The sequence below is a fragment of the Grammomys surdaster genome, unplaced genomic scaffold (genome assembly GCF_004785775.1).
Source record: "Grammomys surdaster isolate TR1022 unplaced genomic scaffold, NIH_TR_1.0 126271, whole genome shotgun sequence".
NCBI classification, from domain to species: Eukaryota; Metazoa; Chordata; class Mammalia; order Rodentia; family Muridae; genus Grammomys; species Grammomys surdaster.
This window is the reverse complement of record NW_021621071.1, coordinates 2,124,377-2,195,844: the sequence shown is the minus strand read 5'-3', so window position 1 is coordinate 2,195,844 and position 71,468 is coordinate 2,124,377. Positions and strand designations below refer to the sequence as shown.

The window sequence follows — 71,468 nt, the reverse complement described above, 5'->3', positions numbered from 1 at the left end:
TCGCTGCTTCTATTAGAACATAAAGCATTTACCATGAATTATACTACATAGGTTTAGTTCAGATAATTCCTTTCCTTCCCCGATAGTTTCCCCTTCAAGTAAGGACACAAAAATTAAACACAACTGTGATCTAGTTTGCTGTTGTGCTCACATTAGCTGTTGATTGGGATGTTTATTTGCATAGGCTTCTAACCTCAAAACTGAGGAGAAAGTTTAGATGTGGGAACGATGAATTTGGGGTAAGTACCACTACAGCAATGAAGATCACGGTTAAAAGTCCACATAGAAGAATTGAATTTTCTTCACAGACTCAAGCTAGGCATGGCAGAGTGTCAAAAATAAAATTTTTGTTGTTGCTGCAGGTGGTTTTTTGGTTTTTTTTTTGTAGTTCTACTTATTTTAGATATTTATGCCTCAAACACAAGAGGCATTCTGACAATATGTGTTGGCATGACCCTTGTGATAGGCAGCATTATAAAGCTTTTAAATCCAGTAAGGTTTGAAAGATTAGTTTTCTTAAGTTCAAGAGTCTTTTCTAAATTGATTAGCTTATTTTAAAAAGCCAAAAAAATCAATATTTTTCATTTTATGTAGCTTTTCTTTCTTTCATTAAAATCCCATAATTTTTACATGACAGTACATATAAAAAGTATTTTAGTTATTTTCTTAAATTAAATTGAGCTTTTGACCGTTGTGATTTATTGATAGATCACTGAGCTTCTGATCATTTCCTTTTATTGGTAGATCATTGAGCTTTTGATCATTGTTTTATTGACAGATCTTTGAGCATCTATCATTGTGTTTTATTGACAGATACCCAGACTGGGGAAGCACCTCAGCAGAAAGCAGCATGCCATCTACTTGTCCTTGGTTTTACTCTTCAGAGACTACTTTAACTATTATTTCTATTCAGAAGAAAAATTTTAAATGCTAAAATAAAAGACTGTTTTCCTGAGTAGATGGAACTCGGTGTCTGTTTATCTCTCTATTACAATTTTCTACATTCTTGTCTGAAATCTAAATTCGGTGTCTATTTTTCAGTTCAAAAAAGGATATATCATTGGGAACAAACAGTTTTAAAACGTATTCTAAATACCACCATCTCATCTTCAGACTCTGTTTAATCATAGAGAAAAGATAAAGTCAAGGTCCCAGGCCCTAGGGGAGCTGGAGATTTTCCAATACCTGAACAGCTTCTATTAGAAGCAAACAGTGTGAGTCCAGACAACTCAGAAGCAGATTGTAAGCGGACAGTTGCCTGTGTCCGGAAATTTTAAGGACAACTTCTCCATCTTCCTGGCAAAGTCAAATTAAGCTCATGTTCCCAGGCTCAGGAACTCACTCCCAACCTGATTGGTGAAAACTCCCTTACTCAACCCCTTATGCCAAGGTATGATTAAACAATGCTTCAGCCTCACCCTGCTCCCCCTCTCCTCTCTTTATGATCTCATCCTCCATTTATGCTGTACAATTTCTCTTCAGCTCCCGAGTCTGCTCTGTGGCCCTAATCGATCCATAGCAGCTTGGTTACAGTACATTTTTGTCATCTGCATTGACCTGGTGTTTTGAATTTACACTGGATTTAAGAGGTCCCTCATGACACTGGATAATGTATGTGCTATATATGATATATATGTAACATATATACTGTATATAATATATTTAGTATATTATATGTAAAATATATAAGTATATTTAATAAATAATATTTAGTATATAAGTTAGGAAGCAGTGGAATAAAGTCAAGCTCACGTTTTTGTTTCTAAGGTTGCTTGTTGATAAAGCATATGTATGCATATATATTATATATATGTATATATACACATTATATACATATATTATATGTATATATATAATTTGTCCTCTGACCTTACATGTGTGCCTGTGCCATGGCACAGGTACTAAAACACAGACAGGAAAACAGTAACACAATCATCACCATCATATCATCATCATACCATAACAAACCTGACCATATACCTCCCATATGATCAATAAGTATGTTCTTTTGTACTACCTGCAAGAGTTGAAAATAATTTCTGTACAAAAACCTTCAAACATGTGTTTACAGTAACCCTCTTTGTAACTGCCCAAACTTGAAAGCAACCAATATTGCCATCCCTTCAATGGATAAAGCAATGATTTTTTTTTTTTTTACGTAGAGAAAATGGGCTTTTACTGTGTTCAAAAGTAATGATCTATCAAACAATAAGACATGGAAGAAATTTAGATGTGACAGTGGTCAATGTGGACAGGTTACATGTTGCATGTTGTACAGTACACAAACGCACTGTACAACATCTTTGAAAAGGCAAACTAAAGAGAGAAGAGAGTGTGCCAAGGTGTTGGAGAGAAGGACATATAGATGGCACAGAGGAGTTTCTGAAAGTCCCCTGTGAAACACGAAAATTATTCGTTTCAATGGTGTGTAATATGTAATGATGAATCATTATACATATGTCCAAATTGACAGAATGTACTTCACCCAAAATGAGCCTTAGTGTGAGCTGTGAAATCTGGACAGTAACGTGCCACGGTACGCTCATCGATTATAACAAAAACTAGAGGGTTGTTTTTGTTTCGGCTCTTAGTTTTGTTTTTCTGTAGTACGCGGGATTATTAATGGACATGTGGCTAGGGAGGGCTTTTTCATTTTGTTTCTTTGAAATAGTCTTACTACGTAGCCTGAGATAGTCTGAACTTGTTGTGTAGCCCAGGCTGGTTTACAACTCATAAATTTCCTGCCTCAGACTCCTGAGTCCCGGCCTTAGAGGAAAATAGCACCATGCTTAGCTCCATCAAAGGATGCCGACAGTGGAGAAAGCTTCCTGTTTTCCGAGGAGAGAGAACACATGAGGCACATCTGTACTCAATCTACAGATTTCCTCCTGAAGAGCCCATCTTTTGTTTAAAAAACAAACAAACAAAAACAAACAAACACTAAATAAAATGAAAAGTTACCTTCAGGATTTAATGGCAAAAGTGCTTTAGACAAATTACTTGATCTCCCCCAGAAATGATTTTCTGTTTGAGGAGATAAAAATGATAAGTGTTTTATAATGCTCTTATCAAAGTGAAATCAAATTTTTCCAACTACTTAAAAGAGTGATAGAAAAAAATTTGGTGAAAAATTAGGTGAGATAAATTTGAAATAATGTTCACAACGGCATTGTAATTCACTGTTTAATAGATTATTTGTAGCCGTGGACAGGACTCATTTCTACTTTTCTCAGCTTTTATAACATCATGGACTTTATGGGAAGTATTATAGAACTATTTATCAACGTAATTGGGATCTCGACTGATGGAATAAGTTACCAGGACACGGGGACTTTCCTACATAATTGGTCAGAGGATGTGACCATTGTTGGGCTCAGGATAGACGCCGGAAAAACTTATTTTAGAGATAGAAGCTTAAAAATGAAAGCTTTATTTTCTGAGCACTCAGGGAGGTGGCCAGTTCGGGATCTGAAGCACATCCCCGTAAGGGAGATTGTACAACATTTTCCAAGGATGGGAGCACAAAGTGGGCGGGGAGGGGGGAATCTGTAGTGTTATCCAATTGTATTTTGACATTATGGGTGAAACAAGGGAGTACCCGTTGTTGACTGATATTCAGGGCACTTGGCTTCAAGGTCCTTAATTAGTCCTCCTAGACTTTAGGTCCCGAGCTCAGAGTGAGAAAGGGACAAAGGCCCGGGAACATGGACTTGTTTGACCCTCGCAGCAAGATGGAGAAGTTAGCCCTGAGATATCTGAAGTCAGATAACTTTACAACAGAAGCTGTTCAGCTATAAGAAAGTCTCCAGCTCCCCTAGGACCTGGGACCTTGAATTTAGTTTTCCACTATGATTAAATGGAGTCTGGAAATGAAATGGTAATACTTTGAATAGAACAATCATCACCAGCCCATATTACATTAGAGAATATGTCTGATAAATGGGGCCCATACAAGTGTCAAAATATCTCCCAAATATAAAATTGGTTTATTCCCGTTTGAAAGGAAAGGCTTTGTCTTGTCTACTGTTTCCTCTCAACCATTTAGTATGCTGCCTCGCAATAACCATTAAAAGAATAAAGGTACAACTGGAATCATCTTGTGTAGGCTCACCGCTTTTCGTGACATAAATCAAAGATAATTTTCGCAATACTTCTTTTCAGGTATTTTGGGATAAATCTTAAAGAAAATGCTCTGTCCCTAAGAGCAACCACAATAAAAACACTCACAATTCAATAGATAAGAAAAATAAATAAATAAATAAAAGTGAGCTGAATGTTAATAAGACGGGAAGTATTATGGTTTCCCCTCCCAAGGTATCTCAGATTTGTTAATTATTCAATACTTGAGGTCCAGACTAATGCTTGATCAGTGAACGATCCACACCCTTCAGTGTCAGAAATCAATTCTAGATAGTACTCAATTAGTCTTGTGAAAAACATGGACTCATTTTTGTCTGTCTTTGATCCATTCAGTAGACATTTATCATGCATTTTTCTTCCCTGCTTCTCACGCCTCCTTCTCTTCCCAAAGAAGAGCCCTCTGCCGACCCGTAGATTGGCAAGTCACAGGGTAGGCTGGCGCATGCTCACTGTCTTGTCCTAGGGCGAGCATGGAGGCGGCTCTGCCTGTGTCTGTGGTGTGGCATCCCCAGTCGAATTCCATAAGGCTCAGGGGTATACTGAAGCTGTGGCTGTGTGAGCTGTGGCTTCTGCTGATGGGCTCAGGTTTGAACGCCGAACTTCCGCTTGAAGAGGATGTAGACTTTATCAATGAATACGTGGATCTCCATAATCAGCTCCGAGGCACCGTCTTCCCCTCAGGGGTTAACCTACGCTTCATGGTGAGGCCGGAGAGCTGTTTCCCAGGCCACTTCTCCAAAGCACAGGAAACTCAGAGAGACTCTCATTTGAGTTGGAAAATACATATTTTTAAATATAACCATTGCCTCTCTGATACATGAGCAGTTTCATTGTTCTGTAAAGGACCAATTATGGAAGAAGTTGGGGTGCAAGTTTTAAGGCACACCAGTTTAGAAATTGTGTGATCTTTTTTTTCCTTCCATTTTTTATTGGTAATTTTATTTATTTACATTTCAATTGTTATCCCCCTTCCAGTTTCCCCTCCACAAACCCCCTATCCCCTCAGTCCTCCCTCTGCTTCTATGAAGGTGCTCCCACACCCACCCATCCACTCCTGCCTCAGAAATTGTGTTTGAGTGTAACTGTTTTTCAAACATTAAGAATCAATATAATCTTATAATCTTATCAGTGATCCTTGGATGTGAATTAGTAGAAAGAGACTCTTGGGATAATTCAAATATAATATTAGATCCTGTTTTATTTGATTGTTTTTCCATTGTAAATGTTTTCACACTAATTCTACCACAAAAAAAAAATTGACTAAGGTTTGTTTGTTTTTTTCCTTTTCTTTCCTTCCAGTTTTCCAGAGTTTTGTTTATTTTTATGCCTGCATTGAATTTTGTTCCCAAAGGCTAGTTAGGTAGCTAGTTGGGTATTACCAGGATCAGAAGGTATTAAGTCTGGGAGGTTTCATATAATCTATGGTTTCTAAAGCCAAGGGCAATGGGACTCTTAATTCCTGGTCAGAGGAATGAAGCCTGAGATATATCTGGCCTTGGGAGGAGGTGTAATTCCTGAACTGACCACAAGATTATTAATTGGAGATTTCATGATTTCCATTAAAAACTGATTGCAAAAATCTAGCAAGTAAGTCGCCCTTTCCTTCTTAGTCTGTTAAGTAACTCTAATTCACATTATAAATTACATAAGATTTCCATCCCTAGAGATACGCCCTTTCTGTCTTGAGGATTAGTTCCTTCATAAAACGTTCTGAAGTAACACTTTAAAGGTATGATGTTTAAAAAAAGAAAAGTGAAATACATACAGCAGTTACTGTTGTCAAAGACAGTGGCAAATTCAGCAAACAACAGCCACATGTTAGTGTTGTGTTTTTAATCTCTTCACTGGCTTGGATATTTTCAATCATTTAGTAAATTAATTATTACATTTACATTTTTATTTTATTACTGTGTATGTACGCACACATGCACACTCACATGCACAAGTGCAAGTCATGACAAGCATGTGAATATTAGAGGACAACTCTTAGAATCGGTTCTGTCCTGCCCTGCCCTGTGGACTCTGGGGATATATCTCAAGTGGACAGGTGCCTTCAGTAGCAGAGCCATCTCTTAAGACCTGCTGCTACTTTTTGAAATGCTGTTTCAATTGGCCATCTGTTTCTTGTTCACTCTCTCTGTCTTATGTGGTCAGTATCTCCTCACTGTTGGGGGCTCAGGAATCACCACACAAACCATACGAACAGTGATCTCATGCAAAAACTATTGAATGCACACCCTAATACTGGTCAGAGCAGGGATATAGCTGAGAGTTATATGACCTATGACAATGGATATCTTTTTCCATCTGCTTATAAAGGAAGGTAAACCACAATGAGCTCATACACAGGTGCAGGAAGTGCTGTCAAGTGGTCAGCCCTGACTCAAGATATTTTAGACGTAACAGTTAATACTGATCTTTGATTCGATGGGTCCTACATAAGCTTTGTGGAGTTTCTTAAGATTAGCAAACCTCATACAGGACATTCAGAACAGACAGAACAAAACAAGGTATGTAGTCAGCATGTCCTTGCTCTAAGCCAAGCTACTTCTCTGTGTCAATGACTGGCAGGCATGCTTCAACAACAATAAGAAATAGCTGGCAGGCATAGAACAAATTAGGCACAGCTGATTTGGGGGGGAAGGTGCTTCAGACCATAACTCTCACATAGTCCTATTTACCAAGGATATGTTTTTCCAGCTAGAATTTTGTATTTCCTTCTCCTTGTTATTGTTCCACCAAATCTGAATTATCCTTCCTCTTAAAAATGAGTAAACACAGTGGTTTCTGACACAACTGTTGTGAGCTTTTGTTTCTGATCTCTGAAACTTATATTTCAATAAAAAGAATAGAAAACATCAGACCTGTGAGCTCACATCGTATCAATTAAAATTTGAAAAGGATCCATTTTAGGTTTAGCTTAAGGGCTCTACCCTGCATTTACTTGTTTTCTTTCTAAATTAAAGATGGTGTGAGTTTTGTCTCAGTCTTTTCTTTTCTTTCTTTTTCTCTTCCTTTCCCCCTTTCCAGTGCTTTCCTTTCTACCCCTCACCAGGAAAGAGGAAAACAAGAGAGAGTAAGAAAGGAGATAAAAGGGTAGATTAGAACTGTAAGACAGTAGGAGAGTGGAGAGGCAGGTATGAGAGAGCAGAGAATCTACAGATGCCTTCTCTCATTGTGTAGGTTGTCTACCTGTTGATAGTAAAAGTCTTAAACTTGGGGCTCAAGAGATGGCTTACTGCTCTTGCAGAGGCCGGGGTTTGGTTCCCAGCCCTCACAAACTTCTGTGACTCAAGTTCCAAGGGTCTGTAACCCCCTCTTATGGCTTCTTTGAGCATCAGGCATGCTGGTGGTCCATATATGTGCATGCATGCAAAACACTTATACATGTGAAAAGTAAACATTTCTAAAAGGTCTTACAACTTTAATGACCTTTCCTCCTTTTCTTTCATGCATATGCTTTTGGTACTGTATTAGAAAATCCATAAATTAGCAAAATCCAACTTCTGAAGTTTGTCTTCTACGTTTTCTGGAAAAAAAAATTATAACTTTAGGTCTTACAATTAGGTCTTTGATTTGTGGTTAATTTTTTGATATGGCATGAGATAACAGTCTAATTTCATTCTTTTGTGTGTGGGTATGCAGTTTTCTCAAGGCATGTTTTAAAGTATTGTTTTTTGTCAGTTAAATGGTCTTGGCAGTGTGTGTAGAAACCACTTTCCTGTGTGTGTAGGAATTTATTTCTAAGCTCTTTCAGTCTTCCAAGCCTCTGAGTTTGTTTTCTTTCAGGACTTTATTGTTATTATAATTCTATTCGATGTCCCTTGAGCATCTGAGATGCTTTTTGTAGGGTCACACTACTTTACAGAATATTTTGTGTAGTAAGGCATCTTAATATTAAGTTTCCCAGTCCCTGACCATCGACATTAGCCTTTTAATTAACATCTTCTTTGATTTTCTTCAACAACATTCTGTGGTTTTAAAACCAGTTTGGATAAGATTATTATCTTTTAATGTTATCGTGGTCAAATTATTTGCCTAAATTTTCTGTTTAGTTTGTTCATTGTGAATGTATAGAAACATATGTAATTATGCATGCGAATTTTGAGGCCTCCTGTTTTACTCAAATCATTTCTAAGTTCTCCTGCACTTAAAATACTTCATTTAATAGTTTGCTCAGTCAAGGTATGAATAATAAGTCCTAGATTTCTGTATCCAAGATAATCTTCATGTTATATGCATGTGTGTACATGTGTGCAGGTGTGTATATTTTGTTCATGTGTATTAGAGAAAGACCAGAACAGGTCATCCAGTATCTTCCTCTGATGCTCTCAGCCTTATTCTTTTGAGCTAGCATCTCTTACTGAGTTCAGTTTATAATGCTATTCTGGCAGCCAGCGAGCACCAGAGATCCTTCTGACTTTTCCCCGTCTGCCCCAACACTGGTTTCCTCTAGTGATTTTGACAATTCTTCTATTCTTTAACCTAACAGATTCCTAAAATATAGTCCATGAATTCACAGCATTAGAACTGCCAGTGAACTTGTTAGAAATAAAAGTTTTCAGGCCCTTCCTGATCCTCCTAAATCCCAAATCCAAGTTTGGAGTTCTGTAGTCTAGTCTATATTTTAACAAAAAGTCATACAGATGATTCTGAAATGTACTGAAGTTTGAGGCCCATTGGTAGTCATTGTTTACTCATATTTGCCTCATAAACCTCTCCTTTCTCTATGCTGCCGTGTTGCCTGGACTGATCTTGTACAAGTCTTGTGCTAGCAACCCCAGCTGCTATAAGTTCATGACTACAAAGATCCTGTCATGTCCAGAAGACATTATTCACAGCAATCTTTCCTTCTCTCTGGCTCATTGAATCTTTATGTCCACTCTTTAGTGATGAGCCTTGGGGTTAGTAGGTATGATACTGATGTTGTATTTAGTACTTAACCATAGTGCTTTGTATGATGTGCTTTGGCTAGCTATGAGTCTTTGTGTTGACTGCCGATCATGCCTTATAGAAGTTTCTGAGTATACAGATAATCAACTTGATATTGTGTCCTTCTAGCAAACTAATAGTAATAGGGCTTCTGACATGGCTTCCCACTGGTTCTTGGGCAGTGTGTTTCTATCAACTTCTCAAAAGTTAGAATCATTGAGGAAGATGAACCTCAACTGAAAAAATGCCTCTATGAGATTGACCTATAGGCAAATGTCTGGAGCATTTTCTTGATTGGTGACTGATATGGGATATGCCACCTTTTATGCAGGTGGTCCCAAGTCATATAAGAAAGCAAACTGAGCAGGCCATAGGCAACAAGCCAGCAAGCAGCAGTCTTCCACTGCCTCTATCTCAGTTCTTCCTGCTGTTTACTGCCTTGACTTCCTCCCCTGACTTCCCTTCATGGTGGCCTTTAAGATGTAAGATGAAATAAGCCCTTTCTTTGCTTAGTTTGGTTTGGGACATGTTCTTTATCACAGCAATATAAAGCAATGTAGAATAGCCAAGTTTACAGTGCCAGACATGAGTTGGTTAGCCCCATAACATTCATGCCTTTATTACACCAGTGGGCCTATCTTGACCAGCTGGTCAGTATTGTAGTTTACAAGGTTCACAGCTGGCTAAAGGCATTGATAACTTCTCTTAACCAGCAGCCTACAATGCACTTTGAGACACTATAAAAGCTAGCCATCAAGGAAGAAGCTTCTAGGTCAGTACTAGCTTCATTTATGTGTGATGAATGAAAGTGTGTGATGTATTCAGCAATAGAATCAAGGTTGGGTGAGTAATGAAGTGAACTAGCAATAGCCTGATATTTTTTTGGGGAGGGAGGTCTCTGGGACCCCTGGATCAACAACTCAATCTGGTGTCCCATATCTGATACAGGACTCTTTGTTTAATAACCTATGGCTTCTGGTTAGGAGCATTATCTCCAAACTTATTCTTTTATAAGCTTCCTAATTTTTTCTCTATACATGTTTTTCATATATATACATATACATATATATGTATATGTATATATATATGTATAATATATAATATTATAAGCTATTATAATATTATAAGCTATTATAAGCTAAATAAGCACATACATAGATTAAATATTCCTAAAACTCTTTAAAAAGCAGAAATTGATCTAGATTTATTTTTTGAGATTTAGTTGGCTTCTGTGGTTCTTCGGCAAATTAAACTAATTTAATATGGCTTTAATAGAAAGTATCATGACCTCCAAGTCATTAGTTTGGGCATTTTGTCAAATTAATTAAAGAATTTAAAACCAGAAAGCTTAAAGATGGTTTTATTAGTGTTTGAATGGAAAAATAACAGTTACAGGCAAGCTGAAAATCTCTCAGCTGCCAGGAGGGAAGAGAGAGAAAAAGTATCATGCCTGTTAACTTATTCATGGGGGTGCAAGAAACAATGAGGAAGCCCAGGGTGTCAGGAGTGTAGAGCTATGGGGAAAAAAAATGCACCGGCCACACATGATTAGAAATAGATCCCCAACAATGGAAGTGGGTTAGTGGGCTAGTGGGCTTAGGGAAAACTCAGAGCTATTAGGCCATGCTGTATAAGGCCCACTATAGTTCCCAGCCTCTCATTTGTAGAAATGTATGCATTCTTAGGCAAAGCCCAGATAAGGAAGGATTTCATCTCCCTCTGAAAAGTAACGTCTTTCACATATATAGTCATAATGTTGTAGTTTGGTCCCTACTCTGCTATATCAGCACTAAGTTTAACACAGCATAGATTCCTCTTCTACTTAGGTTTACTCGTCCAAAGAGTTTATTGCATTTACTATATAATTTTAGCCATAAAGATAATAAATTCAAACTGAGAACAAAGGCAAGAGAAGATACAATAAATGTAATTTCCTGCTGTATATCATTCATGTGCATTAAGTGAAGTGTATACCTTTTAACTTTTTAAAGTATTTTTGTTTTGATACTTACTCAACATGCGTATACTATAATTGTGAGTGACTACTAGGAAAATAACTTGGAAGGATGTATGGATTTTTTTTAATGTTTAATATGCCTTCCTAAAAATAATTTCCGAAATCATTTTTGTAACATTTTATCTTAAAACTGTGGCAGGTTAAGTTTTAGGTATCCACCCAAGATTGTCAACTTGAGCCCTCTGTAAAGTAAGGAATACTCGTAAACAGATAGACTACATGGAAGGTATAAAGAACATGTACCATATGTGGTGTGGGAAACTAACTCTCAGCCCATAGACTCACTATGCTTTGCACAAAAAATAAGTAATAACTTTGTTCTAAAGTATAAAGGCTAGTTACTACAGATGAGAAAGATTTTAAGATAAGCACTTAATGAATATAGAAAGTTTTCTGAAAGCTTATGTGAGAAGAATTTCACCGTGTGCCATAAGTCAGAGTGTGATTGGCTATATTTATTGATGTCTTATAAATAAATTTCGATGTCAAAGGGCTGGACACAAACTAGAGTGCATGTCTGTAAATGTCTGTGTACGCATGTGCATGTGTGTGAGTGCATGATGCTTGTATGTGTGTCTGTGGTGCTTGCGTGTGTGCATGTGTCTGTATGTGTACATGTGTATATGTGTGTCTGTGTGTGCACACCTGTGTATTGTGTGAATGTGTGACGCTTATGTGTGAGCCCAGAGGTGCATGGCCATGCAGAGGCCAGAGGAAAGTGTCCACTCCGATTCACTCCTTTAGGACCAGGTTTCTCCCTGATCTAGTGTCCCGTTTGCTCAACTGGGGTGGCATCCAGTGGGTTTTCACAATACTCCTGTCTCTACCTCCTCAGTGCTGGGAGTACAGCAATGTGAAGACCAAATGTATACTGACTTCTACTTTTATATCTGAAAATAATATTGTATATATAATGAATGCTCAATAAATAGCTATTAGATGGATATTTTAATTTACTAGGCACAAAAGATAGAACACTAAAAATGCATATTCTGATCAAACTGTATGTAAGCTTATTATATAATCTGCAAAATGTTATATGAAATAAATGATTAGTTTAATCTTTCACTTGACTATTTCAATTACAGGCATATTAATAAACTTCTGTCATAAGAAGCAGTCATCTTATTTTTGATGACCTGAAAACATTTTTTTCCTATAAATACTGCTCAGGGGGAAAAAAACACCACATAAATAATACATAAGTTGGTCTAGTTCTCCCTAAGGGAGTAAATACCAAGAAAATAAATTAGAGCATTAAGACAACATCATTTTTAATTATTTTGTTTTCTCTGCTTTTGCATGTGTTTCTTTTCAGACTTGGGACGTAGCTTTATCGCGTACTGCTAGAGCATGGGGAAGAAAATGTATGTTTACTCGTAATACCCATCTAGATAAAGTCCATGAGTCCCATCCGGTATTTACGGAGATTGGCGAAAACATGTGGGTTGGTCCTGAAAAGGAATTTACAGCCACCAATGCTATCAGGAGTTGGCACGAAGAAAGGAAGAATTACAGTTATCTAAATGACACTTGTATTGAGCAAGAGGACTGCTCTCATTACATTCAGGTACCTGATTTGTATATTGTTCTTAAGTCAATAGGCTTCTCAATTGCTTCACCTACTTTCCTGTTTCAGATTTACAAGCTCAAGTAATAAACTGATTCCCTCAACACCATAAAAATTTTAATCCTGTCTGTGTCTTTAAAAGCCCACCACTTCATCCCTTATGTGAATCATACATGAAATAGCCATTGTCTGCATACTTCAAGACCAAGAGGGTTGTTCAGAAACTAGCACACAGTAGAGATGGAAGGAAGACTTAAAGAAAGCCCTGACTCCCTGCAGATCAGCAGGCAGACTATATGTCTAATAGGCCGGCTTCTAGTGTTGTTTCCAGGACTCCTGCCCGGCACTCCAGGGCTCACCTCACCCTCCAGGCAATTCCCAGCCTCCATTCATTTTCCATACTTGCCTTTATTATTCCACACAGAACCATAAAGAGCTCAAACTCCACCAAGAACAGGGACCTTGCCTTTCTACCCATCCAGTCTCAAAACAACACAAACCTACTAACTTTCTTCAATGTATATTCATGTCAAAAATCAAAGAGATCTGGAATGAAGTCAAATTTATTTAAAACATAACATGATTTTCTCAGTCACCTTGTATCATATTTCATGTAAAACATAATTTTGAAATTTCTTCATGGTTTTTAACTCTACTCTTCATTTTCTAGCAAATGGATTCTTCAAAGACTTCTTGATCGGTTCTTTTTTTTTTTCATCAGTTTCTCCTTCTTCCTTCGGATAGGAAGGCTAGACCCCTTACTGTACCTATATCTCCTTCCTGATAGGATGCTGTTTTCTGCTCTGTAATTCCAGCCAATAAGACATTCTTGTTTCTGGTATTGGGCATGCTATAATTTTTTTTTTCAGTAGTAGGAGTTGGTCCCAGGGCCTCACATGTTACTAGACAAATGGTCTACCCTCAGATTTTGTCATTGTTGCTTTGGAGGTATTTTTGTTTGTTGGTCGGTTTGGGGTTTTTTTTGAGATAGATTTTCTTTCTGTGTATATATCCCTGGCAGTTCTGGAACACTGTAGACCAGGCTGGCCTCAAACTCACAGAGATCTGCCTGCCTCTGTGGTGGGATTAAAGGTGTGTGCCACCAACACCTGGCCAAATTTTTGTCTCTATTCTTTAATATTGTACTATTATTTCTTTAAGAATGGAAGTTTTAAAACAACCAAAGTTGGTTAAGAATTGAGTCAAAAGAAGAATGTTTTCATTACTTGAAATTTTACTAATATTGAGATCACACAGAATTTCTGGAATGCCTCTTATTACACTAGTCTTTTGTTGTTGTTGTTGTTGTTGTTGTTGTTGTTGTTGTTTTGGCTATGGGGAACAGATCTCTTCTTGGTCTTTTCTTTCCTTCTTTCTCTCTTCCTTTCCTTCTTTCTTTCTTTTTTTCTTCCTATTTTATTTTTTTTAACTTATTCACTTTATATCCTGTGCATTGCCTGCCTTCCAGTCACCCTTCCCACAATCCTTCCCCCTCCCCTTCTCCTCTGAGCGTGTGTGCAGCTGGGTCTTCTTGGTCCTTCCTAATGCAGAGCTCATACTTTATTTCATTTTGTGATCCAGCTTCCTCTACAAAAGGAAAGAAAGCTGCTGATGCCATTGTTTACGTTTGTGTCTTGCTTGCTTCTGTCTGTGGCCCTGTTGTTTCTTTTTCTACCTTCTAGAAACTTCCACTTTTACACAGCTCTTCCTCATCTCTCTCTCTAATTTTCCTTCCTCATGCCAAAGACCTAAAATGTTCCAATTTAATCAGGTTTTGGCAAATCACCTTATCAGATATGACTTCACTGGCTTATAGCTCTGTCCTGGACCAGTGATCTTCAGCTGTCCCCCGTAATAGGAAACTGTGACAATATTTACATTTATATAGTCCTGGAGATGGTCCCTGAATTCACAACAGTACCCTACATGTGTCTAAAAAATTTTTGATAGTCCAAATTTAAAGCTTTTGTGTGAATGGAATATAGTATTTATAGCATACGTACTTCTAAATAAACTTTACATTTTTTTGGACTTGTTTCTTGCAGCTTGTGTGGGACAACTCCTACAAAGTTGGTTGTGCTGTTACTCCATGTACAAAGATTGGAGCTATCACATACGCAGCCCTTTTCATATGCAATTATGCACCAGGGTGAGTGGTCTTAAAGGAATAAAAATATAATGAGATATTAAGATAAAATGAGAAGACTTCAACTTTAAGTTTTCCTAACCTGTAATGTTTTTAAAGTCTTTACTAACCATAAAAGCTTTAAATATGTGATATTAATAAATGACTTCATAATGAACTATTTTAAATTTCATATGAAGTAAGTCATACCTTGAGCAAATTGGATTTACTCGCAAACTCTTTAATGGCTACCACCTATAGGAAGGAAGCTTAGCGTTAACCAGTTATAACTAAAGGAGCTGCTGTCTGTCGGGTTGCTGTTATTTTTCAATATGATATATTCTCATATCACTAATAAAAGTTTTAAAGCTCAAGCTACGTTGAAATTTGTGGAGTGAGAATTGTTTTAGGCATACATCGGCCCTGTACCGTGAAGTACACTGAGCTGACCACAAGGTGGTCGTTTGGACTAATGTGAGCCATACAAGGCTCCATTAACATCAGAGCCAGAAGAGCACTCTGAAAGTCTTGAGTCAGACTACCCAATGGAAGCTTGAGTTCTTCCTACTTACTCATCATGTGACTATTTATACTTGAGAACCTGCCACTTACAGCAAGCAACTACACCCCTCACCCCCCACCCCCTACCCCCCACGTCCCCACCACTACCAATAGCCTGCATCTCCAAAGCACTCTCTTTGGAAGTCCTAAGTGATAAAATACTATTAGTAACAGGGCTGATTTCCAAATAGGAAACATTCTAACCAACATCTTAAGTAGAAACAAAGACTTGACTACCTTAAATCAAAGAGTATTCTTTGGGACTAAACCAGGAAGGAGAAAGAGGAAAAAAGGAAGGAAAGAAAAACAGAAAGGAAGGAAGGATGGTAAGAGAGATAAACCTCATTGTTTACTGGTTGTTTTACCCAAGATAAAGAAAATAAATGAATTTTCTTAACTTAACCATCTTCTTAAAATAGTTAAAAGTGGAGACAACATTGTTGAATTAGTGACAATTAATAACATCATTAACATAAATTTAATTAACATTCTATAACATAAAACCTGACTCATTTTCTTACTTCCTGCTTTTCTTCTAGAGGAACCCTGACAAGGAGGCCTTACCAAGCAGGGCAGTTTTGTTCTCGGTGTGGCCCTGAAGATTCATGCACAGACCTCCTATGCAGTAAGATAAAATAAATCTGTAAGATGTGAGAACAGGAGAAAACACAGTGGTTGACACTCCTTTTATTGTGCTGTTAGTATTGACCCCAACTCTGACCTATGCCTGTGTGCTTCCAAACTGCAGTGTCTTCTCTGCTTTCCTTGTCTGACGCTCTCACTATGCTATCAAAGCAGTGTCTTCTCTGCTTTCCTTGGCCCTAGTGCTCTCCCAAAAAAAAAAAAAAGAAGAAGAAGAAGAAGAATCCCAAACTAAGGAAAGAGAACTTACAGTTACTCTCTGGAAGAACGTCACAGCTAACTTTTTAAATAGTTGCCAGTTTTACAATCACTTCTTTCAAGAAAAGAATGTTCCAAAGTATCCACAAAAAGGAAAAATAGAAAAGTAACACATTTAAGAAATCTTTTCTTATTGTTCTCAGTCCCTTGTGGTGTTAGAAGCCAGATTTGACATCTCAGGGTTAACCAAGCCAGGCAGTGAAAGGGAGTCGGCAATTGGGGTCATGCTGATATCAACCAACAGGGGTGGGGCGGAGGGCATGGCAGTACCAGGTGATTTACAGGGTCCATGCTACTGACAGAACAAAACTTAATTATCTAGGCCTGGCAAGAATGCCCAGCAAGAGTCTCTGAACTTTTTTAATTTTTAAGAGTACATAGACAGACAGACGTATATACATATATACATTTGGTGTGAGGGGCAGAGCCCCAAAAGTCTCACTTTATTTCTTCTCTCTGCCTTTTAATACCTTCTCAGACAAAAGATTTTTTTTAATAAAATTACCTCGTAGATAAAATTTTACACAAAAGAGGAGTTACAGAAGGATGTTGATATTAAGTTCAAAGCAGTGTGTCATTCTGTAAGCTCATTATAAATTCAAAGCAACTGTTTCCCGTGGCCTTGCTTTATCGGGGTGCATACCTGTGGCCTCATCCTTGGTTTTTTTTGTTTGTTTGGTTGGTTTTTTGTTTTCTTTTGTTTTGTTTTGTTTTTAAAGTTTGAAGTATTTTATGAATGTGGGTGCCCTTGCATTTGGTGCATAGATGTTCAGAATTGAGATTTCATCTTGGTTGATTTTTCCTTTGACAAGTATGAAACATCCATTCTTATCTTTCTTCGTAACTTCTGATTGAAAGTCAATTTTATTCTATATTAGAATAGCTACTCCAGCTTATTTCTTGGGGCCATTTGCTTGGAAAATTATTTTTCAGCCTTTTATTCTTAGGTAGTGTCTGTCTTTCTCACTAAGGTGTGTTTCCTGTATGTAACAAAATGCTGGGTTCTGTTTATGTATCCAGTCCATTAGCCTATGTCTTTTTATTGGAGAATTGAGTCCATTGATGTTAAGAGATATTAAGAAAAATTGATTGTTGCTTCATGTAATTTTTGTTATTAGAGGTGGAGTTATATTTGTGTTGCTATCTTCTTTTGGGTTTGTTGGAAGAAGATTACTTTCTTGCTTTTTCTAGGGTTTAATTTCCCCTCCTTGTGTTGATGGTTTCCCTCTGTTATCCTTTGTAGGGCTGGATTTATGGAAAGATATTGTGTATATTTGGTTTTGTCATGGAATATCTTGGTTTCTCCATCTATGGTAATTGAGAGTTTTACTGGGTATAGTAGCCTGGGCTGGCATGTGTGTTCTCTTAAGATTTGTATGACATCTGTCCAGGACTTTTATAGTCTCTGGTGAGAAGTCTGGTGTAATTCTGACAGGTCTGCCTTTATATAGTACTTGACATTTTTCCCTTACTGCTTTTAATATTCTTTTTTGTTTTGTGCATTTGGTGTTTTGATTATCATGTGACAGGGGAAATTTCTTCTCTGATCTAGTCTATTTGGAGTTCTGTAAGCTTCTTGTATGTTCATAGGCATCTCTTTCTTTAAGTTAGGGAAGTTTTCTTCTATAATTTTTTTGAAGATACTTATTGGTCCTTTAAGTTGGGAATCTTTGCTTTCTTCTATACCTATTATCCTTAGGTTTGGTCTTTTCATTGTGTCCTGGATTTCCTGGATGTATTAGGTTAGGAGTTTTTTGGATTTTTGTATTTTCTTTGACAATTTTGTCAATGTTTTCTATGGTATCTTCTGCACCTGAAATTCTCTCCTCTATCTCTTGTATTCTCTTAGTGATGCTTGCATCCATGACTTCTGATCTTGTTCCTAGGTTTTCTATCTCCTGGGTAGTCTCCCTTTGTGATTTTTTTATTGTTTCTACTTCCATTTTTATGTCCTGAGTGGTTTTGTTTAATTCCTTCACCTGTTTGGTTGTATTTTCTGGTAATTCTTTAAGGGATTTTTGTGTTTCCTCTTTACGGGCTTTTACCTATTTGCATGTGTTCTCCTATATTTCTTTGAGAGGGTTATTTATGTCCTTCTTACAGTCTTCCATCATCATCATTAGAAGTAATTTTAAATCTGAACCTTGCTTTTCTGGTTTCATGGTGTATTCAGGACTTGCTCTCTGGGAGAACTGGGTTCTGATGATGCCAGGTAACTGGTTTCTGTTGTATATGTTCTTGCACTTGCCTTTTGCCATCTGGTTATTTCTAGTGCTACCTTCACTCACTGTCTCTGACTGAAGCTTGTCTGTCCTGTTATCTTGGTTGGGTCAGAAATCCTCAGAGTCCAGCTGTCTCTGTGATCCTGTGATCCTGAGATACTGGCTGTGATAGCTCCTGGGAGTCAGGCTGCTTCTGGGATCCTGAAATCCTGATGTGCCCAAGCTCCTGAGATCCTGTGATCCTATTATTCTATGTTCCTGGGCATGTTAAAGCTCCTAGGAGTCTAGCCTCCTCTGGGTTTTGGGAGATTGAGTGCAGAGCTGATGCCCTAGGACTGCTCCAGGCATAGGCGCAGACTGGAAGCATCTGGCCTCATCCTTGTATTTGACTTAGAATGAATGTTTTTCTTTGATCACGAATCTGTCACAGGTCTGTTTCTCTTCTTAGTGCAATTTATGAAAGCTCATTGTGTTCCTTATTATACAGCCTTTACTTACTATTCTATCAGGAGGGGGCACATCCTATTCTTGATTCTAACTTTATTACATCTTTCTGGCAAAACAACTAAAACCATCTCCTTAAACTTTCTTCCTAAAATTATTTTAATCAAATTAGGAATGCTATGATGTAATTAATTCATCTAGCATTAATTCATGAAAGTTCATCTTCATATTGAGCTGCAGTAGTGTGGGCTAATGCCCAGGAACCATTACGCTATTTAATAGTGACAGGAAAGGCACATCAGCAGTGAGAAGGAATCCAGGGATAGAGTCTCTGGGGCTGTACCCTTTTCAGAGTGCACCCACCCACGCAAAACAGTGGACCATCTCCAGGAAACTCACTTGCTTGCCTTTCCTAAATGGCTTCTGTCACTGAGGAAATAATCCCTAAAGTGTTCAGAGGAAAAAAGATGTTGAAAGTATGTCTGATTAATTTTTCTTTTACTTCCTCCAAATATAGGAACTTATAATCCAAAGCTATAACTACAGCTGGAATATAATCACTTAGTAAACATCATGTGCAATAAACTCAGAGTATATTTTACTTTTGTGCAAAAACAAGAATATTAAAAAAAAAAAAACAACTAACTTAAAACCGCTAGTGGGCAGTTTCAGTGTAACAGTACTTTGTGTTGAATGTGCATTAACATTGCTGCACGTTAACATTCAGTTCTCCTGAATCAAGAGGCAAGATGTCTGCTAACATATGGTATGCTCAGAACACCCTTCAGGAAAAAGGTAGCTCAGGTATTTATGCTTAAGTCTTCTAATTTTTTCTATTTCCTTATATATGCTTTTCTTTGGATTTTTTAAAACTTTTTTTTGCATTCTCTTCAACTCATCTACAATGACTGATACTTCTCTGTATTAAGAGTTTCAGTAGCTCTTTCAGTAGTAACTACATGGATGGTTAACCTTTTATTCTGTTTAGAATCAGTAGTTGACTCCTTCAGTTAGACTATAGCGATAACCTTACTCTCCCCCGACATCCCACAGTTGGCTTGCATTATCCACAAATGCCTCAAAAATACCATCACTGATATCTCTATTTCTTCTTTTTCATTCCTAAAAAAAAAAATGACTTTAACTGATGGATGACACAGAATTCTAGACTATTCTATTCATTTTACCACCTCAAAAATACTATAATGGTCCTTCTGGCCTCCATGGTTTCTGATAAGAAACCCAGTTAGTTAATTTGTGTTTCTTTATAAGGTAGATTTTTGTCCTAGTTCCCAGCAGTTTGATTATGATGTTATGAATGTGGGTTGCTTTTAGTTTATTCTATGAACCATATAGTCAGCTATAATGTATGTTTTTCAGATGTAGAAAGTCTTAATCCATACTCCTTCCTGTCTGTTATTTTTTTTCACATCACCTCACTATGTCTCCTTCTGGAGTTTTGTGTGACATTCATGGAAAAAGTGTTGTTATTCCCCCAATATGTTCCTTAATGCTTTCAAGACTGTTTTTGCATGTTTGGTTTTTTCCTCGTTAGAGATCTTGGGACATTTCTGTTAGTCACCCTCCCAATTCAAAGACTATTCTGTCATCTCTAGTTTGCTTTTGAGCCCTCTCATGTTCCATTAGCATTGTTGTCTCTGTAATTTCCAACTCTATAATGTCCATCTGGTTCCTTTGTGAGGTATGTTTTCTATTTATCAGCTGATACATTCTGTCTTACCTTTCCTTTCAAGGGTGTTTCCTAATAACTCCAATACCAGTTTAATCTTGTCATTGGTGATTGTTACATACTTTTTTATCATTTGAGTTGAAAATTTTGTGGATGAATTATAGCCTAGGACTTGTAATATTTCATGATAAAGCATTTGTTCTTTGTTTAAATTTGATGGAGGATATTAATATAATTACATCATTTTTCTTATCTCTCTCAAGCTCCTCCCATGCTACACTGCCCCTGCCTCTCTCAAATCCAAGTACTTTTACCTCTTTTTCTTTAGTTGTTTTTATAAATTGTGTGTGTGTGTTCCTAAGTACAATCTGCTCAGTCTATATGTTACATATACATATACATATACATATATGTGTGTGTGTGTGTGTGATTTTAGGACTGATTGCTTGATATTTGATGAGAATAATTGAGGCGACTCTTCCCTGAAGAACACCGTTTCCTCCTGCTCCCACTGTTCCTGTAGTTCTTTGCCTAGTGTTGGAGCCCTGTAATTTCCTCCCATCTGTGTCACATGTTTGGTGTTATACTTGTTCAGGTCTTGTTTAAGATAGCTCTGTTGTTGAGACTTCATAGTCTTGGAATCTCTAAATGAAATCTCACAGCAGACATCTTTTTTTTTGTCTGGCTAAAGGTATTAATGCCACTGTCGACCATTAGGGTTATTTTGCCATGCTGATCATTATTGTGGTTCATGGGCATCATCTTTGTGTAGGACTGTTGGTGACTTCCTTCCATTGGAAGGCTGCTGGTAACTTCTGGTACCATGAAAGCTAGACCTCAGGGAGGATGCTTTCATGTTTGATATAGCTTGGGCCCTTTGGGTCTTGTGTCTTAAAATTATGTTGTCTTTGGCAATAGGAGGTCTCTTCAACCTCTGGGATACAGGCAAGGGCAATAGCAATAGTCTATAATATTTTGGAAGTCTCTTGGACTCCACAGAACAAGAACTCTTAAGAGAATTTCTTAGGCCTGGAATTGGGATTTTTCTCAGTCTGTGGCTCTTGTGGAAGCAACCCCTGATTAGGTCCAGGTCAGAATTTCCAAACTGGTTTCTTCTGTGGGCTGTCATTCTGAAGCTCAGTTTCTGTCTTTGGAATGTTCTTCAGATCTATCACCAACGTATAGGTCTGGTCACTCAGACCCAGCGGAAACTCTTTATATATTAGCTCAGTTCTCAACATCTTTAACATTCTATTTGGTATTAGATCTGTACCCAATTTATATGCCTAGGTGACTCCAAAGGTCATGAACAGTTGTAATTTTTTTAAATCGCTTTTTGTTTTGCTTGTATGTTTATCACAACCTCTCCCAATATGGCCTAGACATCCATTTTCCAAGGACTGGTCTATGCCACCACATCCACCAACAAATTTATAAACTTGCTTCCTGTCTTCTTCCAAGTACATACCTCTTTGCAGTCTATCTGGTATCTTCCAGTTATAGAATCCTCATTTATGTTTGAATCATGTTTAGGGCCAAAGCAGCAAGCAAATAGATACGCTCAAGAAGAAAGCAGAGGGGTTTGGCCTGAATGCTTGAAGCTAGAAGTCAGTCAAATGGTGAAGACACATCTCCTCCTCCAAGGATTGGCTTGAGTTTCTTTTTGCTGACTATTCTCATTGCCCCTCTGCTGCTCCCAGGCTGTTTGGGAGAGCTAGGACATAACTGAATAGAGAAAACCATAGTAAAACTACATGGTGATTTCTCTACATTTAGAGATTCTGTTTCCTACTCCTTCAGCCAAAGCCAGAGTACTCTCCAGGGTTCTGCCTGTACCATAGAGTCCCCAGAATCAGAGGCATTGTTGAATTTCAGTGGGGAGGTACTCGAGATGTGAAAGCCAATAGACCTTCACCAGTTCATTGCCATTTTGAATCCTGGTGTTCTCTTGCAGTCCGCCTTCAGAGAGTTATTCATCAGAGTTAACAGAGTGCTGGCCCATGTATTCTGTGCTAGATATATACTTTTATTCAATTATGGGTAAGAAAAGTTAGAACATGCTTCTACCAGAACCAGAACTGGAAGTTCAGTTTCTAAATAGTCATTAAGTTTGACTACCCCTTTATCTTTAAAAAATGTTGAAAACACAAAAGAAGAAATAAATATGTTTCCTCTTCTTTAGAATAATGAGTCATTTCCTACAGACTGTATCTGTATTTGCAGATCTCAAAACCAAAGGAACACATTTTCAAGGTGAAAACATTTGTTCATAAACAAACTGAAAGAAAAAGACCACATGATCATCTCATTAGATGCTGAAAAGGCCTTTGACAAACTACAACACCCCTTTAGGTTAAAAGTCTTGGACAGATCAGGAATTCAAGGCACATAGCTAAACACAATAAAAATAATATACAGCAAACCAACAGCCACTAAATGGAGAGAAACTTGAAGCAATCCCACTAAAATCAGGAACAAGACAAGGCTGCCCACTCTCTCCCTGTTTATCCAACATAGTCCGTGAAGTTCTAGCTGGAGCAATTAGCAACAAAAGGAGGTCAAAGGATACAAACCAGAAAGGAAGAAGTCAAGGCATCACTATTAGAAGATGATATGATAGTATACATAAGTGACCCCAAAAATTCTACCAGAGAACATCTACAGCTGATAAACAACTTCAGCAAAGTGGCTGGATATAAAATTTACTTAAATCAGTAGCCTTTCCTTTATACAAAGAATAAACAGGCTGAGAAAGAAATTACAGAAATGACAACCTTCACAATAGCCACAAATAATAGAAACATCTTGGTGTGACTCTAACCAAGCAAGTGAAATATCTGTATGACAAAAACTTCAAGTCTCTCAATAGAGAAATCGAAGAAGACATCAGAAAATGGAAAGATCTCCCATGCTCATGGATTGGTAGCATTAACATAGTAAAAAAGGACCATCTTTCAAAAAGCAATCTACAGATTCAGCAATCTCCGTCAAAATTCCAACTCAATTGCAATTCTCAACTTCATATGGAATAACAAAAAAAAAAAAAACCCAGGATAGCTAAAACAGTTCTCAACAATAAAAGAACTTCTGGGGGAATCACCATCCTGGACCTCAAGCTGTACTACAGAGCAATAGTGATAAAACCTGCATGGTATTGGTACAGAGACAGACAGGTTGATCAATGGAATAGAATTGAAGACCGGGAAGTAAACCCATACACCTATGGACACTTGATCTTTGGCAAAGAAGCCAAAATCATACAGTGAAAAAAAAAAGAAAGCATCTTCAAAACATTGTGCTGGTCTAACTGGTGGTCTGTATGTAGAAGAATGCAAAATTGATTCATATTTATCTCCTTGTACAAAGTTCAAGTCCAAGTAGATCAAGGACCTCAACATAAAACCAGATACACTGAATCTAATGAAGAGAAGGTAGGGAAAAGCCTCGAACCCACTGCCACAGGGGAAAGTTTCCTGGACAGATTACCAATGGCTTATGCTCTAAGATCAACAGTTGACAAGTGGGACCTCACAGAACTGAAAAGTTTCTATTAGGCAAAGGACACTGTCAGTATGACAAAACAGCAACGTACAGATTAGGAAAAGACCTTCACTAGCCCTACATCTGAGAGAGGGCTAATATCTAAAATATACAAAGAACTCAAGAAGTTAGACTCCAGGAAACCAAACAACGCAATTAAAAAAGAGAAGACAGAACTAAACAGAGAATTCTCAACTGAGGAAACTCGAATGGCTGAGAAGCACTTAAAGAAATATTCAACATCCTTAGTCATCAGGGAAATGCGTATCAAAACAACCCTGAGATTTCATCTCACACCAGTCAGAATGGCTAAGATCAAAAACTCAGGTGACAGCAGATGCTGGCAAGGATGTGGAGAAAAAGGAATACTCCTCCATTGCTGGTGAGACTGCAAGCTGGTTAAAAAAAAACTCTGTAAATCAGTCTGGGGTTCCTCAGAAAATTGGAAATAGTTCTACCTGAAGACCCAGCTATACCACTTCTGGACATATACCCAAAAGATGCTCCACTATACCACAGGGACACTTGCTCAACTATGTTCAGAGGATCCTTATTTGTAATAGCCAGAATTCTTCAAATGAAGAATGGATACAGAAAATGCGATTGGTTCATTTACACAATGGAATACTACTCAGCTATTAAAGATGAGGACATCTCATCTTTATGAGTTTTGCAGGCAAATGGATGGAACTAGAAAATATCATCCTATTGAGGTAACACAGACCCAAAACATGCTATATGCTTGCTGATAAATGGATATTCGCCAAAACGTTCAGAATACCCATAATACATCTCACAGACCATATAGGAAGCTTAACAAGAAGGAAGGCCCAAGTGTGGATACTTCAGTCCCATTTAAAAGGGGGAACAAAATAATCACCAAAGGCAGAGGAAGGCAGGGACCCTGGTGGGGACAGGGAAGGGGGAGGGAAAAAATGAGGCAGGTTCAGGTATGGGGGGATACAGGAAAGAGTAGCCCAAAGGGTCAGGAGAATGAATAGAAAGAGGTAGCAGTGGGAGGTGGGGGCAGGTGAAACCTCTAGAAATTTCCAGACACTAGGGATATGAGAGGCTCCCAGGACCCAGTGGGGATGACTTTAGCCAAAATCCCACTAGTGGGGAGATGGAGTGTAAAGAGAGGACCTCCAGTAGATAGACATGGCTCTCAGCTCAGGCATGGGGCCACCCACTCTTCTTCAAAATTCTTGACCCAGAATTATTTCTGTCTAAAGGAAATGCAGGGACAAAAAGGGAACAGAGATTGAAGGAAAAGCCATTCAGATACTGGCCAAATTTGGGATCCATCCCATCCATGTGCAGGCACCAAACCCTGACACTGTTACTGACACCATGTTGTTGTGCTTGCAGACAGGAGCCTAGCATGGCTGTCCTCTGAAGGGCTCTACCAGCAGCTGACTGATACAGATACAGATACTTACAGCCAACCATTGGACAACTAATACACACACACACACACACACACACACACACACACACACACACACACCGGGGCTCCCAGAGGCCAAACCACCAACCAAAGAGCATACCTGAGCTGGTCTGTGGCCCCCACTACATATGTAGCAGAGGACACCTTGTCTGGCCTCAGTGGGGAATGATGCACTTAATCCTGTAAAAACTTGATGCCCCAGGGAAGGAGGGGCTGCTAGCAGGTAGCCAGGTGAGTTAGGAGTGGGTGGCTGGGTGGAGGAGCACCCTCTCAGAAGCAAAGGGGAGGGAGGATGGGGTGAAGAACTCATGGAGAGGGGACCAGGAAGGGGAACAGCATTTGGAATGTAAATAAATAAAATAATGAAAATGACATAATTAACCCAGACATGATGCACACCTTTAGTTCCAGCACTCGGGAGGCAGAGGCAGGTGGCTCTTTGTGAATTTGAGTCCAGCCTGGTCTACAAAGTGAGTTCAAGTACAGCTAGAACTGTTAAACAGAGAAACCATGTATAGGCTGGAGAGAACACTCAGTGGTCAGTTAGCTCATGAGACAGAATACCTTCCAGCCTCCACAGGCCCCTGCATGTGTGCATACACAAGTATCACATATAGACACACACAATAACTAAAATCTTTCCTTCAAAAGCAGATAAACAATATATTTATAAACAAATTTAAATTTGTTTAAATGGTTAATAAAATACAAATAGAAAAGAATAGTATAATAAACAAAAACTACTGGTAACAAGTGAAGAAATGTGCCAAGAAAGAATGCTCTGTGACATTCCTGCTTCTACTTAAGGACCAATAAATGCACATGCATCAGGAAGAAAACCTACACACCATATAGACAAGGATTCTTTTTTGAAAGATGTTCTAATATTGGAGTCACCATGTAAAGTATAAAGGACCAGTAACAAAATGTTAAAATACATCAAAGGTACAACAGAGTTCAGTTCATATCCAAGCACCCTCAAAAATAAATTCTGCATAACAACTTAGATATGATATCAATGCCAAACAGAGCCCACATCAACCCTGCGCTGTCTACGTGTGTCTACTGGTGTATCCTCTTAGTGGAAGTCAAGAATGATTGGTTAGGAAGGGAGTAGGTCCAGATGGGTGGGACTGGGAGGAGCAGAGGCAGGGGAAACTGGAAACCAGGTGTATTGTGTGAGAGAAGAATCTATTTTCAATAAAAGGAAAATAAGATGATTGTCTGACCCTCTCCACCCAGTTGAGCAGATGAGAAGAAATGTCTCCTTCAAATGTAATTATGACATTGAAGAAAAATAACTAAAATCAATGAAACCCAGGTGGTAGACTTAACCTTGCTGTCTCAGAAATGAAAATAGACCACAATGAAACACAAAAATGACATGAGAAATTAGTAAATCCATATTAATTTAGAGTAGCGATGTGGAGAAGGATGGGAGAGCTGTGGTGCTCTACATGGTTAGTTAGTGTGGGAAAGACCTCAAGAGTGCAGAAGTAAGTGCTTCAGCTGAGGTGTCTCAAAAGCTCAGTACTTGTGAGACTTCAATAGCACCAGAATCCAAATCTGCTTAGTTCTGCATTTCTCTAGCCAACCAGGCAGACTTCTACTTTAAAAGAGTAGTGTGTACTTTATGCTTGGCTACTAGCTGGAGCAGACATCAAAGACCATGATATCTTAGAGCAGTGGTTCTCAGCTTTCCCAACGCTGTGATGCTTTAATACAGTTCCTCAGGTTGTGGTGACCCCCAACCATGAAATTATTTTGTTGCTACTTCACAACTGTAATTTTGCTGCTGTTATTAATTGTAATGTAAGTATCTGGTATGCAGGAGATCTGATATGCGACCTCAAAGGAGTCACCACCCACAGGTTGAGAACTGCTGCCTTAGATCTCCAGACATAAAGAAATGGTACTACAATTGGGGAAATCCTCATAGGAGTAGAAAAAATTATGTATTTATAGTCTTTATTTTTCTTTCTAGGTAACCATGATCGTGATGCAGCTACATGTAGGTATTGCTGTCTGTTATTTCTTAGACAAATTAGCAATGTTACATGAAATCTAGCTTTCTTCAATTGCCTCTTCTTTTTACAGATTACCAGTTCTGGTACCCGCCTTGGGAAATGCCCCGCCCAGTCGTGTGTAACCCAATGTGCTTATTTATCCTCTTCCTGAGACTGGCATCTTTGGCGTTATGTGTCCTCATTGTTCTGGTAATACAGTCCCGGTTTCCAGTTACTGTACTGGAAACTCCAATGCTAATGTCAGTAGAGGAGGGACTGCAAACTGAGGATGAAATCGTGATGGAGGAGGAAAAGGAGGGGGAGGGAGAAGAAGAGGTGCCGGAAGAAGATGAACTATAGGAAGAAGATAACCTCAGAGGAAGGAGAGGAAGAGATGCAGGAAGAAGATAACCCAATAGAAGCCAAACCCCAAAAGGAAAATAAAAAGACCCAAAACATTGAAAAATAGAATGCTGAACTTTAAGAACAAAATATATAAACCTCAATTATAATTTTTTTCATTCCTTTTCTATACTTATTTAACAAATTTAAATTGGAAAACAAAAACAGTATGAATGCAAGGCTTGCATTGTACATAAAACACTCAGCTTTTAAAGACCCAGAGAGCAGGGAATAAGAGCAGCAACAACAGAAAAAAAGCTGCCTTAAAATTTTATTATGGTATCTGATAAAAACAAGAAATAATTCATATTTCTGTCTTTGTGTAGAGTTTTTATATGAGCTTAAAAGTATCTGAAGTATTAAGTTAAATGAAATTGTCCATATAAGATGCTAAGGACCATTCTGAGTTTAGAATAGGTATTTGATAAATATTAGCTCGTTTTTATTATTACTGTTATAGTTATCGGTAGTGATTGTAATTTCCATGTGATATCAAAACATCAAATGTTTTTAATATTTTATATTTTATGTGTACTTGGAAAATAGTTAACTCAATACTAATGCCTCCTGTCAGAAGATAAATGGATAATTTCTACTCCATGGCCACTAATTCATCGAACTTTTTGTAATACTTGTCAAATAGGTCCAAGAAATGAAAAAAGATCACTCATTGTACGTAAGCAATATAGCTGCTTCTACATTTATATAATAAAGTAGATTTTAAATTATTACTTACAGTTACTCAGTATGTTAGTAGAAGTTGTGGGAAAAAATAAGTTGACATATGAATAGGAAAATTGATCAATTTGTTGAATAAAATGTTAGCCTGGCAAAATATACAAAATGGTATCAAATCTGTTCTTATAAAGTCTTATCATTTTTATATGTCCAGCATCACATTAAAAGCTTGTTCTACAGTCAGACAAATGACAATTACTCCCCCTCCCAAACAACAAACAAACAAACACAAGAACTACTAGCCTTTGACCTAAGCTTCTAGGGTCTTATTGTCTGTTTCATTTGCTTTGTTTTTCAAGAAATGTAAATTTTAGAAATTGATGTGCTTTCTATTATAAAGTCACCCGCTTTTATCCAGCATCCTGAGAGAAAAAGGGTTGGGTAGAGAAATAGAGACGCTTCTCTGCAGTGATCATATCGATTGATATTATCGTATATTTGTATTCCACTTGATAGGATCCCAAAGTGCCTCCACATTATTGTTTAACACTCTAAACCACTCTGTGCAGCAGTTATTGTTTGCTCTGAGACATCTGACATCAATAGCTGACTTTTCAAACAAGCAGTGAAGGAGCCCCTGGCCACCTGCCTTGTGGTACGGGTGAGCAGATGGGGTCCCTGGCCACCTGCCTTGTGGTACGGGTGAGCAGATGGGGTCAGTTTGAATGCCGCAGAAGCAGAAAAGCAAAGCGATACCGAAACGAGCCATCCCTTTTTGAGACAAAGCCTTCACAATCTAAGGCAGTCTTGGGTCAATCAGTCCCTGATGGACTAACCCAGACAAGCCATAAGGGCCTCCTGCTTATCGTAGCTGAGGGCCTTGTGAATATCAAGGACAGGGAACAGTAGAAGAAGGGTGGGTATTTCTAAAGGAACTAGGTACTGGGAAGCGGTATATGATGACCAGGTCACGGGCCTGGGCAGTACTGTATTTACAGGAGACTTAAGAAAGGAATTGATTAAACCAGGACTGTGAGACTGGTATAGACCACTGGTGGCAGTCAGCTACGGAGACCTGTTTGAGGTAATCCAATCCAACCATTTTGGGTCAGCAAGTAAAATGTAATGCACAGGGTCCTAGGGGAGCCAGAGGAGCCATGAGAGGAGAGGAAATCGGCCAACGTACCTTTCCACATTTTCCAAATACAGATGTGGCTGAACTCGCCCCTAGCCAGAGTCCCTAAGGACAAGTCTGATGGGCAACTGAGCACTTGGTCAGCCCGTGGAAGGCTTTAAGGCCAGACCAGCAATTCGATCTAATAGCGGAACAGGTGACCAATAGGTGAAGGTAATGCCCCCTGCACTCCCTGCTAAGGAAGGTCTCTCAGAATGAGAACCTTCCTAGCTACTCCCCTGCAGAGGTGGCCAAGGTTGTCTGTCATTTTTCAACTTGTTTGATAAACTGACATTTCTAGGGATCAATGGGCCTTAAAGTGCCCCACCCAGGATTCTGTCCACACTGCCACTCTTCATTTTGGGGTAGCACAGGACTTTATATCATGTTATACCCAGCCTCTGTATGAACATCTTCTTACACGTGGGTAGCATAACACTAAACTCTGAGCGTTTTGCTGATTTGGAGACTAGATTAAGAGACAGGTGATTGCATCAGAAGACAGCATGAGGACTTAAATCCCAAGGGGTGCAGAAGGTCGGGTGTTTTGATATTCCTGGTCAGAAAGACCCATCAAGAATAACCATCAAGAATAACGGGGGTGGGGGGGGGAGAGTAGGCAGTAGACTGTGCCTGCATTTGTTAAAGACTATCTAAAAGGTAACAACAGATGCTCCTAGACGCCACAGAGGTGATTATGTGGCCTGGTAGCTGGTTTTAATGTCAACTTGATACAACCTAGATCCATCTGAGAAGAGGGAACATCAATTGAGAACATACTCCCATAAGATCCGGCTGTAGGGCACTTTCTTAATTAGTGACTGATGGGGGAGGGCCTAGCCCATGGTGGGTGGTCCTGACTTCTATTAGAATGCAGGCTGAGCAAGCCCTCAGGGTCCAAGCCAGTCAGCAGAACTCCTCCATGGCCTCCACTCCTGCCTCCAGGTTCCTGCTCTGATTTTCTTCGATGTTGAATAGTGCTGTGGAATTGTAAGCAAAGCAAACCCTTTCCTCCTCAAGTCAGTTTTGGTCACGATGTTTCATCGAATCAATAGTCACCCTAACTAAGACGATTGATAACCTCGGTGCTAGGATACCGGGTGCTTTCCTCATGGGTTTTGGTTACAGAGGCCTTAAAGACCACTGAAACAAAGGCCACGGTTGTTGGTTGCATTTCAGAACTGAATGTTTAAACACTGTTGCTAAAGATAATTGAGTGCTTTGACTAACAGACTTGGAGAAACAGGACTGACTAGAGCCCAAAGCTTCTGCTCCTTCCTACCTAGCTCCTGTAATGGCAGAACTTGAACTAAGAACCCTGGAGAGAATTAAGGCTGGAAGTCCTGTTCAGCTTTGGGTCCTGGATAGGTCACAATGAACAGGCCAGGCAACGTGTGTCAAATACCACAGTAGTGACATGAACACTTACGGATAGACCCGAACTTCTGGTCGGGTTTATGGACAACTTCACACGGGGAGAAAATCACACTTGGTACCTGGTACAGGGAAGTAGAAATTTGTGGCCAGGAAGGTCTCAGAGGGGATGATTGAAAGATTTCTCCACCTTTGGGTTTTTACTTCATTGTTTATCAGTGAAGTCTGAGTTCATTGGGGAAACTTCCTGTGTTTTCATCCGTTTCCTCATTTGTTTTGTAGTAAGAGAGACACACGTCAACCCCTAACTTGCCAATAGCTGTGAGGAAAAGATACCGTGCAAGACACAAGGGTTTATTCCTTCATTATGTTTATAAGAGAACAGATAGACCACTCCATCACCACCCTCTGGGAGCCTCCAGGAAGAGGGGAGCAGGAAGAATGAAAGAGGATGAGCAAAGGGAGGAGATGTTGGGTAGCCGACTATCCTGAGAGCTAAACAAACACCATTTTGAGGAGTTCAGCTGTGCCTGTTTGCAATTGATCCTCTGAGCTGGGCTTGTCGACTACTTACGTCACCTCATAGAGGGGTGAGGAGGGAAAGGAGATTCACTAGAGTATTCAGTCACCCCCTACCACCTATTGTATGTAATTTTTCCATAATTGTATGACCAAGGCAGCCCAGTCAGTCAACAGAGTCTCAAGGGAGTGAGGATTGAAAAGACAGCGACAGTTAGACAAACATTATAACCTGACTCCGGCCTGACCTGAGGCTGAAGCAGCTTTCTCTCCAGCCTGCTTTTATATCGTTCTAGGTACATCCAAAAAAAAAACATGGTCAGTTCTTAGATCAAATACAAAGTAATCAGTGAAGTAGTAAACAAAGTGATCACACAAGATATCAATCAAGCAAAGTAGTAAGCAAACGGTAATAATTAAAGCAGTAAACAAAGCCCCGCAGTCACTGTTTCTAATATTCTTATCTGAGTCTACATCCTTGTCCAAGCCCAGGGACAAATGCCAGACTCCTAGAAGCCACACCAAAAGCTCTCAACAATTGTACAAGGACTCGGGGAAGGGGCTGGAGTATGGGAGGGGCTGGGGGGCTCCATCTGTGCAGTTATAGGAAAACATCCCTACTTGATAGAGTTCTGGTGTGGCATTTTGGGAGAGAATGCCTACCCTCTAGTGAGTCACCCCTCACCCCTGCTGTATTAGGAAGCCCAGTAAACTCATTGAAGTGAACTTTGGTGGACTCATGCTTTGGTCTGTCCTCGAGACCTTACATGGAGAGTATACATTGCTTATGTTCCCCACAGGAATCTGAACATCTGCTAAATTAACCCATTCCAAACATTTTAGCTATTCATCATCAAGATGTCCGATACAGGGCCATTGATAATAAAGGCCTCCTAAGGGGACTAAAGGTAATCTGACACAATTTGGCCTCTGGACTTTCAACACACCATCTCTCCACAGTCACTGAGTTCTAGTAAGTATGCAGAAGTGTCGACACAGATGTGGCTGGCCACTTCCAGGAACTTCAGTTCTCCTTGATGAAGGGAAAACACTGTGTAGCCCTATGATATAGACTCGGCTTTTTTCGCTCCCTGAAATCTCTTTCATTGGTTTTGGTGTTTTTTTTTTTTAACATCCTTTGCCCCTCCTCCCCTTGGCATGGGGCGTCCTTGCATTCTAGCCTGGACGATATCTTAAGAGCTTTATAATTTTTAAAAGTTATGTTTCATGACAACAATATGTTAACATTGAAGTGGCTATTGCATAACAATTCCTCTCCTATTTTAATACTTAAAAACGGAAAATTCTATACATTTATAGTAGACTATCATTTCATCTTTAACGTGGTCTGTTCTGCCAGTTTATGTAATGTAAAAGCAAGAACATATTTTTGCTGATAAATGAAAACATATCTTATCATGAAACCTCACCTCTGACCTGTGAATGAGCTCTGTACCATTCCTGGTCTGATTCTGCCATACAGGTAAAGAAATTTTTATTTTTGAAACCTCTCTGAGAGTAGAACTAAGTAGATCCTGTGCTATGTTCTTACCCTATCTGTTCCGGCACAAGAAAGTAATACTTTCCCCCCTCCAAATCAGGACGAGGCACAGGATTTACTTACTAGAATTACTGTACCTACAGTACAACAAGCTAAATGACTAACAACAGATAAATTTGTTCACATTTCTGGAAGCTAGAACCCTAAAATCGAGGTCTTGGACAGACTATGTTCCTTCCAAGGCTGCAGAGCAGATGCTTCCTTGACAGTTGGAGTGGCTGCTAGCCTCAGCAATTACTCGCCTTCTAGTAAATAAGCCCATTCTCTGCCTCCATCTTTGCATGACCTCTTCCTCCTGTGTTTCTTTTCATATGGTTCTCTTTCTGTCTTGACTCCTTCTAAGGACAGCAGTTACACTGGGCAAAGCAACCCAAATGACCTCCTGTTTAACTCGATTGCACCTGCAAGGACTCCCCCTAATTCTGTGTTAGAAGAGATCAGAATTTCAGCTCTTTGGAAGTTGTGCTGGTTAGTTTTGTCCGGTTGACACAAATTAGAAACACCAGGGGAAAAGGAGCCTCAACTGAGGATTTGCCTTCATCAGGTTGACCTGTATGCATCTCTGCGGGGCATTTTCTTGATTATGATTGACGTGGGTGGGCCTACCCATTGACAGGTGGTCCTAGTTATATAAAAAGGCAAACTGAGCAAGGTTGTAGCAAGCAGCAGTTTTCTTTGTTCTCTGTTTCGGGGGTCGGGAGGGAGGAGTTCTCCAGGTTTCTTCCTTGTCTTCACGAGTGACGGACTGTAAGATGAAATTGTTTTCTTACCAAAGACGGTTTTTTTTTTGGTCGCGGTGTTTGTTAGAAAGTGAACTAGGACAGAGGGTGGGTCATAAGTCAACCTGTACAATGCGATTTGGTTTGGAATGCCACCATCTCTCTGAATAACTTCTCTGGAAGTAATGTTGTTTCACACACTTTGCAAAGCGGAGACGGTTTCTATTTTATCCCTCCCTCCTCTGACCACACCATTCTTTCGTTTGCCTTCAGTGGATCAGGTGATCATGAGATTCACAAAAAAAAAAAAAAAAAGCACCTGAGCGGAAAGGCCATGTCAGTCATCAGGAACCAAGGACACCGGAGAGCCTACGGGGCCGACGGCGTCATATTACCAACCACTGCCATGCTTGTCCTAGTTCGCTCTTAACAGTCTTCAGACTTCTGAACTGGACTTGTCATTTAACCACAGTGAAACATACTGCCTCTCCCTTTGAAAGCAGCTTCGAAAGGGTGAAGTTGGAAATGAAGCAACCTGTGTGTGAAGACCGTCCTGGTAGCGTTTCAAGTGTGGCCAGGTTTAACTGCTTCTACAGCCTTTCGTAAGTCAACTGTGTTTATTAGCGATTTAATATGGTCTGCCTTGCAAGACCCACAGAAGCAGAAGACAGCTTTTAAAAAATACATATATATATAGTGTATTTCAATCCAGTTCCCTGTACACTAAGCACAATTTTGGCTGTGCATTTATTATAAAGAGCCCGTATTATACTGAGGAACCATATGCCTAATTTGTCCCTGGACTTTATCGTAAAAGAATGTTGGATTTTGACAAACTCCTTTATCTGTGTCTATTGAGACTGGATTGTGTCCATTCCGTTGATGGAATGCACTGTGTTGAACCATTCTTACATCCCAAAGATGAAGCTAACTGGATCATGTTGACATTCCTTTTTGATACTTTACTGAATTTGACTTGATAATATGTTGTGGCGACTTTTGGCATCTACTTTTATCAGGGAGATGGGTCTCTAGAAGTAGTTCTCAACCCTTTGGGGGTTAAATGACCCTTTCCCAGGGGTTGCATATCAGACACCCTGTACATCAGATATTCACATTACAATTCATAGCAGTAGCAAAATTCCAGTTATGAAATAGCAGTGAAAATAATGTTATGGTCGGGGGCCACCACAGCATGAGGAACTGTATTAAAGGGTTGAAGCATTAGGAAAGTTGAGAACCACTCATCTACAGCTTTCTCTGGTTGTGAATTTGTCCAGTTTTGGTAAGGGGGTGCTGCTAACCTGATAAAATGGATTTGAGGGATGTCTCCCTTTCAGTTATTAGGAATAGAAGAAAAGTTAGTCTTAACAGGAGAAATGATATAGGGTGTGTGTGTGTGTCTGTGTGTGTGTGTGTGTGTGTTTACACTGCCACTGTCTTTAGACACACCAGAAGAGAACATCAGATCCCATTACAGATGGTTGTGAGCCCCATGTAGTTGCTGGGAATTGAACTCAGGACCTCTGGAAGAGTAGTCAGTGCTCTTGACTGCTAAGACATCTCTCCAGCATCCTGCCCTCACCTTTTTTTTTTTTTTTTTTTTACCAGGGAAGGACTAGGACACTTCTATTTCAAAAAAGCAGAGTCACTGTAGTCAAAGGCACTTCTTCCTTTATTGGGATTTCCTAGCTACAGAGAGTAATGCCCTAGTTTCCTGGACCGCTACTGAGGATGGTGGTGATATCCAGGAATGGGAACTTATGAATCTCCCAGGAGTCTGTTGTTGTTCCTTCTTCATTTCCTTTCTCTAAATTTGTAATTTTGCTTTATTTTTAATTTAATTTAATGTATATAGCTATTTTGCCCGCATGTATATATGTAGACCACCTGTGTGCCAGGTGCCCGAGGAAAGCAGAAGAGAGCATCAGATCCCTGAAACTGGGTTGCTGACAGTTGTGTGAGCTGTCCTGTATGTCCTGGGAATTCAAGCCAGGTTCTCTAAAAGAATAGCCAGTACTCTTAACCTCTTAGCCATCTCTCCATCCCTCTCTAAGTTTTGTGAGTGTGTGCGGGTGCATGCTCATGTGTATCTATGGCAGTGGTTTTGCATATTGTATGGTGCACACACACCTGTGTGCATGTGTGTGGAGGCCCTCATCAGGCAGTTGGGAGTTCTTAAGCCACACCTGGTTCCTAGTTATACTACTAAGAGTAAGAGGAGGGAAGACTCTGGTATGACATGTTTGTAATTATTGCATCCTGGCTGTTGGACTTGCAAAAATGAAAAACAAAAATAGGTTAGAGTTTGAGAGATATAAGAAGCCTGAAGCCATCATCAGTCCAGTTGCAGGCAGTGCAGACATTAGGCACCAAGGAAGAGAACATTACAACTGAAGGAAGGGAATTTGGAGGTGAAGCAATTCTAATTGGAAAGGCCCAGTCTGTGTCTCCGAAACTCCTATTTTGTTAAAAACCATAGAATAGAGTTGGTTCTGCACAGCATTAGATAATTCAAATAGAGAAAAAGATCTTATAGGCCAACGTCAAAGTTTCCCAGGACTATCAGGTGGTGTTAAGTGTAGAATTTTGTATAAAATGAATCTCACATATCTAAAACTTGACTAAGGGAAGGCCTAGTGATGGCAATCAGGAAGCTGTATCGAAAGATTCAGATGTCAACATTCCAAAGTATGAGGAAGGAGGTTACATGATTCAGCCCAAGCCCTCTTTTAAGCAGGGAGAATGTCATCAGGGAAAAAGAGACAGCGTGGTGTGAAATAGTGTGGCTAACCTACTGTGTCATGGCCCCAGTGCTCTGGGAAGAACAAAGGACAATCACCAGTCGGTCACTGTGTTGCTACCAAGGTCTGAAAGCCATTGTTACTAGGAAAAGGGGAAACCCAAGTTCACTTCTGTTTTTTCTCTTTCTGTGTGAACTTGAGTGAGTTTTCTAACGCTGGCCCGTGGTGTCTTCATCAGATATGTACCTATTGTGAGGAGGAGGTAGAGAGATCAGGAGCTCAAAGTCAACCTTGGCTACCTACTGACTAACTTGAACTACATGAGACCCTATCTCAATAAAAAAAATCAATTAAATAAAATTTTAAATGCAATGTACCTATGCAATTCCAGGGACATAAGAAAGTGAAAATCAACAGAATATGCCAGACTGTAGTGTCACAAAAAAAATTACAAGGTCCTGGGTCACAGCGACCTGCTCCTTTTAAGCCCGTGGAATAGTCTGTCATATGCATGTTACGTTAGTCTTCCTTAGTCCTAGGGTTCAATCCAAAGAGCTGGAAAGGCACGAGTGCGAGTGTGTAGCTAAACAGTCTCAAGCTAGAGCCAAAGAGGATGTTACCATGGCAACCTCACAGCAGCTCGCAGCCATTCCACAGGAGAGCTGCTCCTCCTACACAGTATTCCACTCGTGCAGTGGTCTTCTCGGATACCTAGAACCTGGTAATGTAACGTCTGAGGCACACGTCTCTCCAGTCGATCTCGCTGGGGAAGCCGGGCAGAGTGCACAGGCAGAGTCTCTTCAAACATCATCAAACCTCTGATGTTTATGTAAAACCGAGTTCCTTGCCTTTCAGCTTCAGATGCACCAGCAGGATGTGAAACTGTTTTTTGAAATGTCTGAAACCCATCAGTGTCATGGAAAGTATAACATGTATTTGCAGTAATTATAGCCATGTCTGAGAGTTTATGTGTGCATGGTATTCAGCCTCAACATCATGATGGTTTGAAAAAAGCTGTTTCCATGGGCTCGTACATTTTGGGTGGGTGTGATTGCCGATTGGTAGGCTCTGGGAAACGTATTAGTTCATGAGAAATTATTAGGCTTATGAAAAGTAGGAGGTGGGACCCAGTTGGGAAAAGGTCCTTAGTGACATGTCCAGGAAAGATACATTTTGTCTCCTGGCCCTTCCCCCTTGCTTTCTGCTTCCAGATGACTTGGCACACACAGCACTGTCTCTCTTCACTGGATTCCTCGGCTCTGCCTTACCCCAGCCTACACACTGCCTCAAACTGAAAACCTAAACGAAAACCCATCTCTCCTTCCTTGAGGTGTCTTCCTGGGAATTTTGTCACTGTAGTGAAACACCTGGCTGATCGCTGCCTTCAGAATCATTTTTTAAGCCATTATTGTGTGAGCGAAGTTGATCCTGGCACTAGGAATGTTGAGTCAGGAGCTGTTTTTCATGGTAGACAACATCCCAAAATCCAAGGCCAATGTGGAGATTCCAGTTCAGATCCATCTTTGGGAAAACTACACCCCAAGATTGAGTTTAAGTTAGGAAGCAGTTAAGGAAGGAGGAAGTTGTGAGTCTTGACAAGATTCTTTGACTACATTAATTCTGGATGCTCTAAGCAGAATTCTTTAGTAGGCCCTGACCTTTGACCCTTTGCTAAACCCCCATAGACTACCTTAAAGGAAAACTGCTCTTACAATTGTTCAGAGGGTATCTCATCTCTCCTAGCTTCATATCTGAACTTCCTATCTTATGAAGCAGAGGACATTGAGGGAACAGCAGCTCCCTGTTAAGACTGAGTTAGCACTGCTAGTGACAACTGTAATTCCTCAAGTGTCTTTACTGTATTTGAAATTGAGCCCAGTTCTGAGATTTCCAAATAACATCTATCCTGGCCATGCGTTATTAGCTCTAGTGTTAGCAAGCAATATGAAAAAACAGACATATCTTTAGTCTCTTAGTGTCTGCTGTTAAGAAGTCAGACTGATAGGCATATGCTAATGATAATATAAATTAGTATAAGTTCTAAAGATAATTGTACAGGATTCTCTTTCTGTGAAAATTTCCAAGGTGCATTATTTATGAAACAAAGGAATCTGAAACAAAAAATATATATACATATATATATGTGTGTGTGTGTGTGTATATATATATATATATATATATATGTATGTGTGTGTGTGTGTAATAGTATGCAAATCATGGTACATTCCCTTGTAGAAAATACAGCTCCAAGTATATAGTTATAATAACAATAGCATTTTCATGAAATTATGGTTATAGAAAAATGACACAAAATGTGTAAAATTATGGTCTTACTGAAATCTTCAAACATACAGTTTATTTTATTATTTATTTTTTGAAACACATGTATATTCAAATGTACATATACCCAGGACTGAAAGAACAGCAGTATGTTAAAGAATCTTGCTGGGCTTGGTAGCAGATGGCTTGAATCCCAGCCCCGGTAAGACAGGTGAGTTATGCGAGTTCAAGGCCAGCCCGGTCTAGAACCAGCAAGTTCTATGATAACCGAGGCTACAAAATAGGAAGACTCTGTCTCAAAACAACAGTTAGAAGCCAGATATGGTAGCTGATGCTTGTAATCCCAGCACTTTTGAGGCTATGACACAAGGATCACAAATCTGAAGCTAGCCTAGGCTAGAGAGTAAGACCATATAGTGCAGAAAAAAAAAAGTCAGAATTCCTGGTTATAAACAAAATGGAGCTACCCAAATTAAAATAGTCCTTGTTAAAAGAGAACAGGTGGCCGACAGAATGATTGATTGTGAAACCTGAAAAAAATAGTCTCCAGGGCAGTGGCTTTCAATCTTCCTAATGCTGTGACCCTTTACTACAGTTCCTCACAGTGTGATGGCCCCCAACCATAAAGTCATTTTCAATGCTACTTCATAACTGTAATTTTGCTACAGTTATAAATCAAAATGTAAATATTTGATATTTCCTATAATCTTAGGTGTTCCCTGTGAAAGGGTCATTTGGCCTCCAAAGGGGTCGAGACCCACAACTTGAGAACTGCTTTATTAGAGATTTTAAAGTCTTTAGTGTTTCGAGAATCAGAGAGGGTAAGAGTGTACTGGATCCGGCAGCGCTGTTTTTCCTCTACCCCCTTGTGTACTGATAATACAGGGAGAACTGATAACCTTCTACCTGTGGACATTTTTACCGTGCTGGATCTGTGTGTGAATGTGCATATGACTCTGCAAAAGAGAGTTTATTTTCTGACTATAAAAGGTTGTGTAGCTCCACTGTAAAAGAGGAAAACAAATACTGAAAAGCAGAAGACTTTGCTAAAATGGCCCTGTAGCAGATCCTGAAGGCAGCGGGCGGAGACGTTCCTCCAACACTTGTAAACCTGCTGAGAACTGAGCAGAGTTCCTTTCCGCTGTTGCTGTTCCGTGGTAAACCACTTACCTTTGCGCTTTGGCTAGAGAGATACAGTGTGAAGAGGGAAGGTGGGGGTTGGATCTGAGGAGTTTTAAAAAAAAAAGCCTTTGATGGTACTTTCCTTTTGAAAGATTAGTTCTAGGAGAGAAAACATCAGCTACTTGTTTCAGCATTGTGCTGGCTACTTGACACATTACCTAGAATCACCTGGGAACCATAAGTAACGAGTTTCATCCCTCAGATTGATCCGTTGGTAAGTCTGTGGGGGCATATCTTTGATTCATCATTGACGTGGGAAGGTCCGGCCTGCTTTGGGCAGTGCGACCCCTGGGCAGGAGGTCCTGGGTGCTATAAGAAAGTAAGTTGAGCGTTGGCGTTTATCTTTAGACTCTGCTTCAGTTCCTGCCTCTGGGTTCTTGCTTGAATGCTGGCTTCCCTCACTGATTGGGTGTGGCGTGAAAGTATAAACCAAATAAGCCCTTTCCTCATCCAACTTGTTTTGCTCCCTGTTTTATCACTGCAACAGGAAGACAACTAGGGCGCATTTCAGGACGATAATGTCTTGGGAGTTGCATGGTGTAGCTGGGGGACTCAAGCAACCACGAACGACGCTAAATTTGCTCCCTGGTGGGGTTTTGTTTCTTGTTCGGTGTTCCAAACCCAGCTAGCTTAGCTAACAGACCCAGGAGATGGGAAGCAGACTCAGGCCTGCCTACGAGGAAGAACCTCCTCACTGGTGATTATTAATTACAACATTGATCCAAATGTTGCTTGATCGTCAGCCAAGAGAGAGCTTAGTCTATTGATATGCTAGAAAGCATTCCTACTAGAAACAGCATCCTAGACAGAATTTGAGATTCACTGTGAGTGTCTAGCAAGGCCATTTGCTTATGTACCGATAGCAAAGCTGCCAGAAGGTTCCTAGATTTTTTTTTACTTAATTCTCACCTATTTGAGAAAAAAACTTAGCGGCTACCTCACTGGTTCTCAACCTGTGGGCCACAAATCTTCTGGCAAACTCTTATCTCCAAAAATTTATTTACATTATGATTTATAACAGTAGCAAAATTGCAGTTATTAGTGGAAATAATTTTATGGTTGGGGGTCACCACAACATGAACTGTGCTAAAGGGACACAGCATTAGGAAGATTGGAGACCCCTGTGGCAGGTGAAGGACATTACGTCTGCGCTTGCTGTGTATCCTCTCCTGCTGACACCACACCTTTCCGAGCATATCATTCAGGTTGGCAGCTGTGTTGAAACCACTCTAACGTTAACAGACAGTTCCTTTGAGGGTTATGTATAATGTATTTATTATATATGTTATATATAATGTATTTATTGCATATTAAACCTAATTCATACAGTAGGAGTTTAACGTATTGAATTAAGGTTCATTTGATCCTCCCAAACCTCTATGATCAAGGAGACAGAAACATCCCCCTTTAGCCTCATCTAATAGGCTTCTAAGAACTTAAGAGAGTATGCTAAGCTGGTCAAGGGTCTCAAAGCTAGCTGCTAGTCACTAACAGAAATTAAACTAAAACAGATGGCCCTCCTCTCTGCTTCCTTCTCGCTCCTCCCCCCTTGCTCTCTCAACCGCCCTGCCTCCCTCCCTCCCTCCTTCACCAGGCGTGCCTGGGTTTCACTTCCTCCTTTGAATTCTGCACAAAGTCATCACGCTAACCACATAGACCAGCCCCCTCTTACTCATGGCTCTACTTTCTGTAGCTTCAGTTACCCGCGGCCAACCACCATCCGGAAGTATGACATAGAAAATTCTAGAAGTAAACAAGGCATCGGCTTTAAGCTGAACACTATTCTGAACATCATGAAATCTTGTACCACCACTGTAAATTATTCTGTCCTGAACATCACCCCTCCTTTGTTTACTATGTATGCAGTTGTTCTGATCATTAGTCATTGGTCAGTTAATAACTGTTTATTTTCAGATAAACTTTTGATATTGCTGCCATGTTCTAGAAACCTTTTATTTTACTTAATGCATCTGATGGCCCCAATGCACAGAGTGGTGATTCTGGCAAGTTTGTTAGTAAATACTCTGATAGTTTGAGTTGATTATCATTGACATTACCTCTTAGTGTGCATAAGTTGTGACTTCAACTTTACCACTATAGGAAAGTAGTCTGTGTAGGGCTTTCATTCAGATGCCCACTAATAAAGGGGGCATTATTTATTGTATTCCCCACCACCAGCATTTGTACACACAATTCCAACAAAAAGCCTTTCCAAAAACATTTGCAAACCTTTTAGTGGAGAGATCTGATGGTAATACTGGCTGTCAAGTTGACTACATCTGGAATCCCTCGAGAGATTTTCTTAAACAGATACTTTCAAGTAGAATGACCCACCCCTAAATCTGAGCCATACCTTCTGGTGGCAGCCCACAGCAAAGTACCTAAGAGAAGGTTGCTTTTTTTTTTTTTTTTTTTTTTGCCTGCTTGCCCTCACTCTTGCTGGTAAGTTCTTCTATCCCGATGCAGTGGTTGGTGGCAGACTCAGCTTCCTCGTGATTCCAATATAAACTGAAGACTGGCAGTACTTCAGGAATACTCCAGAGCTCCAATTGGACTGAACAGCTAGCAGATGCTCAGCCTTGCTGTCTTGAGACAGCATTGTTTGACCACTCAGGCCACTCCTGTAAGCCGGTCTAATAAACCCCCTTTAATACAAATATTCTGTCATGTTTGTTTCTTAGAGAACCCTGGTTAATACAGGACTTATTTCTAAAGACTGCAGAAATTCCTTTGGGAATACCTCCCAACTCAAAGCCCGATGTCACCAATCAAGAATCTGTCACAGAGAGTCACTTTCCTCATTAAGAACAATATGAGCCTCATCAGGTTCCATGTCCCCACTGTTAGGCATCTCAGCTAAGATCACCTGCATTGACATCTGGGACAGCCTAAAGATTCTCCCCACCCCTGCCCTGGGCAGCTGCAGATTTCTATTCATTCTCCTGGCTCTCTGGATCTCTCTCCCCAGGCCTGCCCCGATTCCCTTCCCCCTCCAGCCTCCCACCCACTTTCCTTCCTCCCTCCCTCTGCCTCTTATGACTATTCTGTTTCCCCTCCTAAGTGTGATTCAAGCATCCTCCCTTGGGCCTTCCTTGTTTAACTTCTTTGGGTCTGTAGATCTATTACGGGTATTTGGTGCTTATGGCTAATATCCACTAAACACTGAATACATACCATGCATGTCCTTTTGGGTTTGGGTTACCTCACTCAGGATAATATTTTCTAGTTCCATCCATTTGCCTACAAAATTCATGATGTCCGTGTTTTTAATAGCTGACTAGTTTTCCATTGTGTAAATGAGCCACATTCTCTGTATCCATTCTATGGTTGAGGGACACCTGGGTTGTTTCCAGTTTTTGATTATCATGAAAAAATCTCCTATGAGCACAGTGGAGCAGGTGTCTTTGTGGTATGGTGGAGCATCTTTTGGGTATATGCCCAGGAGCAGTATAGCTGGGTCTTCAGGTAGAACTATTTCCAATTTTCTGAGAAAACAACAAATTGATTTCCAAAATGGTTGTATAGATTTGTACTCCCACAAGCAATGGAGGAGTGTTCCCCTTGCTGACTGAAACAGATGCAGATACCCACAGCCAAACCTTGGATGGAGGGAGGGGACTTTTATGGAAGAGCTGGGAAGATTGAAGACGCTGAAGGGGATAGGAACCCCACAAGAAGACCAACAGTGTCAACTAATCTGGACCTCTGGGTACTCTCAGAGTCTGAGCCACCAGCCAAAGAACACACACTAGCTACAGTGAAGCCCCTGGCAGTATTTTGCTCCCCCTCCTAAGACACAGTCTCTACAGAGGCCTCCCAACAACTGGAGCAGAGGCTCTACCTAAAGCTGTAGCCTGACTGTGGTATCCATTCCCCAACAGGGCCGATGTCTGGCCTCAGTGGGAGAGGATGCACCTAATCTGGCAAAGGCTTGATGCCAGGATGTGAGGATATCCAGGGGGAGCCCACCCTCTCAGAGAAGGGAAAGGTGGATGGAGGAGGGTCTCAGTGAGAGGGGACTGGGAGGAGGGGCAGTGCTTGGGATGAAAGGGTCTGAAAACCGCTGAAGGAAGACCACAGTCTCAGATAGTATACAAAGATAAACAACACTTATTCTGCAGAAACAACCAGCATGTGGGGGGGTCAAACCATTTTTTGAAATGGTGACTTCAGACAAAGGCACGCAGGCCTTCTTAGGGGAACCAGGGGAACTCTCTAGAAGGATTGGGTAATCTAAATTTTCATTGCTGGATGCTAGGGAGTCACAGGTGGTCAGTGGTATGCATTCCTATGTCCTGACTGCTTAACCATAGGATGAGCTGGCCCATCCTGAGATAAGATATTTCCGCATTCTTGTGATTATCCCCAGGCTGCTCTTTGGGAGGCAGTTTTATGACCTTGTTTCTGGATTTTATGATCAGTTCCTGGAGCTACCTATGGCCTTCTTTTCAAAATCAATCCTGGTCCTTAAATGGAGACAAGAGGGGTGTATGTTGTATTTTCAAAATAGAAAAAAATAAAAGAAAAAAATTCTCCACAGTGCAATTACAACGAAGAGTCTCAGTTTCTCTGAAACTATAAAATAAAAACCACGTTGGTTTGCGCAACTTGTTTGGTTTTATAAATCTGGACAAGAAAAACAATTTCTGTATTCAACTCTCAATAAAGTATCCTTTGTTATTTGCTTGCCAGAAAGAGAGAGAAAAGAGAAAGAAAAGAGAAGAGAAGAAAAAAAATCAAGCTGCAAGCCATATATGGAGAAATCCAGTGTGTGAGTTTTGTGACGTCATGTTCTGCTCTCGGACTTCTCAAGCTGAAGTAGGCTGTGCTTTGTAAAGCTGGCCATAAGAAAAACAAAACCAGTGTTCTGAAGATGGAGCTCAGAGGCAGAGCATTTGTCTAGCAAAAACAACCCTGGGTTCATCCAAGCTTCAACACGGAGACAGTCTGCATTCTATCAGAACACTGAGGCTCTGGATTCTAGGTCCAGCAGCAAGCAGAGGGACCATGCAGGTCATCCTTGCTGTGATGGTCTGGATGGCTTCTTCTGTATCTAGTTCTTCATATACAGCACAGACTTTGCCAGATGTAACAAACGAGGACTTCATCAAAGAATGTGTTCAAGTTCACAACCAGCTTCGGTCAAAAGTGAACCCAGCAGCCAGAAATATGCTGTACATGGTGAGTCCACTAGGGGGGTTTGTAGCACATGTCAAGCAGAAGCGACACGCCTGCTTTAATTTGGGTGTGAATTCTGGGTAACCCTGAGTGGGCTTTTTTTTTTCTTGTAATGAATGTGTGCAGTAAACTCAGCTTGTGATCAGAGTCTCTAACCTTTCCCCGACTGTCTTGAGCAATGCCACAGACATGATTCAGTTCTTTCGGTACACTTCCTCTCCGCAGCCATGGGCAACAGACTTCCTTGTTGTCATGGGTTTTCCTATTAATATTTGTGAGGTTTCTTTTTTTTATGTCTTCAGGGTTTTTTCCCAATATATGCTATGTAAAATAATGGTATTTCATTATGATAATTCAGTGTGCTTAGGTTATAATCATGCCCCCGTCCTCTGATCCCCTTTCTCCTTCTATATTTCTGTGGTCTTCGGTTGTTCTCCTCTATACTTCATATAGAAGAGGACATGATACTGTCCCTCCTGCATCTGCTTTATGTTACTTAACGTGATGATCTCCAATCCCATCTGGTTTCTTGCAAATGTCATAATTTTGTTCTTGGTGACTCAACAACACCCCTCAGTATGTTTATATAAGCATATCTGTACACAAACTATTTTTTTTACCCTTTCATCTATCTGGGACCACTAGATGTAATCCATAGCTTGGATGTTGCAGAAATCTCCAAAGTGGGCTGACTTCCATTCTTGTCAATGCATGCCCAAACTCATCGTAGCTGAATCACACGCTAGTCTTATGATTATAGTTTTGGGTGATACCTATTTCCATAGTGGCTGAGCTAATTTACATTCCTATCAGCAGCATATAAAAGGGCTTTGTCTCTACCCGAAAGTCAGTGGACTTTGTAGTTGCATTTCCCTTAATGGCTGAGGATGTTGAGCTACGCTTCTCTGAAGGACCGAGTCCAGCTCATCTGTTGGTTGTTGGATTTCTCACCCTTTTAGGGTTTGATGCTTTTAGCTCTTCAGACATTTTAGGGGTCAATCTGCTGATGTATGAGTAGCTGCAATCTATTTTCTATTTTCTTCCTTTTTTCTTTTGTTTCTTTTGCTTCTTTCTTTCTCTTTCTTTATTTTTTTTTTTGAACCTGATATATAAATGAGACTGGCTTAGAACTTGGAGATCTGCCTGACTCTATGACCCCACCTTCAGTGTTGTGTTTAGAGGCATGTATCATCAACTTTTCTTCCCTTCTTTAGGCTATGCCCTCAGGTAATGTTAGTTTTTACTGTGCCCATGGTTTTTAATCAATGCAGTCTCGCTTGTTAGTACTTACGTATTTCCTGAGCCATTGAAGCTCTGTTCAGAAAACTGTCTATGCTTCATATACTGAAATGTTATCCAAAGTAATTGGGCAAAAGAGAAAAAATAAAAGGCACAAAAAGAAGAAAAGAAGAAGAAGAAGAAGAAGAAGAAGAAGAAGAAGAAGAAGAAGAAGAAGAAGAAGAGGAGGAAGAAAAGGAAGAAGAGGAGGAGGAGGAAGAGGAAGAGGAAGAAGAAGAAGAAGAAAGAGGAAGAAGAGGAAGTAAAAATTGAGACATTTGGCTGTGACAGTTTCAGGTCTCATTAAAATCTGTAAGACACTATGATTTGTTTCTTCTACACTGTAGAACCTGGCTTTGTGCTTCTGTGTGTGCACATCCAGTTTGCCCAGCACCATCCGTCTAGTGTCCTCTTGCATTGATCTCCTTTTCTGTTCTGAGGCCGATACCATTCTGTCAATTTTGACTGGCACTCTGTCTTTGGAGTCCAGACTGACAAGTCCATTGGCTCTCCTATTTCCGATCAGAAGTCCTGTGGCATATGAAGTCTGTGTGAATTTTCAGATGTTTTTCCTAGCTTTAAGAAGAAAGCGTTAGGAGCGTGATGAGATCTGTAAACAGCTTTCAGTGATACTATCATTTGAAAATGCCAAGCCCATGAGCCCAAGCCCATGAGCATGGACATCCTTCCCATCCTCCACAGTGTGGTTCTCAACCTAATGCTGTGACCCTTTAATACAGTTTATCACGTCCCATGCCCCTCAACCATAAAGTATTTTTTGTCACTATTTCCTAACTGTAATTTTGTGACTGCTGTGAGTTGTAAGGTAAGGATTTTTTGAAGAGAGGAGTTGTAACCCACAGGTTGAGAACTGCGGATCTAGTGTCATCTCCAGCATGTCTCCAGTATTTCTTGGTTTTCATTGTAGAGATCTTTTACCCCCTTAATAAGATGTAGTCCTACATACTTTACTGTTGGAGAACTATCGGAATTGTTCTGGAGATTTCTTGTTTGGACAGTTCACTATCCCTTCAAACAAAAGCTTCTGTGTATCACATGCTGTTTTTTATTTTCCCTGTGACATCATGGGACTTGTTTATCTCTTAGGGCTTCTGGTTATAAGGCAGTATCACTTGAAGACACGGATGTTTCTGTTTCTCTCCTATTCTTATTCTCTGACCTCATTACTTCTTATTTGAACTGGTCTGCTTTTGTGTTAACTTGACACAAGATATCCATGTCATCAGAGAAGGGGCCTCTGTTGAGAAAATGCTTCTGTGGAATCCAGCTGTAAGGTGTTTTTCTCTATTAGTGATCAATGGGAAAGGGTTCTACCTATTTGCCATCCCTGGGCTGGTGGTCCTGGGTTCTGTAAGAAAGCAGGCTTGTTCTATGAGCAAGCCATGGGAGGCAAGCTAGTACAAAGCATCCCTCCATGGCATCTGCATCAGCTCCTGTCTCCAGAATTCTGCCATTTGAGTTCCTGTCCTGACTTCTTTGAACAGAGATGTGGAAGTGTGAGCTGAATAAACCCTTTTCTCTCCAACTTGCATTTTCTTCACGGTGAGTCTCTGGAGCAATAGAAACCTAACAACAGTATCCTCAACCAAGTAAGCAGGTAGATACTAGTAAGCACTATGCTGCTTCTGGATTCTACCTCATTTGTTGCTCTCGAAGGAACTGGAGCCTGGCCTTTAAGTAGTAAGTCAGTGGGGTCTCGAGCTCTGAGTTGAGTAGGTGAACAGCCTTGTGTTCTTAATAACAGTCTTAGGTTTTTTGAGTAAGATATTTCTTTCTTGACTCCTATATTCGTTTAATTCTTTTTCAGTCCTGGGACTCAAAACTAGCCCAAATTGCAAAGGCCTGGGCAACATCCTGTGAATTTAAACACAACCCACAGCTGCATTCACGGATACACCCAAATTTCACTGCCCTGGGAGAAAACATCTGGTTTGGCTCTCTATCCCTCTTCTCAGTATCTTCCGCCATCTCCGCCTGGTATAAAGAAATCAAGGACTATGACTTCAGCACTAGGAAATGTACAGGAGTCTGTGGCCATTACACTCAGGTAAGTACTTCCCTATAGCTTCTTGAAACCACCTGTTTAAAGGCAGAACGAACTGGACTTGGTGTTGAGCAAATCTATAATGAGCTAGTAGGATCATGAGAGGAACATGGAACATGGACGTGGAGACATTAGTTACATGGATAAAATTATATGCACCGGCCATGAATCTAGACAGTACAAGATACCTGCATGAGATAACATTGTGTTCCTTAAAGCCCTGCAATATGGCCGATACATGAACTTGAAGTGGCTTCTCCCTAGCTATGTGGCTTTGGAGAAACAATCTCTCTGAGTTTGTTGATGTATGGATGTTAGACCTTCCCTTACATGCTTGTGGTTAAGAAGTGAATGAGATTTTCAGCTTAGGAAGGTAAACACCACACTCCCTGACTAAATGAATGTCACAGTTCCATCCTCCCAGACTTAGGGAATTCATGGATATTCTCCCATGATGAGCTCTCTCTTCTGCAGGGAAGACAGAATATGGATGTCTACTCAAGAGGTTAGGACCACTAATTTGGTCTGCTATCTATGGGAGAGATAGGATTTTGAAAATTAGTTTTCTCATGTCCCAAGTATTAGCCTTCCCTTTTGGCCTAGATGGGAAGGAGGAACTTACAAATTGAGGGAGGTTTCTGCTGTCTCAAGTCTGTATGACATGAACTTGAGTTTACCCCTCCTGTTCTGACTCCCTGGGATCAAGGATATTCGGATGGGTAACAAGTCTGTTAAAAAAGTGAATTGTCTTCTGACTGCTACGTGTTTTGCATGTTCAGCTACTTAAATTTCAGTTAAAGTAACAGGCTCCTTCATATACCTGGCACACCGTCTTCACCTGGTTAACTGATCCTGAAGTTTCCTCCTTTTGATTTGACAAACTCGATTTTCAAGGACCAACTCCTCCATCTCTTACCGCACGGAACACGGTGTGAGCCCTTGGCTGGATAGTTTCTGTGGCATCTTTGTTCATACGGCTTCTGTCCGTTTCTCTTCATTGTACTAGCCATGCATACACGTGTCTCCCCAAATCAGAGAGAGCTCTCCTGAGAGCCAGAAACCATCCACAGCTGGACCCTTTTCTCCCTGCCTTCCTCCTGTTTCTCCTTCCTCACACTTCTGAGAGCAGATTGTCATATAAGCTAATATCACAGAGTGACCTGTGCAGGAATCTGGACCGACACTTGTCAGTAGCCAGTTAACAAAGAGTGGAGTTCTGTAATCTAGTTTTGTAATAACTTATGTTAGAAGAGGATTTCTGATAAATACTTGTCTAAAATTCCTGTTTCATCCTTCTAAGAGACCTTACTGGTGGTGGTGTCATTTCATACTGGAAAGTTACCTAAAGTAGGGACTGAAACCTCTACCTACCCTCTTCTTTTGAAAATCAAGTTGTTTACATATGTTGCCCAATGATAAACAGGTACAGAGCATAAATTCAGATTGATTATCTCAATGAGAATAGTATAGTGTTGACGTACTAAATTCAAGACTTTAGCTTTATGTTCATTGGAGATGGACTAGCAAGTTTTTCATTTTTGTTTAATAAAAGCTTTGCTGGTAGGCATGTTCCAGATATGGACTGGAGCTACAAAATCTGAGTTCATACTCCTGCCCTGACACTGTGACCCTGGCTTTGCTTCCTTGACTTGTAAGTACAGATAACAATGGAACTAACTGGATAGTCCAGGCTGGCCTCAGATTCACTGTGTAACCCAAGTAGGCCTTAAACTCACAGTGAGCTTCCTGTCTCATCTTCCGGAATGCTGGGATTACAGATGTAAGTAAGACACCATACCCAGCTAAGCCTAACTTTGAAAACTATTTGCAAGGTCTCAAAGGCCTGGAGCATGTTGGAAAGTGGGAGGGAATGGGTTTTTTAGGAGGTAGGGTCCAGACAAAGGGGTCAACGGGGGTGTTCACTTGAAAGGGATGCTGGGAATTTATTCCCTTTTCTGTCTTGTGGTTTCACATCACAAGGTGTGACTAGTTTCCAAGACCCTTATCACAGACCCAAAGGCAATGACAACTGACCATTCAGGACCCAGAACATGCCTTTCCACTGATATTTTGTCATAGTGACTTAACAACTGATATACCAACTGTTGGCAATCAGGCATTTCCACCTGTTTGCCCTCAGAGACATACCAGCACCTTTATGTCACCACTTGTCCCCAACAGGTGCAATAGATATGACACACAAAAGCTCCCTTCACCCTTTTCTATTACCTCTGCCCATCTGGTCTTATTTAACCTTGTGACTTCAAGATTTGTATCTCTGTTAGCCCATCCTCATGACTGCAGGTAATTAGGCCTAGGACTTCCAGTCTTTACTGGGATATATAAATAGGCAGTTCAAAATGAACATGCTTTGAACAGAACCCTGTGCCCAAGGTCCTACTTACCTTGCTTGGTTCCTGGTTTTCTGTAAAAAATAGTACCTGGGTTCCAAGCCCAAATACCCCCCCCCCCCCACCCCCAGAATAAATAAAATCTGAGTGTTCTCAGCTGTTCTTGTGAGTCAAGAACTTCATCAGCCTCCAGGAATTCTATCACCCAAACGTGAGTTACCATGTGCTCATTCCTACACTGCTAAATAACCCTCAAGAATTGCCTCATCCTCCCCCTGGTCCTCTCAGTTCATTTATTCCGTAAGTGCCAAGTGGGCTCAAAAAAAAGAAAAAAGAATCTTTTTCTTACCTATCAGAATTCCTTAGTCTGCTCCCTTTGATCTGGTCTGTGACTGTCCCCCATCCAGATTCTGCCTCTACTTACCTTTTTTCCTGCCACCCTAACATACCAAGCAACTTTTACTCCAGCTGCTTTATCCATTGCACAAGTCTTCTGATGCTTTTTTTTTTTTTTTTTTTTTTTTTTTTTGGTCTATATCCTTATCACTCACATCTGGGTTCAAAGGTCACTTCAGAGCCGTCTTCCCTCAACACCCTTTGAATTGGCTGCTTTCCTCCCTTCAGACACACCTTCAAGTTACTGTGTTTTATTTCCTTGTAGCAGCTCTCTGTAGGAAGCACCACTTCAGGGTAAGCACTAAAGAAAACATGAGTGCTGAGCACGTGGGTTTGCTTTCTTCAGTGGAGGGAAGGATGACGCCTGGTCACCTGGAATGCTGGAGTTAACGTGGGCACACAATCCAGGGGTCACTTGCTCTTCTATTAGGAGCCAGTCTCCACCTGAATTTCCCCCAAATCCTCAGAACAGTCTGGGCTGCTCTTGGCCTTTGTTTTAGTGACTCCTTATGAAAGAGACCCCCATGTACCTTGGTGTCCTCCATCAATAGACCACATCCTTACGCTTATGACAAATCCTTCCTCTGCTCTAGGCCCTGGCCCTGAACACTGTTATCAGCCAAGAGAACTTTCTTATCATAAAGGGCACAGGTGCAAGGGGATTTGATGTAGTCATTCTGAAGCTCTGTTAGAAGAATGATCATGGGGAGACTTACCCCTCCCTCCCCAGTCTGACTGTGTTGAAATGTGTAAGAGACTTAAACCCCAGGATCAGGCTCCTGAAGATTTATCCAGCCTGACTGACCAAGTCCGGCTGTTCCTAGTTTCACTTTCACCTCATCATGGTTCATGTCCAGGCTCCCAGTGGTAGCTGCAGGGACCCTATGACAGCTTTCCAATATCATCTTGTCATGGACATGTTTATTTTTTACACATGCACCCATGCACACTGTACTGAGACTCTAACTCAGGACTTGTTTCCAGCTGAGTTCTGAGTGCTTAAAATTTCCTCAGTAGACTCTTAGGCAACTAACTAGATATTCCTTAACATGACTATGAAAGCTTGCTAATCATTGCTATGGTAAGAAATCTTCTTGTACTTTCAGGTTGTTTGGGCAGATAGTTACAAGCTTGGCTGTGCAGTGCAACTTTGCCTTAAAGGAACAATTTTTATATGCAACTATGGACCAGCGTAAGTGCCTGAATTAAATTCTAAAAAGATGTTAATATAGGTATTCATCTTTAATATAGAAAATCTAGAAAAAATATAAAGAAAAAAAATCTCAAGGCTTCTAAATCTCCTGCCCAGAGTCTCACTACATTAATACTGTGGGGGTGTGTTTATGCACACAAACATATGCTTTAAAATACTACAACAGCGTTCAGCTTTAAGAATAGCAAGATTAGGGGCTGGTGAGATGGCTCAGTGGTTAAGAGCACTGACTGCTCTTCCAGAGGTCATGAGTTCAAATCCCAGCAACCACATGGTGGCTCACAACCATCTACAATGAGATCTGATGCCCTCTTGTGGGGTGTCTGAAGACAGCTACAGTGTACTTATAATAAACAAATAAATAAAGTTTAAAAAAAAAAAAAAAGAATAGCAAGATTAAAATGCTTGCCAGGAATGTAAATTGAGATATTTATAATACAAGGAAAGAATTGACATTAACTTACTCTTTTCTTAAAAATCAGAGCAAACTTTTGCACACTTCAAAACAAAGAACTAAGGTGGAAATAATTGCTCAGTTTACACTAACTAATTACGTCAGTACTTTAGATAGTTGAATTTTTCAGATAGAAACAGTTTAGGTTCTGGTAATTATAAAAACAATGGTAGATAATGCTGAATCGTTCTGTGTGGGAATATTCTACATGTTTCATCTATTGGCTTATTTTTTGCTGATATCTTTATTCCTTTTGTACGGGGTAAATGTTACTTCAATTGTTCCTATATTTCTTGAGAGTTGCTTGCATCTTAATTATGTGGTCAGTTTTGGAGAATGTAACATGGGGTGCTGCCAAGTATGTTCTTCAGTGTCTGGATGTGATGTTCTATACACATCTGTTATAACCCATGACTCCAGGATTATAGAGCAGAAGAGGGTGTAAGCTTTGTGCACCGCCATCTTAGGCCAGCCCCTTGGGGACTTCTGCTCATACTGTGTCCTCTTCCCTCTTTCCCAGGCTCCCAAACCTCTTATCTTAGGTGTCTAGAACAAATTTAAAAATATTCTGCTTGATTAGGCAGAATATGGTAAAGTCTCTTTGTCTTAAGGATACTCACCCAAACAAATCCAGGCCTTCCTAGTTTGTTTTCCCCAAAATGAATCTAAGTGACATTTCCTCCTTTTCTATTAGTTTGGAACGGACAATATAAAAAGTAAACTAATAGTGATTTAATCACAACCATTCTACAACTTAGGCTGTTTATGGAGTGTTGTGCTTTTTTAACAGTGAAAGATACCATAACTGTAATCTCATTCCCAGTCCCACATGCATAGATATACACACGTCTGTATCTTCTAATCTCGTTTGGTTTCACGTTAAAGTTGCTTCAGAAATTAGCTTTTGGGGGTTGGGGCTAGGGGATGTGGTATACTGATAGAGCATTTGCCTAGCAGGGATGAAACTTTAAATTTAGTCTCCAATACTGCAAAAATGGTAAGTTATCCTCCTCATCTTATGCACAGACAAAAGTCCAACATGTTTAGAGGTATCAAGTACTAAGCTCTCTCTAGCCCTTAGATATCTGATTATGTAATAGTTTATCAGTGACTATCACGTTTATATAAATAAATTGTTTCTAGTTTTCCCATCTTTTTCTTTTGGAGGTCATTCACCCAGCTGAATGGTCTATCTGGTAAAAACCATGATGGCCTGGTACCCAGAAAATACATACAATGTATAGTAGCTTTTCTAGGATCAGGCAGTGTTTGGGTGGAAGTAAGCACACATGCTATCAGTTAGGCAGAAAGAGCCCAACATAATGACATTTCTAGGGTTTTTTTTTCTGGTTCACACATGTAAACTGACATCTTTGGCAAATTATTAATCTCTAGGATCTTCAGTTTCCTTACCTGCTAAACAGAAACAAAAATAATTCCTTCTCAAGAGTCCTCATAGATATGATGGTATAAATATGACGGTACAAACTATACAAAGTTCATGAACAGAGTTCACGAACCATGGGCCCTCCAGATACTAGCAACCTTCCACGTGCTTCCATCTCTATACATTTCATTAGCCTCCTGAATCTTCATCCATCTCATCATTGGGGTTTGGTCAGACATTCGGAGTGAAGTGCAATTGTGTTGGGGGCCCCTCTACTAACGGTCTTCTGTTTTACAGAGGAAATTACCCAACATGGCCATATAAGCAAGGAGCCACTTGCAGTAACTGCCCAAAAGATGACAAGTGTCTGAACAATCTCTGCAGTAAGTAAGATAAAAACTTTCTATAGAATTAAGGTATAAGCATGTGTTTTGAGTTGGCCTTGGTATGATTCAGAAAGGAGCTCAAAACACTAGGCATAAAGAAAAGATGCACACACAGAAGGTTGGAGGAGAATGCTACAGGTCTGCAGGTCTTGTATCTCTCCACACTGGCAGGTAAGCCAGACTAGCCAAAGCTGGAGCTGCAGGGAAATGAGAGAAGTCTGGCAAGCATTGTGGAGAGCTGCGAATCTTCACTCAGTAGCTAATTTCTAGACGGCTGTAACTAACAATCACATGTCTGATTTAACAGATTTAAGACGTCTATTTTTCCACAGTGTGAAGGGAGCCAAAAGCTACGGCAGCTATGCCAATCCCATGGTTCTTTGCTGCCACATCTGAAAGACTGCCTCACTGCAGCAGGGCTGGGATAGGAGTGCTTAGAAGGAAGGGAGAGACATTGTGACTTTTGATAAGAGAGATGCCCTGCTGAGACTCTGGTGTCCTGCTGGGTTGATGAGAAACTGCTACAGCATTCATCATAAACAGTTTCCTTACACTTGGGGAGGAGCTAACAAACTACTTTAATTAAAGAAAATACTTCAATTGAGTTATTTAAAACAAATCATATTTTAATCTTTAGTTTCAACCATAGCTCAAAGTCAAATGCATCTGGTAGCTGTGTCATATTAAATTTTTCCAGTCATTCTGATAGTATTTCTTTTGTACAAAAATTCACATAACAAGTTTATATAAAAAGACTAAGAAAATTACCATACTGACCCAGCAGCTAAAACTGGATTGATCCCCTATACCTAACTTTTTCTTAATTCCGGTTTTACAGCTAACCCACGACGGGATCAGGTCTCACGTACGTATGCAAACCTTAAACAGTTTTCACGGGGCACTATGTAGGCTGGGTTAGCACATCATGAGAAACTAAGTACGTTCTTGTTTGTTTCACAGGTTACCACTCTGTTGATTATCCAGACTGGCCTATATATCTACGTAACAGATACACATCTCTCTTTCTCATTGCTAAGTCAGTTCTTCTATTACTGTGTGTTATAATTACCATTTGGGTAAAGCACAAATATCCTAACTTAGTTCTTTTGGACTAATGCCATGGTTGGGGAACAGCTTACTCATATGTGGCTATTTTAAAATGTTTCAATAAAATCTTAGTCAAAAGAACTTAGTTTTCTAAGTCTACAGAGTTAACTTGTCTTTCTACATTATGAATTCGGACTGACCAGGTTTCTACAGGTAGACTTTCAGTAACGTACTCCTGGGAAATCTAACAGATTTCTGTAAATCTTTGATAATTCTAAGTCCAGTTGCTGTCAAAAATACTTGCTGCTCTTGTGAAGCCCGGTGTCTGATTTCTAGCCCCATCACTGTGTCTCATTACCACCGACACCTCTAGTTCCAGTGCATTCTATGCCCTCCTCTAGCCTCCGGGGGCGGGGACCAGGTGTGCACAGGCTTACATGTAGGGTAGATAGCCATATACATTTTTCCGGTATCATTTCGTCAATCAGAATAAATTTGGTTTAGAGGCCTTGGATTTTCTGTTTATGGGTTGTTTTTTGTTGTTGTAATCCTGGAGTAAAATTAACAAAAGAAATAGAATGGAAATTTTCGAAGTATTTGCCTAAAAAACAAATGTTTTGGGTATGCTTATAAAGAACAGCCAATGGCAACAAACATTGGATTTGATGAATTAATAGTCTCATTCCAAAAATCTGTACAATTTAAAATAACAGGTATTCCTAAAACATCTAGGCAAAACCTGTCTGGAACTGGTTGGGCACAATGTACACATAAGTATCTACACCATGTATTTACAAAGATACGTCCTTGAACAGAAGCAAACTGGTCATGATTTTCTGAGTTCGACTCAGTTAAAGCTTTTGTGTCTCAGAATCCTTTACAAAAGGAAACACCCTAGAACAATCGGCATTGTTTCCAATGTTACTTTTTTCTCTTCTGTTTCTTTTGGTCAGCCTCCATCTTGAGCTTGACTTCCTCTGCTGTGAGAGCGCCCAGTTTCTTGGCCTTTGCTTTCTTAACCTTTTCCTTGATAGCAGCCACATCAATCTTAGTTTCAGTAGAAGCTGCAAACGTTTAAAATAGATGCAAATTTCAGATTATATTTTTACTATGAAACAGAGCCGTCTAAGAACAGCTGGTCCCTCAAGTTGAGAGACGCAACAATCATGCAGATGAAACGTCACGACAGACAGTATGTCGAATTCAGTTACAAACTCCATTCTTTACACATTACTTGATTTGTACTACACATTACAAATGATTTTGTATTTTGGAACTTTAAAGTATTCATTCATCAGGAAGCCAATTTTCCACACCACACACAAAGTAATTTAAAAATTATATTTCATGAAAAGTTAAAGTTACAAAAGCTAGAAGGGCTCTATACTTAACAAGGCTTATCAAATTAAGCTAGCATATTAACATGATTTTGTTAATGAGACCACTAGATGCTGTCACATTACAGTTTTTAACAGGCCAAACTGTTTTACCAGTGTCAAAAGGCTGAACTAAATACAGAAAACAATTTTAAAAGGATGCAACTTTTTCTTACCATGAAAGAATTAAAACTTAAAAATGTACCATCCAAACAGCCTAGACCCAGGAGGTTCAGACATTTTAAAAAATAAACCTCCACTCCATGGGACAGCTACAACTTTGACAGCTGTGCAACCATCACTAATGACTAAAGTACTTAAATTGTGTTTCCCCCCTCCTTGTGCAAAGGTTGGCTTTGGAAGGTGACTCTGACAAGTGCTATAGAGAGAACAGATGTGGTTAAGGGGTGACCTGAGGTTTTCCCTCTTGACACATTATTCAGACTTTAAGATGATGAGAAGAAGTATGTGTTAACACAGAAAGGGGCTTTGAAGCCACAGCTGGGAAAGGCCTCTGAAGCATGGCAACAGTGTTTGGTATCTTCACAGAGATGACCCGTGGCTCTGGGGTTACATCTTTTCCAATAAGGAATGTTACCCCAGCACAGGGCAGCCACCAAGATTATAAAAAACCTTGATGGTCACTTTTGCCTAGGCTCGTGAGTAATTAACACAGCTGATGAAACCAGTCGTTTCTTAGAGGCTGATATGTGCTCTGGGGTAGTTCGTCATATACCACAGATATCTTACCTTCCTTTGGCTTCACAGCTGGCTTTTCCTTAGGTGGAATAAATGCTTTATTTCGTTCTTCCTGCCTCTTCGTAAGAGCTTCTGCTTGCTTAGCCTACATCGGTGAGAAACGCCTTAGTTAAAACACTACTGATAACAGACTGTGCTGCTGATGCTGTGTGTGATCTGAAAAGTCCTTACCTTTATTGCTTCCATTTTCTGCCGCTTCTTCTGATTCGCCTTCAAAAAGTATTCACCACTAGCCAATTCTTTATCAATCTATCAGAAACAGTATTTACAGTTAGACCAGAAATAATGTAGAGAAGGGAATTTCCTAAGAAGTCAGTATCCTTGGGGTTAGAGAGAGTGTGCATCAATTCTGATTAATTACTATTCACATAGGAGGTAAATCCATGCTGAGGTTAATGCGAACATGGAGCTAGGATAGAGGGCGCTGTTTGTGAACCACACAGCTGATTAATTCCGGTAGGACCAAAGGTGGGGGGCCGGAAAAGTGTGAAAAGGAGTCAGATGAGTTTAGGGGAACCTGAGGCTCCAAGAAGGTGGAGTGTGACTTAGAAAGGATAGAAGCTACAGCACAAAAGGACAGGGAAAGGCTCTAAGCCAGGTGTGGCTGTGCATGCTTTTGGTCCACACACCCAGGGAGGATAAGGCAGGAGGATGTCACTCAAGGCCAGAGCTACAGGACTAGACCCTGTCTCAGAGGAGAGGGGAGAAGCCAAGAGGAAGAGGGGACCCAAACAAAGCCACTGTCTTAATTCTTGTACTTTTCACTTCAAAGTTCCTTGAGGTCGGTGTCATTACCTCACTTAGGCATGAGGACACTGACCCACGGACAGGTCAGATAAAATAACTTGCTCACAATCTCAGACGTGGGAGAGGTGTGAGCACACGTCAGGGGAGGCACTGCTGTTTAAAGAAACTTATGGGGCCCCTCCCTCTACAAAAAAGAGCCAAAGTAATGGGTATATAGCCTTGTTTTGGGGTGAATGAGCACATGGAGTATCAGTGAGAGACTCAAGTATTATATACTATTACAAAGCCCACCAACAGTGGCACAAGGACACAAAATACCACAAATATCATAGCTACTGAACAATAGGATGAAAGGGAAATTGCCAGCAGACTTAGGGCAATCCTCACACCAACCCACTAAGGTAAATAACCTGAAGTTTGCACACTAGCCCAGCAGTAACCAGGACCTGGCAATACTGCCCAGGGGCTACAGCTTTAGGAAGAGACTGATCTAGGGATCACAAACAATGTACATTTCTGTGTGCCAACCCAGACTCTCCACCACACTGAGTTATCTGATGAAACTGACTTGGCCCAGCACAGTAATGATGACCCATGTTTGGTGGGTGTCTTGTACTGTGAGGGATGAGTGTTGGGACAGGGAACCACCCTCTTCAAGGTGCTCGCCTTGTGGAAATCCAGGGGATCGTCAGAAATATGAATGTAAAGCAGTTAGGGCTGGAGACAGGCACCGCAATGGTCCCTGCTCTCTAACCCACAGAACAAAAACCTACTGTATTTGCTGCTGTATTCCAAGACGGATTCACAGAGGGGCCTAGGGCAGCTGTGGTTTGAACATCACACCTTGAACTATCCGTAGTGAGAGCCTAAAACTTTGCTCCAGCTCTTGGGTACACAATGCCATCAAAGGAACAACATAATGACGGTTCTGCTTCTGCACCATCCCTCCCAACCTGTGCAGTCCTGTGGGGACTCGTGTGACATGAAGGGGGTACTCAGGTTCCTACCAGCTTTCCTGTGGCACCTCTGGGCCAACACTGACTGACTAGTCAGAAATAAAGATAGAAGACCATAGGACAACAATCAATACCAGAGAGAGAGGGAAGACCCAATTAAAACAATTAGGAAAAGGGGATATTAAAACCCGTATTAACTAAACACAAAAATTCAGGAGCAGTTACTACACAACTACATGTTAGTTACAAAACTTGAGGGGAAAATGTTCTAGGCATTTACAAATCAGTCAATGGCAAAGTTTAAATGAGTATCAAGTTTCCTAATAAAGGAAAAAAGCCCAGGACCACCAAATGGCCTCAATGCTCAATTCTTAAACTTTTAAGAACTGAATGCTTTCATTCAGCATTGCACCAGAGGCAGGCAAGTAGGCAGCCAGTCTGTTTATGCATTTAATTACATAGAACTAAGTACGCCGTCTGAACATTTAAAACTGATGCATGAACTTAGGAAAGGATACAAAGTCAGCATTCAAAGCCCTGAGCTCTTCTATCCGCAGTAATAAATTTACTAAATTCAAGGGTATCCAATCTTTTGATATTACAAGAGGACATCCACCTACAAATGTAGCGGCTACATTCATGTTGTCCAGGGAAGCACGTGAGGGGAAGGCCAGGAAGCTACCTTACTCACTAGAACCACCTACAACACACGTGTGCACGCACACCAGGAAACTTAGTAAGAAAATAAAAAGACCTCTGCAATGGACATTATAGAACACCAATGAAATAGTCGCAAGAGTAAGATGGAAAGATCTTCCCTGTTAATAGATTCATGGAATTAATACTGATGAATGTCCGTGTCACCCGTGTCACAGCAACCCATGGAGTTCACAGATGGGAAGAGGCAATCCTAAAGTCCATATGGAAGCACAGGAGATCTTTAGTCAAAGCAATCTTGGGAAAGGAGAAAAAGCAGAGGCAGCACAATCCCTGATCTCAGGACTTGGCACAGAGCTGTATAAAGAGCAGGGTACACTGGCACCCACCCCTGTGGTGTAATAGTGCTCCATTGCTCTCACTTTCCCTCCTTCCCAGAACAGACACCACTGCTCGGCATTCCCACTGCTGTCTCATTACAAACACCCTCCCTCAATCACTGGCCTTAAGGGTTTCCCTGATTACTCCAAGCACGGGTCAGTGAGGAATGGAAGATGGTGGCCAGAAAATGGTTCATGTTTAAATCAAAAACGACATAGAAAAGACTGAACACTGTCAAGATACAGGCAAAGGGGAATAAGCAGTAAAACAAGATCCCAGACAGATCCAATTCAAGCATGAAGAAGGACTTTACATAAGTCAGGGGAAACTCGAGACAAGGGGGAGTCTAAGGAATTCTTTTCTGATGACCTCAAATATTCCAGAGCTGTAGAAGGCTGGATTTGTCAGGTCTGAAAGGGCACACAAAGGACTGCCACATAGTTAGGCCTCGCAGAAGCTGGAGACACAAACTTTTAGTGAATGTAATCCAAAGGCACGACTCTTCTCCACTTTCATTTTTTGTCTGACTCCAGTTTTTGAGTTTTCCTGGGAGGGTGTGGCTAAAGAATGTGTACATGAGACAGAGGGAGAAGAAAGGAGAGGGGATTCTGGCTGTGAGTGTGAAGGAGAGGACCAGAAGACAGCTGACAAACAGGAAAGAACCTAGAACTTAGAACAACAGCAACAAACACTTGTTGGAGTTAAGACTTTAAAATGATACAGCACAAGGTCAGAAAATGTTAAATCCCTAGGTAGCTTTTAGCTACAGAACCCGGGCTGCCTGACACTACTCCCAACAGTTTACTCACAGTGGGATGCCCACTCCCAGACCCTTGGTTCTCACGTCCTAAACACATGCACACCCACAGCCAGCCCAAACTCCAATGTTTCCAAAACCAGGATAAAGCAGTTAGTTTCATCCGCACACAGCACTCGCCACTGACCTGACTTTCTGGCTGTGGCGGAGGGAAGGGCGTGTACTCCTTCTTGACGCTCTTCTTCTTCGGTTCCTTGCGTTTATTCACATTCTTGTGCTTGAACTGTGGTAAAAATCTTTCCCAACTTTGCGATCGTAACTCGGAATCTTTGGCCAACTCCCGTTTAATCATCAAGGTCTTTAGGCACATACACAGAGATAAAACCATATATCTTACAGTTCATACATCATCATCGTCACACTGCTCCTCGTGTGCTCAGAATGAAACTAACGTACACAACTGGCCAAGTATCGGAAAGAGTCTAGATCAAAGGAAGACATCGTATGAAGACAAAGCCCGGCTTCCCTGACATTGTTCATTAAAATTCAACTTGATAACAGGGACAGTCGGTGCTTAATTAGCTGGTGCTTCCTGTGAGTGGGAGCTTTTGGTATCAACAGAGGCATCGTAAGTCCCAGGAATTTAAATCAGTCTTACCCTGATCTTCCTGAAGCATAAGTGCATTCCCCATAAGCACCTATTGCCAGACAGCTCACTGCACTATGGCTGCATTCCGGCCCAGTCAGTGTCTCTGCACTCACAGGGCGAGCATTATATCCCAAAGGAAGCTTTCCTGCAACCTGAAAGTCCAGACTCCTACTTCACCGCCTGTAATCAGTTCTGAGAGGCTTCTCTTCACTGTATTAGAACACTACAGTAAAGAACAGTATCTCTTTCCATAGTTACAAGAGACATACAAGCTCCAAAGGAAGGCGGGGTAGAGTGTGCTGGGACAAATTCTATCCCCAATTCCCCAAAAACACCTCTGTTCCAGCTCTCTGCATACTACATTTCCATACAACATTTAATCTTTAATTTGTGAAGCTAGAAGTCTGGCAATCAGTAATTAATAATGTATAAACAAGACTCACTTTAATGTTATAAATTGGGTGGATATTCTTCATGGTATCAAGGACTACTTTTCGAACCTGGAATTTACAAAGAGAAATGAAGCAGTCACAAAGATTTCAACTAAGTGGACAGAAGAGGATTAAGCTCCTGTAAAATAGCCCACGAATCAGAGACTGTCGCCACAATGAAGACACTTTCTTCACTTGTTCTCAGTGGCTTCTCCATCTTCTGTAACAGCAGTCAACTTTTTCAAGCAAAGCATGTTTCATGACTATGACCAGATAGTAAACAACTAACAAAATACCCAAGGCCCTAGAGGTACCACTGACTTAGGGCAAGACAGCTGGATTTAGAGTCAAAAGAAGAGGGTTCGCTAGGCAGTGGTGGCGTACGCCTTTAATCCCAGCACTTGGGAGGCAGAGGCAGGCGGATTTCTGAGTTCAAGGCCAACCTGGTCTACAGAGTGAGTTCCAGGACAGCCAGGGCTATACAGAGAAACCCTGTCTCGAAAAACAAAACAAAACAAACAAAACAAACAAAAAAGACAAGGATTCAAATCCTGGCACAGGGGCTACAGCTCAGTAGGAGAGAGCATGCCTATTGTGCTTAAGGCTTTGGGTTGGATTTTGAGCGTTGCAGAAATAGCAATTGTCATTACTATAATACATGATAATCCTAGAACTACCACATCACGTAAGAGTCGGTTAATATTCCCATTTCAGCTTACATACGTAAAATACAGTTTTACATATGTAAAACTATATCTCACATCTACTGTAAGAATTAAGTAAAATATTTCAAAAAATTTAAAACTGTAAAGTATTTGATATGTTATTATTGCTCCATTAGAAAAGAGTAGGCAATTTATGAGAGAGAAGCCATCAGAATTACTACTAAAGGCATTCCAAGAGGGAGGCAAACCGCACAGCAGATCCAGTTAAACACGGTAAGAACAGGACCTGACAAGAAGCTATGTCCCATGGGTATTCTCAAAACAGTTGAGAAGGTACAGAGATGTTTATAAAACCACTAAAACAAGAGATCCTGTGCCTTAAAGGGAAAGGTTTCAGAGTCTGACCTCTGCTGGTTACACGCGTTACTACACTATCAGGGCCTCTGCTCAGAATCCCAGTGCTGACACCTTGTGTGGACAGCAGTGTCTCTTAGGTGAGCTACTAGGATCTGAACTACCCCTTAAATCTTACAGTGGGAAGGATGACGACGCACAGACCTAACTCAGAACTGCATGTCTCCACAGCTGTCAAAGGTTGCCCCTTGGGTTCCAGGAGTGTTGGAACAATTTACAAATTAGAAATCAAAGCACACTCTAAAAATCCAAACTGAGGAACAATTACATGACAACCAAGTCACTTCATCTGTGGTGGTGGAAGCACCAGGTCCTGGCTCTCACCTCCTTCAGGCCGCTGAACGGTCCGATGGCGGAGACAGTGTTCCCCTGAACCATCACGTAACAGTTTGTCAGGAGTTCCAGTGCCTGAATCAAAAGAGCAAGTTCAAACTCAGTGCACTGAGTCAACGGTAGAGATGCCCAGGCCTCAGTAATGACAAGTACCTTCAATGTAGATCCTTTGGGACCAATAAGCCGCTGTCTTCTTTTCACAAATCTCTCTTTATTTCTCACCAGAGAGCCGATTTTAATGATGTCACAGGCAACGTCATCCTGAAGTATCCGAACTGCCTTTTAGGAGAAGGAAAAACAAAAGCATCAGCCTTCCTCTTTTCCAAGTGCAGGCTAATAAAATACAAGTACGAACATGACGATCTGAAGGAGGGAGGAGGGCAGATGGAAAGACACAGCATCCCAGGCTGTGGAACAAGCCCCCAGGCTTCCCTGAGGCCCTGCCCACCTTGTTTCTGTGAGCAGAGTCTCTCAGTGGCCCAGAGCTCACCAAGTTAATCCCCCGACCCAGACACACCTGTTCAAATGAGACGCTCCTTGCCAAGAGCTTTATTAGGTCTCGGGCCCTAATGATGATGTAAGGGTCAAAAGTCTTCTTTGTTGTACAAACGGTCATGCTACCCTCAATCAAGTCCAGCGTTGCTTTAACATGCTACAAAAAGAAGGAAAGAACCCAAAACAGGTTCAGTTGTAGGTCATTATAGAGCCGATGCCAACCAAACTATGAACCTCTGTGCCCGAAAGCTAACTACCAAAGCTCTCAACTCCCTCCCAGAATAAGCTGGGCTGTTAAATACAAATGGTGAATAACTGATTAATTTCACGTTCGGCAGGATGCAAGAAACTGAAGCAACTGTAACCCTGAGAAGTGAATTTCCCTTTCCAATTCCTTTCTACCTGGTTAAGGGACTAAATACAAAACAAATTATCACAGGTTTACAAAGAATCAATAATTAGCAAAAATGAGCACTAACTCTCAATAACAGGAACCACATGTTTAAAGAATAATTCCTCCTGTGTGCACAGGAGAGCATGAGGAGGGAGAGTGCACATTCATGCACATGTACATATGGAGGCCAGGGCTCAACTCCGGTGTCGCTCTCCAGGCACTGCCTGGAGCTCACCAAGTTAGCTGTCGGCTAGCCCGTGAGCCTCAGGTCTCTGCTTCCATCTCTGGCTGCTTACATGGGTTCTGGGAATGGAACTCCAGTCCTGGTGCTAGCATTACAAGCACATCACCACCTGAGCGATCTCCACAGCCCCAAGAACTGGATTTAACAGAGCAGAGAAAAAATGCTCTTTTCTGACTTGTGACACATTCAGAAGAGCCCTGCATCACGGTGAGCAGTGAGTATCTCAACACCAGCACTCTGGAGACTTGTCAGCAGGAGGCAAGCACGGAAAATCTGGGTGCACCAGCGTGTGTTGTGTAAAACTTGAAACACGCTTGGCTCAAACTCGCCAAGTACATAAGTACATGATAACCACAACTGCTTACAAAAGGCATTTGAAATTTTGGATGGAACAGGTAATTCTAAACAGCTTGAGAAACCTCTAAAATATTAAGACGATAGGTATTTCTCAAAATACTTTATTATGCACAAAAGTAAAAATGAATGAATTCTAAGAATAAAGGTTACCTAGATTCTTTTAAATACCAAAGGAACCAAATTAACCAGCTATGTTGGCATTTCTGAAACCCAAATCCACCAGCGCACACAGAAAGGAAAGGCATAAGCAAGAGCAAACTCTCAAAAGAATTGTGTAAAACAAGCATACATGTTCATTCAAGGCTTTCTGGACCAAAGGCCAGCACTCCTTCAGGTAAGCCTCTCGGTATTTTGGGAACAAGGTTGCAAAGCTGCTTTCCTCCAAGAGTCCTCTGGGATTGTCCTCTTTGGAAAAAGCTGGCTCCTTCCAACCATCAGGAACAGTGAGGAGCTCTGCCTCATCTACAGAAGAAAGAATTTACACATCACACATTAATGGTCTTTCACACAGGGTGCACACTCTGTGCACATCTTCATAAGATTCCCAATGTATTGCTTCATATCTGCTTCCCTGGCTTTTACATTATTCAGCATCAGGACCATGGCTCTGTCATCATCATCATCATCATCATCATCATCATCATGCTATGTAAAAGGACCATCTGAGTATACTGTGGTCGCCTCATCAGAACAAGTTCTTTGAGAACAAGGATGCACCCTTGTATCCACTCTAACGGGGGTGCATTAGTAGACAGCAATTACTACGACACTGCACTATAATGTGCTTCAAACACCCTATTATGACTTTTATCCCTTATTATTAATAACCTTTCTGATTTTCTTGGTACAAAGCCCTCCACCGCCACATGTCTCTCTCTCTCCCTTCTCCTCCCTCCCTCTCCCTCTCCTTCTCTCTCTCTCTGTGTGTATGTGTGTATGTGTGTGTAAAATTCCTAAAAGTGGATTCTGGTATACAATATCAATTAACAACCACTGTGATAGAATTTTAGGATTCCCAAAGAGCTGTTTATAACACTTTCATCCATAAAAGAAATGGCACTTTTACTTTTTCTGTTTTGTAGAAGAAGATATTCAAACCAAAAGGACTGACAGGCCAGAGGGACTAAAGCTGCAAGGGCCTAGAATCCTGACAACTATATGAGATCACCAGAGAGCCTGCATCACTTCTCAAAACTCCCTGTCCCAGATCTTTACAAAGCCCTCAAGTCCAATAGCTACACGCTAACTCGACCCAAAGAGAACGATCCGTGATCTTGAAGCATCAGCACACCTGTGGGAGTTTGTTGATGGGGCTCCATCCCAGGCAGAGTGAATCAGCATCTCTGGGGTGAGGCCCGGAGATGTGTGCTTAAACAATCTCATCCTGTCCTTATAAACCACTGAGGTCTGAAAGGCAGGCCCTTGGCCAGCGTTATCAGCCCCAGGTAAGAAAATGTGCTTTCTACTTCCACTCATGCCCACTCTGCAACCTCTGATTCAAACTCCTGACAATGGGTCCTCATAAACCATTCATTCTCCAATACCTTCTTTTTAAAAATGCAAACTAACACCCTATAAAAACCAGGAACATGAATTGCATTATGAGTGTGTCCTGATCCAAGTTAAACAGTTCAAGTGCTGTCAATTGGTAAAAGGGAAAGGGGCCACCTACCAAAGCACTGAAACAGGCAAACGAAATAAAAGCCACCGTCACAACACCGGAAACACTAATAGCTCCAACTATTACAACGGCAACTTATCAGTCATTGGCAAAACCCAGTTAAAAACACAATCTGTATCTGAAATTGTATCTTTTTCTTATCTACCAAATAGCACATTTTCAAAAGTGAAATAAAAAAAAATCACTGTAAATTTGGAGCAATGAAAAATCTCATCTATTAGAGAGTTGTGCTGGCCCAGCTTCCACACCATATACCCTCACATTGTGAACCTAAACAAACCTTTCCTAAAACAAAGAAAAAAAAAAAAACACCTGGCACAGCTCCTTCCGGTAGCATTAGCATAACTTAAAGATACCCTGCAATTCAGTTTCCGATCCTATAGTCCCTGCTGTACTTTACGTAGTTTTTAAAAGCAAAGATCTAATTTTTTTTATCGAAGGTAGGTAAAAACCAAACTCTCATAACGGAAGAAAGCAATCAAACTAGAGCAGCAAAAAATCAAAAATCAAGCGGTCAAGGCTAAAGACTGAGCAGTGTTACCTAACAATTTAATAATCAGATAAAAGTTCTGACAAAACTTCCCATTTAGCTCCGTCCACAACGTTCCCTGTCCGCCTCACTCTTCACCATCAGCGCTCACCGTACGTGAGGATTATCTTTCCCACCTGATCCTGATCCGCATCCTCCCAACTTTCCCTTCCCAGAGTTCAACAAAGTTCTGCCGCGCCTTCCACAATCTCTGAATCCTCATGCTTTTACGGGTGACAGAAGACACATTAGCTACACTTGACAGGGACAGTCCCCGGCAAAAACACTGCGTTAGCAACACGTGGCCGGCGCAGTCAACACCCCCCAGTTATCGGGAATTGCTACCGCGGGCACTTAACAGTCGAAAGGAGGCTTAACCCAAGTGCGCAGCCAAGGAAAGAAAAATGACGCTTCGAGATCCACCAGCTCCAGGCTTCGGTTCTCGCTCTACCTCACCTTGGTTCTCATGCTTCTGTTTCTGCGGCCGAGAGTCACTTTTCCGAGCTTCTTTGGCAGGCTCCTCCACAGAAGTTGCCATCCTACGACTGCTTCCGGTGGCAACGGAAGTGGAACTGTTCTTTAATCCCGCCGGTTACAATCTCTAAAATGCAAAAGGAGTTCCGGATAATGGGGACGAAATCTGCGCGGTCTCGGCTCAGACAAACAGGAAGCCAATGGGGGAGTGTCACACTTACTTCCCCGAATACATTGCAACCTCGGTGTTGCACGCTGGGAGTTGAAGTTTTCTTGTATCAATCTCTAAATTGTGGCTGATTCTAGCCCTATAGGAACTCCTTTTTTTGAGAGGGAAAGGAAAGGGAGGGGAGAGAAAGGGAGCAAAGGACAGGAGAGAGAGAGGTGGGTGAGGGCGAGGGAGAGAAGGGACGGAAATTATTAAAATTCTTATTTGAGGAGGATTAGAAATCTAATGAAAATGGTGAATTGTATCTAAAAATCTATCCATACTTTTTTGCCACTCTTCAGCCCATTTGAAAACAGACCTTGAGTTTTGTGTTTTAAATCTCTCAACTTCCAGATTAGTTTTACAAGACTTTTCCATTTTATTTTTGTTTGTTTGTTTGTTTGTTTGTTTTGGTTTTATGAATTGAAGTCCCTCACTATGTATCCTTTGTTAGTCTGGAACATGCTATGTAGACCTGGCTGACCTCAAAGTCATAGTGATCAGCCTGCCTATTACTCCAGAATCTGGGATTAAAGGTGTGTACCACCACACCCATCCTCAACATTCAAAGGTTTGCGGTTTTTTGGTGGGGGTTCTGGGGAGCTGTCACCAAAACTTTATTGTCTATTATTCTTACATCATAACTTTAAAAGGCTTAGGATATAGTCAGTAAAAACAAAAAATACTAGCACAAAAATATATTCAATAAATTAGACACTAAGATGTGGAGAGATGTAACCAGGGTCTGAAAACTAGGTCCTCCCCTTCTGAACCATGCTCTTCCCAACCTCCAGGAAACATTTAGTAAGCACATGGGTCAATAGGACACACAAAAGAAAGAGGAAAACCCACATATGCTTAGTAAAACTGAGACATTGAGAATAATATTTCAGGTGCTAAGATCGGTGGTTCTCAACCTGTGGATTGTGACTCCTTAGAGGGTCACACGACCCTTTCACAGGGGTCACCTAAGACCATCAGAAAGCACAGATATATACATTACAATTCATAACAGCAAAGTTAGAGTTATGAAGTAGCAATGAAATAGTGTTGTGGTTCAGAGGTCACCACAACATGCGAACTATACTGAAGAGTCACAGCGTGAGAAAGGTTGATAACCACTGGGTTTGACTATGTTTTAAACAAATTTTAAGAGAAATTCTCTGTATACAAACTGATGCCTCAAAATAGTAAACCCACTCAAGTAGCTTTAAGAATCAAACATAACTAGTATTATGTTTGAATGGTTATGAGCTTCGAGCTTCTTTCAAAGAATGTTTTCCACGTATGGGTGTGTGGGCCCGTATTCCTTTCACTGGAAAGGGGCTGATGCTCTCATTTCAATTTCTTCAAGGCTTATTTTTTTTAAAGTTGAAAGCATAATAGTATTTCAATAAATAATAAAACATTTTCTAAGGTCAACTTAGAAGATGGGAAAATCAACATGACTGTCAGATTGGTGGCATCCACATGTTCTGAATAATTTTCATCTAGATTTTAATGAGTCTGTAACTCATTGATAATAAAGTATTTAAATCAATAATTTAAAAGGTAAAAGGCATATGGGGCTTTATTGTAATGTGTTATGTCGTGCTCAGTGGATATCCCTGGAAGGCTTTTATTTTTGTTTTAAGGGAAATAGAAGAGGAGTGGATCTGAGAAAGAAGAAGGAGGGAACTAGAAGGAGTGGAGTGTAGGGGAAATAAAAGGTAAAATGCTCTGCTGACCATGGTAGTCAACAGTCCCAGCACTTAGAGGTTGAGGCAGGAGGAGTGCCTCAAGTCTGAGGCCAACCTGGTCTACGTAGTCTGTATAGCCTGATCTTCAGCTCAGCCTGATTCAAAAATACCAAACAAGAACTCACAGGAAGTTGATATCATAAGAAATCATTTAACAAAATTAAAGAATATGAAATCTGAGAAAATATTTGCAACACACTGATTTGACTAATATTACTGCTTTGAAAAGGAATAAAACAGTATAGGCCAACAGAAAAAGTATTAGTAGGCAACTTACCTGGGCCAAAGAGCCCATATATTTAGTCATATACTGTTTTAGATGTTTCTATAAGTGTATCTTTGGATGAAGTTTACATTTATAGCAGTGTGTAGGGCTCACACAAGTTGAAGAGTGAAAAGAAAAAGAAAACCGACGACTCTCCAGCAAGAACAGATTTTGCAGCAATAAGCCCTCAAGCTTGAACTCCATGTGTCTTTCCAAGAATCAGTCTGCCATCTTACCATGACCATTATAAGATGAGCAGCTTTTTCATGTATGATTCTCCACCTCACTCTTGCTAGAAAAGTCTTCAGACTTCACAATAAAAAAATTACTTCTTGGGCTGGAGAGATGGCTCAGCAGTTAAGAGCACTGATTGCTCTTCCAGAGTTCCTGAGTTCAATTCCCAGAAACCACATGGTGGCTCACAGCCAATTTGATGACCTCTTCTGGTGTGTCTGAAGATAGCAACAGTATTCTCATATACATAAAATGAATAAATAAATCTTTTTTGAAAAATCACTTCTTGCCCACCAGATTAGCAAGGAGAGAGAGAGAGAGAGAGAGAGAGAGAGGGAGAGAGAGAGAGAGGAGAATTAATTCTGCTAGAAGAAAGAGTATTTGCTAGAAAAAGAGTATTTGCAAACACTAATAGTGGAAATGTACACAATTGCTAGCATTTTTGCAAAACAATCTAGCAGTATAAAGTATTCACATCTGTTCCAGTAATCTCCCAAGGAAAGTACAAAAAGAAGCAAGTACATAAAAGGAAGAAATTCTATTCAATTATTGGCCCAGTTTAGAGAGTACTTGGGAAAGGCCCAAGCAAATAACTATTTAAATTAAAAATCTCAATAGCTCCAAGATGAGAAACAGTGGTCTGTATTTCTATGGTTTGGGATTTGTAGGCTTCCAAAACAAAGGGCCAACAAACGTCTTAATCTCAACCAAGAAGGCCATGCAGAGTCAGTTTCCATTCTT

The 71,468-nt window shown here is 40.6% G+C and overlaps 4 protein-coding genes across 4 annotated transcripts in view; 3 read left to right on the top strand and 1 right to left on the bottom strand.

Moving 5' to 3' along the window:
* Window positions 1-23, top strand: part of Glipr1l1 (GLIPR1 like 1) — a 13,918-nt gene extending 13,895 nt beyond the window's left edge. The window contains exon 5 of the mRNA XM_028759038.1: window positions 1-23. This exon is cut by the window's left edge and continues 6 nt beyond it. Coding sequence (XP_028614871.1) covers window positions 1-23 — 23 coding nt within the window.
* A 4,587-nt stretch (window positions 24-4,610) lies between these two features.
* On the top strand, window positions 4,611-27,954 carry Glipr1l2 (GLIPR1 like 2). The gene is made up of 6 exons (XM_028758994.1): window positions 4,611-4,841; window positions 12,408-12,659; window positions 14,705-14,808; window positions 15,885-15,970; window positions 27,573-27,599; window positions 27,686-27,954. The coding sequence occupies exons 1-6, from the start codon at window positions 4,611-4,613 to the stop codon at window positions 27,952-27,954; spliced, it is 969 nt and encodes a 322-aa protein (XP_028614827.1).
* A 12,247-nt stretch (window positions 27,955-40,201) lies between these two features.
* Glipr1 (GLI pathogenesis related 1) lies at window positions 40,202-56,496 on the top strand. Its single transcript, XM_028759004.1, has 7 exons — window positions 40,202-40,441; window positions 44,920-45,408; window positions 48,512-48,751; window positions 52,602-52,687; window positions 54,847-54,932; window positions 55,774-55,800; window positions 55,896-56,496. The coding sequence occupies exons 2-7, from the start codon at window positions 45,235-45,237 to the stop codon at window positions 56,048-56,050; spliced, it is 768 nt and encodes a 255-aa protein (XP_028614837.1). The 5' UTR covers window positions 40,202-40,441; window positions 44,920-45,234; the 3' UTR covers window positions 56,051-56,496.
* Window positions 55,541-68,482, bottom strand: Krr1 (KRR1 small subunit processome component homolog). The gene is made up of 10 exons (XM_028759003.1): window positions 68,264-68,482; window positions 65,887-66,059; window positions 64,625-64,759; window positions 64,261-64,386; window positions 64,099-64,182; window positions 62,708-62,764; window positions 61,803-61,973; window positions 58,289-58,366; window positions 58,109-58,202; window positions 55,541-57,046 (listed from the first exon to the last, which is right to left on the bottom strand). Exons 1-10 carry the CDS (start codon window positions 68,343-68,345, stop codon window positions 56,904-56,906), a joined length of 1,143 nt encoding a protein of 380 aa, XP_028614836.1. The 5' UTR covers window positions 68,346-68,482; the 3' UTR covers window positions 55,541-56,903.
* Window positions 68,483-71,468: the final 2,986 nt, after the last annotated feature.

Coding starts and splice junctions, on each gene's coding strand:
- Glipr1l2 (XM_028758994.1), top strand. CDS start 4,611: ATGGAGGCGGCTCTGCCTGTGTCTGTGGTGTGGCATCCCCAGTCGAAT. Junction 4,842..12,407: donor GGGTTAACCTACGCTTCATG/GTGAGGCCGGAG, acceptor GTTTCTTTTCAG/ACTTGGGACGTAGCTTTATC. Junction 12,660..14,704: donor ACTGCTCTCATTACATTCAG/GTACCTGATTTG, acceptor TGTTTCTTGCAG/CTTGTGTGGGACAACTCCTA.
- Glipr1 (XM_028759004.1), top strand. CDS start 45,235: ATGCAGGTCATCCTTGCTGTGATGGTCTGGATGGCTTCTTCTGTATCT. Junction 48,752..52,601: donor TCTGTGGCCATTACACTCAG/GTAAGTACTTCC, acceptor TTGTACTTTCAG/GTTGTTTGGGCAGATAGTTA. Junction 52,688..54,846: donor ATATGCAACTATGGACCAGC/GTAAGTGCCTGA, acceptor TCTGTTTTACAG/AGGAAATTACCCAACATGGC.
- Krr1 (XM_028759003.1), bottom strand. CDS start 68,345: ATGGCAACTTCTGTGGAGGAGCCTGCCAAAGAAGCTCGGAAAAGTGAC. Junction 66,060..68,263: donor ACAGAAGCATGAGAACCAAG/GTGAGGTAGAGC, acceptor TTTCTTCTGTAG/ATGAGGCAGAGCTCCTCACT. Junction 58,367..61,802: donor CGCCACAGCCAGAAAGTCAG/GTCAGTGGCGAG, acceptor TGTTTCTGATAG/ATTGATAAAGAATTGGCTAG.